Consider the following 72,089-nt stretch of genomic DNA (forward strand, 5'->3'; position numbering starts at 1 on the left):
ACTCACACTACACCCATGGCACCGCAACAACACCCCAGGTTCTCAGAGGAGGAGCTAAGGGTCATGGTGGAGGAAATCATCTGATTAGAGCCACAGCTATTCGGACTACAGGTGCAGCAGACATCCATCGCTAGGAAGATGGAGCTATGGCGGAGAATCGTGGACAGGGTCAATGCCGTGGGACAGCACCCCAGAACAAGGGATGACATCAGGAAGAGGTGGAACGACCTACGGGGGAAGGTGCGTTCCGTGGAAGCAAGACACCAAATAGCTGTACAGAGGACTGGCGGTGAACCCCCGCCTCCTCCCCCACAACTAACAACATGGGAGGAGCAAGTCTTGGCAATCATCCATCCTGAGGGCCTGGCAAGAGTAGGAGGAGGACTGGAATGTGGTAAGGCAACTCTTTATTACTTTCACCCTCCCTACCTGCATGCGATCACATACCCCCACCCTTACCCTCACTCCCATCGCTCCACCACCTCCCACACACCATCACAACCCACCTATCCCAATACCAAGCCCTGCATGCAACACCAATGCATGGTCACCACCCACAGACTAGGGATCAGGGAGGACTTGAAGGACATCAACAATGGTCACCATTGCAGGGGTGAAGAAGAAAGAAAAGGTGGTTGATGCTATAGAGTCCGCACATCTGTAGTTATGATGACAAGCTAGTTTGACCAAATTTATAGTGTTAAGGTGCTAGATCCGGTATGACACCCAACCACCCAGGTGTATACTGCACTGGTCATAACGTAGTTATGAACTGTGCTGGAAGAATTCATTATGCAAAATACCAGAGCACACCAGAAGGTAGTCCAAATAATAAATGGCAAAGTCCATAAAGAAATTCTTCTTCTTCTTCCAATGAATGATCTTTATTTCTGGAGAGTATAGAAATACACAAAACAGCCAAGATGTGTTTCGTCCAAAGGACTTTTTCAAGGTGAATTGTAATGCATATGGATGAGATCATATGTATGAATATAGGTTGAGATGTAAAATGTCCAGCGAAGAAAAAGTGTTTTTTTACGAATAAAAATAGAACAGCAGATCACTGTAAGGTGGTTTCACGAGAAGAGTCTCAGGGCATCAAAATAAGTCGAAATATGCTCGAAAGTGGAAGGCCATTGTAAGCCCAAGCAAGGAGCGTGGTAAGAAAACAGGTCGGTCTGGAAAATCTGAAATTAGTTCATGGCAGACATGGCCAACACCATGAGGGAGGCAGTGGCACACAGCCGGGTCCCTACCACTAGCCAAACCGGTGAACAGCCCTTAACCTCTGCTGCCACTAGTGGACAGGAGGCCCAGCCACAGGACCAACAGGCCACTTGCACCCCTCCCCCTGCAGAAGGAGAACCACCACGCAAATGTTCCTATTGACTATTGCCAAGACCCCGCCAGGAAATAAGACTCTCCTTATGTCCCACCCTGTCTCCCTGTCCACCTTAAACTGCCATTGCTCCCCCTCCTTTGCCCCCTTGGACAATGCCCCTGTGATCCACATAGACTGGACTCTATCCTGGACTTTCCTCCACCATTACCCCAGCCCACTGCACATACCCCTCTACTTCTTAGCAATTAAATTAATACCCTTTGACAAAATACAAGTATGGAGTATGTCAAATGATTTACGTATGCATTCATTTAACAAGGTTTAAACATTGCAATTGTACAGTAATGTATACATAGGAATTACCTGTAGTTAGCTACAGTCAACACACCAGGATAGTGGGGCACAAATATCTGCAAAGGGTACAGTGAGTGGCCAAAGGGTACAGTGACTGGCCATAGAAGTGGGAAAATCAGCCTGCCAGTGACAATGTCAAACACAAAACTGTCAATTAAATGTGAAGTTACACTGTCTTACCTGTGTGTCATTGGAAGTATTGATGTATGATTGCACATCTGTTGTCCTCATCCTCATCCTCATCCTCTGCCTCCTCCTCTTCACAGTCCACAGGGTCCACTGCTGCCACACGGCCATCTCCAGCCTCATCCTCCTGCAGAAAAGGCACCTGGCGATGCAAGGCACACTGCCATGGCGGCCCAACAGAGATCAATCCAGGCTATGGCCTCCTCTCTGATGGCAGCCATTGTCCCTGTTTCTAGCCTCCCCCTCCAACGTTCTCTACCCAATCCCATTCCCCTCAACCCCAATCTATCCCAAGCACAGAGGAAGACCAGAATGCACACAAGACAACACACAGGAGTGGTTCAGGCAAACACAAGCACCACACATCATCCCACAGGCACTCACACAAGTACCATCCAGAATCAGACATAGCAACATCCACTGCCTCCATTGTGCCCCCCTCCTCCTTCCCATCCACCTCCCTCCCAGCTGCGTCTCCACTCACACCTGCATGCACTACAGCCTCATCCACCACCACCATCACCAGCACGCCTATCACTACACACCCCTCACTGGCAGTCACCACCCCCACGAACACGTCCCCGTGTCCTCTCCCACTGTATCTGTGCCCCCTCCTCCCAAAGTACACAAACGCAATCACTCAGACACCCAAAAGCCATCCACCTCACAACAGCATGCAGCCCATGCACCTGGCCCAAACACAGCAGACAGACACCTCCTACAACCACTTCCTCTTCCTCCACTCCCAAACCTTCACCCTCTTCCCGCCCCAAAGTCCCTAAGAAGCTTTTCCTCTCCACCGTTGACCTCTTCCCTACCACTCCCCCCGTCCTTCACGTCAGGCCAGGGTGGTCAGAACCCAGGCGAACACCTCAGCCACCAAGTCCACGGCCACAATAGTGTCGACAGCTACTCCAGGTGGGAGAGGATACCGGGCACCAGGCAGCCACACTGAAAGGGTCCCTGCACCAGGTGCTGTAAAGAAGGCCAAGGAGGCACCACGAGCTGCCTCAAGGACAGGCAAGGAGGCATCTGCAGCTGCCTCAAGGAAGGGTAAGGAGGCACCCCCATCTGCTTCAAAGAAGGGCAAGGAGGCACCCCCGGCTGCTACGGGGAAGGGCAAGGAGCAATCCCCAGCTGCTGACAAGAAGGGCAAGGGGCGTGCACCTGCAGGCAGGAAGGACAGAAGGCCTGGTGCTGGGACTCATTCTGAGCCTCCACCACCAACCATGATGGTTCAGCTGTCCGAGGCTGCAAGGGAAGGGCTGGAGCCTCCCCCCACCACTGCCAGCACTGCCACCAGCACCGCCACCAGCACCGCTGCCAGCACCACCACCAGCAACAGCAGCCCCAGTGGGCAGCCGTCCGAGGCTACAGGGGATGGGCTGGAGCCTCCCCGGCCACTGCCAGCATCGCCACAGCACCACTGCCAGCAGCAGCTCCAGTGGGCAGCCGTCTGAGGCTGCAGGGGATGGGCTGGAGCCTCCACCCACCACTGCCAGCACCACCACCAGCACCACTGCCAGCAGAAGGAGCTCCAGTGATCAGCCGTCCGAGGCTGCAGGGGATGGGCTGGAGCCCCCCTCACCACAACCAGCTCAACCAGCAGCACCAACACTGCCACCACTGAGCAGCCGTCACCGCTGGCGGACAATGTGTAGTCCTGAGTCCATGGGCTGTTGTGCAGTCTGGCACCAGCAAATCCTGTGGGTGTGACACCCAGGTAAGAGACTGTGACCTTGCACTCCCCAAGATCTGCATCACTGGGCACAATGCCCCCTCCAGAACAGGTAGAAGAAGCCATCCACTCACCCCATCCTCCACAGGATGTAGCTCACTGGGCACTATGCCCCCTCCAGGACCAGTGGAAGTACTCACCCATTTGAGAGACTGTGGCCTTGCACTCCCAAGGACCAAGCAGCGGGCAAATCACCCACTTGAGAGAATGTGGCCTTCCACTACCCATAACCAAGCAGTAGGCAAACCACCCACCTGAGAGACTGTGGCTTTGCACTCCCCAGGACCCAAGCAGTGGGCAAACCACCCACTTGAGAGACTGTGGCTTTGCACTCCCCAGGACCAAGCAGTGGGCAAACCACCCACTTGAGAGTCTGTAGCCTTGCACTCTCAAGGACAAAGCAGTGGGCAAATCACCCACCTGAGAGACTGTGCCTTTGCACACCCCAGGACCAAGCAGTGGGCAAACCACACCACTTGAGAGACTGTGGCCTTGCACTCTCCAGGACAGCACACAGGGCATGTAGCCCTCTCCAGGACAAGTGGCGTTGTACCATCTTCCGGCTGAGGTGCCCCCCCTTCCCTGTCCCCCTGAGGTGCCTGTCTGTTTTTGACCTGATGCCCCTGCAGTGTTCTCTCTGCGTTGTTGCAGGAGTGAGCTGGGGCCTTGGCCAATGTGTTGTGGCCCTGTGGCCCAAGGACATTGAGGACTGGGCAGTGTCCCTACATTTGTAAACATGTATTCACGTTTGGAGTTTGATGCACTTATACATTGTATTTTTACGTATTACACTCACTTTCTTCAAATCATTTTGTCCTTGCATTAATCCTGAGGAGTACGGGGTGAATATGTAATGTTACTGCATCTGCTTGTGTGTATGGTGTTGGGGGTGGGGGTGTTGCGTGTTGTGTGTGTGTGTGTCACTCTCTTTTCCCTCCCCCTCTCCCCTGTGTGCTAGGCGGTAGTACTCACCGTGGTCGTCTTCGCCGGCGTTGATGTTCATAATGAAGTAGAAGGTAGACGAGCATGGGGAAGACATGCAGCTCGGGCTCCATGGCGTAGTGGCTGTTCCCTGAATCTCCACAGGTGAGTCCTTTGACTTCTGAGATCTGTTTCCACCAGGCTTTTGATGTCGTTGGTACCGCCCTGGAAAAGGTGGTGGATAGGCCGGTCATAATACAGTGGGCGGAACATTGTCTTCCGCCTGGCTGTTGGCGGTTACCGCCGTGGTGCTTGTTGATTCCGCCCTGGCAGTCAGGGTGTGTTAAAGTGGCTGTCTGTCTGAGCGGTTTCCGCCGTGGTCATAATTCTATTTTTGTTACTGCCAGCCTGTTGGCAGTATTACCTCTGCTTTATCCACGACCGCCAGGGTTGAAATGAGGGCCTATGTCAGATAGGCCTTTACAATAATCCAGTACCAAGTCATCTGTAATGTTCACATGCACATTTGCAGGTACAGCTGCCAATCTCATGACCCTACCCATGACAATTTAATGAGGCGACAAGCCAGTCTTTCTGTCAGGTGTACTTTGCATACACATGAAAATAAGATGCAATACGTCTGGCCATTTCAAGGTAGTGGATGCACACACGTTCATCAACCTAGACTCCAGAGTACTGTTGACTTGCTCCACCAATCGAGAAGCCTCAGATCTGTAACTGCAATGTAATCTTTGCTCAACTTGTAATGCCAATCATAATAATTTCAGGACCTCACTGTTGAAGTTTGTCCCTCTGTCTTACTCTAGAGAAGCACCGAAGCCAAATCTAGGAATCAGTTCCCTAAGTAACAGCTTTGCTTCTATGAGACTGTCATCTCTTCTTGTGGGGTAAGCTTTAACACAACGAGGGAAACTGCATACAATGACCAAGATATATCTCAGTCCATCAAATACATGTAGCTCTATAAAATCTAACTACATTCTGTAAAAGGGTCCTCCTGATCTGCCTATGTGACTCTGTGAGTACTGTTCATTTCCTTACATTCATCTGCTGGCATGTGAGACATCTCTGGCACACAGCTTTTGCAATCAAGCTGAATCTAGGATTAAACCCTGTCTGCCTAAAAGTTCTGAATATTGCATCTCAACCTACATGAGTCTGTTCATGGTAGTGTCTAGCCATGGGTGGTAACAAACTATTTGGCAGCACAGTTCCTCCATCACTTGAAACCCAAATACCGTCTTTGCCTCTCTTGACACATCCTGCTCTAACCCAGCTGCATTTCTTCCTCTGTCACTTCTTCCTGCAATCTCTTAACTTCTTCCCAAGTATCAACAGCAGTTAACAGGAAATTTTGACTTGTCTCATCATTTGTTTGATTGTTCCTCTCTCCATTAAAGAAAATGCAACGTAGAGCGCAATATCTTGCCACTTCATCTGCATGCAAATTTCCCAGCGCTACATAATCAGTAGAATTTCTGTATGCAACATATTTCACAATAGCAATTTTCGTAGGCAGATGTAATGCATAAAAAAAATGATGGACTTTGTCCCTATTTCTAATTTGTGGTCCAGAAAAGGTCATAAAGCCTCTTTGGGACCATAACTGTCCAAAGTCCTGTTTTGTTAAAAGACCGCTGAGGTTGTAATGACCACCTATCAGTGGAAATTGTCCCTTTCAGCTGTTCAGAAACACAGCATGCTCTAGTAAGAGCAACTAATGCAGCTACTTGGGCATAAAAGACTCCTTGAAGACAGATCACACCCAAGACTGTACAGCCTTCATAACCAGCTCTCAGTGTACAGTCTTTATCTCTTAAACAGGAGCAATCAACAAACATGACATAGGTGGTCATTAAAACCTCAGCGGTCTTTTAACAAGACTGCTGAGGGACCGCCGTGCGGGAGACCGCCAGTAGTGGCGGTTTGCCGCTCGGCGTATTATGACAGTTGGCTGCCCTCCGTCGTTTTTTCCGACGGTGAGCCGCCAACAGCCATACTTGCGGGCGGCGGGGAAGTGGAGGTTGCTCCACCTCCACCGCCATGCCAACAGAACACCGTCCAGCTAATCACGTCCTGTGATTCTGCGCGGCGGTGTTCTGTTGGCGGTGTTGTGTCGGCAGAGCTGCCCCCATGGCTCCCGTCCCCTCCCGGCGGATCGACGGAACAGGTAAGTCGATCGTCCGTTAGGGGAGGGGGTTGTTACATGTTGTGTGGGTGCATGGGGGTGTGCGTCTGTGTATGTAGGAGGGTGTGAGTGCGTGTCTGCTTGCGGGGGTGTTGCGTGTTTTGGGAATGAGTGCATGTATGTCTGTAGGTATGTCTGTGTGGATGTGTGCGTGAATGTGTGCATGTGGGTGTACGTGTCTGACTGCGTGTGTGGATGTTGGCATGTATGTCGGTGTGTGTGCGTGTATGTGTGCTGGTGGTGCCTGCGTGCATGTCGGGTGTGTATGTGTAAGGTAATGTCGGGGGTCGGGGTGGGGAGGGGGGCCCTGCCACCTTTGGGGGGTGGCAGGGGTGGTGGGGGGTGTAGGGGAGGGAGTCAGGGTGGGGGTGGAGGGTGGGGGAGACCCCTATCTGATAGTGCTTAGCGCCATGGATTTCATGGCGGTTCCTACCGCTGGAAATTCACGGCGGTAAGCCGGGTCACAATTCCGGCGGCGGTATTGTGACGGCTGCCGGGCTGGAGACCCAGGTCTCCAGCCCAGCGGTCGTCTCCGCCCTGGCGGGCGAAACAGGGAAGCGGCGGATGACCATTGCGGTAACCGCCATGGTCATAATTCTAAAAAAAAAAACGCCAGCCTGTTGGCGGTCTTACCGCCGCTTTAACACCGTCCGCCAGGGTTGTAATGACCCCCATAGTCTTTATCTGTTAGGGGAATGTCTTGAATACCAGGTCTTGGCTTGGTGCATAGTTCACTAACATCGGGACAGGCATGCTCACCCTCATCAATACAATCATTAACATTTTTAACAGGGGTAGGTAATAAGTTAGAAGGCTTCAATACAGTGCATCTCTTCAATGTAATCTTGGGAGCAGTGAGACTGACTTGCTCATTGTGAGTCAAATGCTCACAGTAAGATACTGTGTCTTGGTCCGGGTTAAAAATATCTCCACAAAAACATTCAGGGGGTAGCCTTTGCACTGCTCAATGCATGAAGCTCAGGACTGCAACTGCCTTTAAACAACCAGGCAGAGCTGAAGCCACAGGATCAAGAATTGCAGAAAAGTAAGCCACAGGCTTGTTTGCACCTCTGTGCAACTGAGAGCGCGCATCCTTCCCTCTCACAACAATACAAAGTGAAACATGTATTATAATCAGGCATTCCTAGAGCTGGGGCAAGGCAGAAATTTTCTCTCCACTCTTTGAAAGCAGGTTTGCAGTTGGCATCCAATGGTACCGGATCAGTCACATCTTTGTGTGTCAGCCTCTGTAAAGGCTTGGCGAAAAGGGGAAAGTCTGGAATCCACTGATGACAGTAGCCAACCATTCCCAGAAACATTCTGACTTCTTTCTGAGTGGTAGGGGAATTCATTTTCAAAATGGCCTACATTCTTTCATGCGACACCTTGCTTGGACCTTTCTCAACGAGGTGACCTAAATACAGAACTTCTCTCTTACAAAACTATAATTTTTGTGGGGGGAACTTTATGTCCATTTTCTCCTAATGATTCAAGAGAGCAATTGTATCTCTCCTACAGGCTACTTGCATGTTTGATGCGACAGGTAGGCCATCAATATACTGAATGAAGGGCATCTTAAGTGACTCCAGATTCTTTTTCAAGATCTGCTTAAAAATCGATGGACTCTCAGTATACCCTTATGGAACTCAGCACCATGCCGAAAAATGACTTCCAAACTGAAACCCGAAGATAAACTTCCTCTCCTCGTGCAATGGTATAGAGAAAAACACTTGCCATAGATCAATCACTGTGAACCATTCTGCTTCACATGGAACTTGAAATAAAATCACTGCTGGATTCAGTAGCACGGGACAACATGGGATGATAATTTCATTCACCTAAGGACCTGGACTATGCAGCATTTTACATTGGGCTTCTGCGGTCCCAAAATGGAAGAGTTACATGGACTTCCCATTATCTCCTTTAGAATTCCCTGTTCAATTAGACAGCTTATCAGGGGTGCAATTCCTGCAATTGTCTTGATGACCCTGTTATATGTGGGAGTTTTTGGATACACTGCATTTGGCTTCACTGTTATTTTTACAGGTTCAACTCCTTTAATTAGTCTTATCTCCTTTCCTGAAAAATCCCAAACTTGAGGTGACAGTGGTGGTCATTATAACCCTAGCGGACGGTGTTAAAGCTGCGGAGATACCGCAAACAGGGCGGCGGACAAAAAAAGGGAATTATGACCCTGGCGGTAACCGCCAACAAAGACAGCCACTTTAACACACCGCCCGCCACGGCGGTACAGACAAGCAGTGCGGCGGTCACCGCCAACAGACAGGCGGGAGACAATGTACCACCCACACTATTACAACCCGCCAATCCGCCACCTTTTCCGGGGCGGATTCACCGTGGATAAAAACACGGCGGAAACAGCTTTTGCTATGGGAAAACGCTCACCTCAACATACTCCACGAGGAAGGAGGACACCATGGAGGCCGAATTACAAATCCTACCTGCCCTTGTCTTTCTGCTCCTCTACGACCAACAGCTACGTAGGCGCCGAAGACACCGGTGAGTACTGCATCTACAACACGGGGAGGCAAAAGTTAGGGGGACACCCACCAAACACCCCCACCCTCGCATATTACAACATACACACCAATGCATTCACAAAAATCACAGTAACAACCCACAATCCCCCCGGAAGAATGAAAAGACAATGCGAAATTCGGTCAAACATTGTAATGTGCCAATATACATGTCATACAAAAATATACAGATATATATATCTCAAAATCACTCTTATTTACACATATAATCCGAGAAGTAGTGCAGATATGTACACAACAATGTCTGTGCACCAACAGTCCAAAAATGCATGGGCGAGGCCCACAAACTATACCTGACCAAAATCGGAGAGAACACTGCCGGGGCATCAGATAGAAACACTACAGGCACCTCATGGGGAAGGGAAGGGAGGGCACCTCAGCCAGATGAATGCGAAGCCAGATCCACGACGGGGCTCCATGCCCATTGATGTATCCTGGGGAGTGCAAAGCCACAGTCTCTCAAGTCTATACAGTGGGTGGGTTGCCCACAGTGCCATCCTGGGGAGTGCAAAGCCACAGTCTCTCAAGTCTCTACAGTGGGTGGGTTGCCCACTGTGCCATCCTGGGGAGTGCAAAGCCACAGTGTGTCAAGTCTCTACAGTGGGTGGTTTGCCCACTGTGCCATCCTGGGGAGTGCAAGGCCACAGTCTCTCAAGTCTATACAGTGGGTGGGTTGCCCACTGTGCCATCCTGGGGAGTGCAAAGCCACAGTCTCTCAAGTCTCTACAGTGGGTGGGTTGCCCACTGTGCCATCCTGGGGAGTGCAAGGCCACAGTCTCTCAAGTCTCTACAGTGGGTGGCTTGCCCACTGTGCCATCCTGGGGAGTGCAAAGCCTCAGTCTCTCTAGTAGATGAAGTTCTCTACTGGTACTGGGGGGGACTGGTGCCCAGACTGGATGAGTCTTCCCGTGAAAGTTCATGTCCGGTCACTGTCCCAGCTGCACATGGGAGAAGGATGCCTGATGTGGCGCCCTTTTCATTCCTACACGGTGCATGCCCTGTTCAGCAGTGCTTTGCCATGGCGGTCTTTGCCCTGTTCAGCGGTGCTTTGCCATGGCGGTCTTTGCCATGTTCAGCGGTGCTTTGCCATGGCGGTTCTGGACTGTTCAGCGGTGCTTTGCCATGGCGGTCTTTGCCCTGTTCAGTGGTGCTTTGCCATGGCGGTCTTTGCCCTTTTCAGCGGTGCTTTGCCATGGCGGTCTATGGACTGTTCAGCGGTGCTTTGCCATGGCGGTTCTGATACGGACATTGGTGTGTGGCATGACGATCTCTACACTGGGCATTGGTGTGTGGCATGACGTTCTCTCCAATGGGCATTGGTGGGTGGCATGACGTTCTCTACAATGAGCATTGGTGGGTGGCATGACATTCCATCATTGCCCAGCGGGGCTGTGGCATCCGGGCCCCTCCTGGGCTGTGACTCCGGCTGCGGTCTCTGGACCAGTGACGATACTTGGGCCCTCCTGGGCTGTGACTCCGGCAGTGGCGGTGGTCTCCTGACCAGTGACGATACTTGGGCCCTCCTGGGCTGTGACTCTGGCGGTGGTCTCTGGACCAGTGACGATACTTGGGCCCTCCTGGGCTGTGACTCCGGCGGTGGCGGTGGTCTCCTGACCAGTGACGATACTTGGGCCCTCCTGGGCTGTGACTCTGGCGGTGGTCTCTGGACCAGTGACGATACTTGGGCCCTCCTGGGCTGTGACTCTGGGGGTGGTCTCTGGACCAGTGACGATACTTGGGCCCTCCTGGGCTGTGACTCTGGCGGTGGTCTCTGGACCAGTGACGATACTTGGGCCCTCCTGGGCTGTGTCTCTGGTCTCTGGACCAGTGACGATACTTGGGCCCTCCTGGGCTGTGACTCTGGCGGTGGTCTCTGGACCAGTGACGATACTTGGGCCCTCCTGGGCTGTGACTCCGGCGGTGGCGGTGGTCTCTGGACCAGTGACGACGGTGCTGGCGGTTGTGTCTGGACCGCCGGAAATGATGGCGCACTTCTCCGCCGTGACACTCACAATAGGCTGGGCAGACTTCCTCTGGACCTTCCCCACCTTTTTTGGAGTTACAGCTGACTCCCCAATCGCCTTCGATCCCATGTCACTTGTTGTCCCACCAGGAGTCTTAACACGGTCCCGTCATCCACTCTCCAATTTCAGAGCCTTTACAGGGGGTGGGCTGCCAGTGCCTTGGCTCCGGGTCCTACTGCCTGCCCTGGTGGCTGGTGCACTCCACAAACCTTGAACAGGCACCACTGGTATTGGAGGCTTTTTGGCTGAGGCGCTACGACGGGACTGATGAATTGGAGGGGGGGTGGGGGCAAAAAGGTCAATTTGACATAGGGACAGTTTATGACTAACACTGGGATGGGTAGCTGGAGGGGGTCTGGGAGTGGAGGAAGAGGAGGTGGTTGTAGGAGGTGTCACTTTAGGTGTTTTGGGTGCAGGTGCAGGTACTGGAGGCTGTCGTGAGGTGGATGGATGTTGGGTGAGTGATTGCCGGCGTTTGTGTACTTTGGGAGGGGGCATCACAGACACACTGGGAGAGGACACAGAGGACGTGTAAATGGCAGTGGAGGTGGTGAGTGCAGGTGAGCGGCTTGTGGTGCTGGGTGTCCTGGTGCGAGTCCTAGTGCCTGTAGATGTGGTGCATGCAGGTGTGTGTGTAGACGAGACTGGGAGGTAGGAGGGAGAAGAGGAGGAGGGGGACACAGTGGAGACAGTGGATGTTGCTGTGTCTGTATGTGGGTGAGGCTTGCGTGAGTGCCTGTGGTGTGTGTGGTGCCTATGTTTGCTTGAGCTACTTGTGTGTGTTGACTTGTGTGCATGCTGGTCTGTTGGTGTGCTTGGAATGGGCTGGAGTACAGGAGATTGGGTCTGGGTGGAGGAATTTGGGGGGGGGAGGCTGGACACAGGGACAATGGCTGCCATCAGTGCTGAGGCCAGAGATTGCAGGGTTCGCTGAAGGACAGCCTGACCAGAATGAATGCCCTCCAGGAATGCATTACTGTGTTGCAACTCTCGTTCTACACCCTGGATGGCATTCACAATGGTAGACTGCCCAACAGTGAGTGACCTGAGGAGGTCAATGGCCTCCTCACTGAGGGCAGCAGGGGTGGCTGGGGCAGGGCCTGAGGTGCCTGGGGCGAAGGTGATGCCCACCCTCCTGGGTGAGCGGGCACGGGGCGAACGCTGAGGGGCTGCTGGGAGGGCGGTGCTGGTAGGGGAGGTGGCGGCTGTACCTGTAGAAGTGGGGCGCACAGATGGTGCTGCCACCACAGGGGAGCTCCCATCGGCGAATGAGTCCGTGTCGCTGGTTGGTGATCCGGTGGCCGACGTGAAGCTCCCCTCGCCCTCTGTCCCACTGGTGCATTCAGAGTCTGTGGTGTGGCCCTCCATGGCCATATGGGATGCAGCTCCCTCGTGCTCCGGTGCCACTGTACCTCCGCCTGATGATGTTGATGTACAAAAGGACAGGGAGAGCAGGAAAAGGGGGGGAGACAGAAGAAAGAGAGTTTTAGTGCATGGCATTCCGCTACCGTTGGCGGACAAGACAGACGCAGCAGCCCCCTGCATTACGCCCTGTTCCTGCCCTCTGCACATGCAATTTCTGGGATATGGCCTACATGGCAATGGTGGACATCTGCGCACATGGATGCCACAGGAGCAACTATACCTCAACTTGGCACTCTGGTGAGGTGGGGTAGAGTGCCACATGGCCTACATTACGGAGGGGCCTTGCCTACCGAATTCACCCTGGCCTACGGACACCCACAGCCCACCTCCCCACTCAGACCCCTCCACTGCACGCAAAGTCCGCAGAATGAGGTTGTTCTCACCCCCTTGTGTCTGCTGTGATGTCCTCAAGCACCTATCCAACTCCGGGTAGGCCACCGCCAGGATCCGGAACATTGGGGGGTCATGGTGCGACAGGCACCCCTCCCACGTTGGGAGGCCATCCCCAGCTGAGCCTCCGCCGTCTTCTTGCTGCAGCGGCAAATGTCCTCCCATCTCTTACGGCAGTGGGTGCCCCGTCTCTGGTGGGCCCCCAGGGTCCGGACCTCCTTGGCGATGGCACGCCAAATGTCCCTCTTCTGGTGGGCGCTGACCCACATGACATGCACAAGGGAAGAGGTACAGTCATTACCAACTGCACCGTCAATGTGAGTGGCCCCCTCCCTACTCTGGCCATGTGGCCCATTCATTCCCATGCATAACTGTTCTATGTACTCTGCCCCCTTCCCTCTTCCACCCAGCCCTCTCCACCCAGGCCTAGCCCATACAACGTGCTCCCTCTGTACTAACCTGTTGGTCTGGAGGACCATAGAGTAGCGTGTACTGGGGGAGGACCCCATCCACAAGTTTCTCCAACTCCTGTGCAGTGAAGGCAGGGGCCCTTTCCCCAGACGCAGCAGCCATCGTCGCTTCCAGACCGAGGTCACAGCAGCACTAGCAGTGTAGGTCCTCTCCTGTCGAAGGTCAGGTATCTAGTGAGTGAACAGATAGAAAATGGCGGTGACGTCCGCGGCGGTGACGTCCGCGGCGGTGCGCATCATCACTGCCAGCGCACCTGTTCATTGGCTCCTGGGACCCATAGGGTCCAATGTTAACCAATGCAGCTTTGCGCTGCGGTCTACGACCGCCTACCGCGACGGTGTGCAACGGCAGCGCAGTTACCCCACAATCCCATTGTCCCAGTTTAGAGGTCGGGCAGCCGCCATTTCAGGGGCCCACATGGCTTCATTTACTACTGCGTCACACATAGCTAGGCCTACACTCAACACACATACAGGAAGGGTTTTGTGTCTGGTGTAGTCTTGTGTGTAACAGTGGGTACATGCCTGGAGGATTAATGACTGGTTCTTCGCTGTTGTCCTTCGTAGGCACCGTCAGCTGGGACATATGAGAAGATGGCGGAATCCTCCGGTGTACCGACCGCTGGTGGACCTGTTGACAATGGAAGAAAGACGTCATCGTCACCTACAGGTTTGACCGTGCCACTATCCAGGAACTATGTACCCAGTTGGAGCCAGACCTGATGTCACCGATCCGCCATCCGACTGGAATCCCCCCTGACGTGCAGGTGCTGTCAGTGCTCCATTTCCTTGCAAGTGGGTCATTTCAGACAACAGTGGCCATGGCATCAGGGATGTCCCAGCCTATGTTTTCCAACGTCTTGTCCAGAATGTTGTCTGCCCTGCTGAAACACGTAAGGAGATACATCATATTCCCTCAGGTGGAGGATTTACCTACAGTGAAAGGTGACTTCTATGCCCTTGGACATATTCCCAACGTCATAGGTGCCATGGATGGGACCCAAGTAGCTCTGGTCCCCCCCGCAGGAGTGAACAGGTGTACAGGACCAGGAAGAGTTATCATTCTATGAATGTCCAGATGGTATGTTTGGCAGACCAGTACATCTCGCAGGTAAATGCTATGTTCCCTGGCTCAGTGCTTGACGCCTACATCCTGTGCAATAGCAGCACCCCTGATATGATGGGTCAACTCCAGAGGCACCGTGTATGGCTATTGGGGGACTCTGGTTGCCCTAACCTTTCCTGGCTATTGACCCCAGTGAGGAATCCCAGGACCAGGGCAGAGGAACGGTACAATGATGCCCATGGGCGGACTAGGAGGGTTATCGAACGCACCTTCGGCCTCCTTAAGGCCAGGTTCAGGTGCCTCCATATGACAGGTGGATCCCTATTCTACTCACCGAAGAAGGTGTGCAACATCATCGTCCCCTTCTCCATGCTCCATAATTTGGCATTGCGACGCCAGGTGCCTTTTCTGCAGGAGGATGATCCAGATGACGGTGTTGTAGCAGCTGTGGAGCCTGTGGAGCCTGTGGACAGTGATGAGGATGAAGCTGAGGAAGAAGAAAACGACAACAGGGATTCAGTCATACAGCAATATTTCCAGTGACACACAGGTGAGAACATTTTCTGGTTTAACATTACATTAACTTTCACACGTCTACCTCTATCCTGTACCTACATTTCACTCACTATTTGTTAATTGAGTTGTACCCTTCCATTTCAGTTTCACAAGTGTGGTAACCTACGTGTCAACTGCTTGCATCCTTCAAGGGCTTGTGATGTGTGACATAGGTATGTTAGCCTTACAACAGGTAACCCATTATGACACTGTGATTGATAATACAAAGTACCAAATCATAGACTGACTCCAGATTTTTTGGTGTTTCAAGGGTGTTTATTTAAGTGCTCAAAAAATGAAGGGGGGTTCTAAAATGGTGATGGGTGATGGTGGAGGAATGTCCATGGCAGAGTCCAGTCTATTAGTCTCACAGGTGCACTGCCCATCTTGGCATAGGAAGTGGAGCTGGGGCAGTTCGAATATGGACAGGGTAACAAAGTGGGACAGTGGGAGGACAATCAGGGTGGTCTTATTTCCTGGCGGGGGTCTTGCCATCTTGCTCTCTCCTGTTCCTGGATCTCAGGGACCGCTTGCGTGGTGGTTGTCCGTCTGCAGGGGGTGGGGTGCTGGTGTGGTGGTCCTGTGGCGGGGCATCCTGTCCACTAGCGCCGGCGGAGGTGGTGAGCAGTTCATCGTCCATGCTAGTGTCAGGGGCCCCTTGAAGTGCCACGGTGTCCCTCAAGGTCTTTTGAATGTCCGTCCGCACCCCTACGATGGTGCCCAGGGCAGAGCCGATGGTCCTGAGCTCCTCCCTGAACCCCAAATACTGCTCCTCCTGCAGGTACAGGGCCTCCTGCAACTTGTCCAGGACCGTCGCCATCGTCTCCTGGGAGTGGTGGTATGCTCCCATGATGGAGGAGAGGGCCTCGTGGAGAGTTGGTTCCCTTGGCCTGTCCTCCCTCTGTCGCACAGCAGCCCTCCCAGTGTTCCTGTGCCTCCGTCCCCTGGACCGTGTGCCCACTACCACTGCCCCCAGGTCCCTGTTGTTGTTGGGGTGGTGGGTTAGCCTGGGTGCCCTGTAGTGGTGGACACACCGCTGATTGACCTGTCCTGGGTAAGGAGGTTTGGGCCCGCTGGGTGGGTGCTGTGATGGTGTTACCAGAGGGTGGCAGCTTGGTGTTGGGCTGTAGCTGGGCAAGGGGAACCGACTGTCTGGAGGCCCACGATGGTCCGGGCTAGTCATCAAGATCCAGTGAGGCAGAGCTGCTGTCCTCACTGTGGGCCTCTTCTGGGGGTGGAGTGGTGTTGTCTGGACCCTCTGGTGTGGTGACGGTCCTTCGGGTTCCTGCAGGGGTATGAGAACATGATTATTGCATGTGTGTGTTTCATGGTGTACAATGGGTGGGTGTTTGTGTACCCCAGTGCAAGCATTCCTGTGTGGGGGCTTGTGTGATGATGGATGGGGGGGTGTTCTGGGTATGTGCAGTGAGCATGCTTTAGTGAGGGGTGCTCATGCTTAGTTGTGTCATGCAGGGCTTGGTGTTGGGATGGGTGGTTTGTGTTATGGGTACATTACTGAGGATTTGGGGTGATAGGGGAGGGTGTGAGGGTGGGGGTGTGTGATAGCATGCAGGTAGGGTGGGGGATGTGATAGTTAAGATTTGACTTACCAGTGTCCCATCCTCCACCGACTACTCCGAGGCCCTCAGGATGCAAGATGGTCAAGACTTGCTCCTCCCATGTTGTTAGTTGTGGGGGAGGAGGTGGGGGTCTGCCGCCAGTCCGCTGCACCGCGATGTTGTGCCTGGATACCGTGGAACGCACTTTCCCCCGTAGGTCGTTCCACCTCTTCCTGTTGTCCTCCCTATTTCTTGGGTGCTGTCCCACGGCGTTCACCCTGTCCACTATTCTGCACCATAACTCCATCTTCCTGGCTATTGATGTGTGCTGTACCTGTGAGCCAAATAGCTGTGGCTCTACCCGTACGATTTCCTCCACCATGACCCTGAGCTCCTCCTCGGAGAAGCGGGGGTGTCTTTGGCGTGACATGGGTGGTGTGTGTGAGGTGTGGGGTGGTGTATGTGGTGATGAGTGTGGTGAGTGTAGTGGTATGTGGTGTTTTGTGCGTGGATGTTGTGTGGGTGATGGTGTTGTGTGCCTCTGTGTGATGGGGTTGTCAATAGCTGTGCTCTCTCTCTTGCCTTCTCTCAGAATTTCTGGTTGTAGGGGTTTGTGGGTGATGTAGGTGTGTGTTTTATATTGTGTTGGGTGTGTGGGAGTGTTGTTTGTATGTGTATCAGGTGTGTGTATTTTGAATTGTCCAATGTGGCGGTGTTTTGGAGATGTGTGTGTATTTTGAGCGCGGCGGTGTGTACCGCCAATGGAATACAGCGGTTGAAAGACCGCCGCGTGGATTCGTGGGTCGTAATAGCATAGGTGTGTTTCTGTTGGCGTGGAGGTGGAGGATTTGTTTCCGCATGTTTATCGCTGACCTTTGGTGTGGCGGTGTTGTGTGGGTGTCTGAATTTCAGCGGATTACGTGATGTGTGTCATAATAGCTGTGGCGGTCTACCGCAGCGGCGGCGGTGTATTGGCGGTCTTCTGCACGGCGGTAAGCGCCTTATAACGCCAATGTTGTAATGACCCCCAGTGTCTTTTAAGTCTTCAGGCAAATCATGACATGTCAGCTTTGGGTACAATGTGACACTCAGGTACAGTTTTGCAATTTTAGATGGTACCTCCCCATCGTTTGTCTCTATTGCAATTCCTTGAGTTGTTCAGCTAACGGAACAGTTCAGCTTACACAACAGGTCATGTCCTGACAAGCTTACAGGACTTGGGTCACACACCACAAATTGGTACTTATCTTCAAAGGAACCTATTTTTACTGAGACAGATTCTGATACTAAGTTGAACAATTGTTTATTTGCGACTTCTACTACCTGAATTCTCCTTCCTGAAAGAGGCAAATTCGGTACTTCAGCTGTTCTGACAGTGGAGCCTGTAGCACCCGTTTCAACCAAAAATGACACATGGTGACCCATTACATCAGCATCTACATATAGATCAGGCTGATCTACCTCTAAGGAAGCACCTAGCATGCAATCTTTGTCATCTGAATAATCCAAATGAATGATTTCTGAAAAATCTTCTTCCTCACTCAAACTAATCAAGAAGTACTGTGTTGTCAACAAATTTGAATCTACATTTGCAACCTGATTTAAATTCTGCCAGAAAACAACCGTCTGCTGCTGAGCCATCAGAGCATGCGGTATCTGTATCTGCTGACCTTGGGGCACATTTATATTCTGCACTTGGGGTCTTTGAACTCTCTGAATTTGAACTTGATTATTACTTTTTGACGGCATCACATTTCCATTTTGAACCAGATTGGCATTTACATTAAGGGGAGACTCCCTCTTCCCAGATTGCTGCAAACGTAACACAAAGTAGTTCTTTTCAAAGACTGAACACCCACAACTCCACTCTGATCTGCCTGAAACACTTGTCCTCTATCTCTGGGCTGGAAAACTTTAGCTCCTTGCCTTTCCACTCCTTGTATACCACCAGTGTTTACCACCATCTGCGGACTCTGACTAGCCTTCTGTGCAGCTTTCAATTGCATACCCATAACCTTCTCTTTCAATTTCTTCTGCTTCAGTTCTAATCAAATGATGTTGATTCTTTTCACTTATCTCAGGTTGGAATCCATGCAAAAATCAGAACACAAAATGAGCCATATCTTTAGCTCCTATAGTTTCTGTACCACTGTAATGTTTGAAAGCCTGCAACACTCTCTTGTAATAAAAATGAATAGACTTCTTTATTTCCCAAGTCGTTCTGTCAACCTTTACCCAATCAATGTCCTTTGGAGTCACTTTGGGGGTAATTTTGACCCTGGCGGTACGAGACCGCCAGGGCTAAAATGACGAAACCACCGCCAACAGGCCGCCGGTATTCCGCCACATTTGCCCCAGCTGTGATAATCCACCTGGGCAGCGCTGCTATCAGCGCTGCCCAGGGGATTATGAGTCCCCTTTCCGCCAGCCTTTTCCTGGCGGTTTGAACCACCAGGAAAAGGCTGGCGGAAAGGGGAGTCACGGGGCCCCTGGCCCTGGGGGCCCCATGGAGCTTTTCACTGTCTGCATAGTAGACAGTGAAAAGCGAGACGGGTGCAACTGCACCCGTCGCACAGCCGCTACACCGCCGGGTCCATTTGGAGCCGGCTCCTGTGTTGTGGCCGAGATCCCCGCTGGGCCGGCTGGCGGAAACCAGGTTTCCACCCACCGGCCCAGCGGGGATCTCCAAATGGCCGCGGCGGGAGTGTGGCCGCATTGCCGGCCGTCCGGCTGTCCGATTTTGGCGGGCAATGACCCCCTTTGTCCTTCAAAAAAGCCAATTACCTCCTCAGAGAGCGTACCTGTTACTGGATCTCTTGGAGGTTTACTTTTTGGCCAATCTGCAACGACTTTGCACTCAGTCCACAAGTCACTTGTAACAGCAGTTTCAAACAGCATATTTAAATCTTCCCACAGACATTTGGAAAGTTTCACAAACCTTTCAGTCTGCTTATACCATTCCACTGGCTTCTCTCTCAATTTCGGGTAATCATTTCTGAATGACAATATATCAGTCCTACTCCAAGGTACATGAACATAACCTCCACCTGGTATCTCTCTCATGGGAAGCATTTTTAACATTAGCCTCAGTTTGATTTGCTCCTGCTGAAGGCACATCTGTGTTCACCTTTTTCTGAACTCTTTTCTTCGCCGATCTACCATCTACCTTCCCACTTATCTATTGCACCCTATTTATGGATGTACTTGAATAGTTCCTTAAGATGCAATTTCAGTGCAGGAAGTCTCAGGTCCAATATAGCTTCATTCCTAAACTCCAATATGTATCTTCTCTTTAAAGGCTTTGATTTCTCCTAATCCACATCAGATTTCTAAGCAACTTCAGCTAATCTTTCATAAGTCTGTCTTTCATGTTGAGTAATATCTTTGCATACAAACCGAAATTCAGCCTGTCTCTAAGTGTCTAATTGTGCACTGTCTAAAGTTCCCAGTATCATCTCATTCAATTCCAATTTCAGTGTGAACACATTCGGGGATCGATCTCTCTTTGGGGACTTTTCTGTTCTAGCATTGCAATTTGTCCCACCTGTTGTACCTTCAGGACTCAAATTATTTAGCCAGTCATTTATTTGCTGTGCAGTAAAACATCTCAAGTTCATGGGATTATTTTGCAAACGTTCTGCTCTTGAAAGGACCACATTCACTTGATTTAGGGTGTTCCCTATATATGCATTCTCTCAAGTGTTAAAAGGTATTCTTCCTAGCGGGGTACTGCAATTAACATTTTGCATCCAATCTGGGTACAAAATATGTTGAAGATCTCTGAGGAAACCTAGCATCTGGAGAAAATTTGCACAGGCTGAATTTGACTAGAATATTGCACACACTGATTTGGGTAAAAATGCTGTACTGGCTGATTCACATAGGGTGTCTGCACCAACTGGTTCATGTTAGAATTCAGTACAATCTGATTCACATTTGGACTTTGTACAGGCTGAATTGTGTCAAAGCTCTGAACGGGTTGATTTACACTAGGAGTTTGTATCACTGAGTTCACAGGTGTACCTGGCACTATCTGATTCGGGGTTTGTGCTACTGGAGCAGTAAGCACATTACGGGTTACCTCTCATGCAACTTCATTTGGTGTTCCTACTCCTACAGCATGATGTGGAGGCACATGATTTAACAAGATCCTACTTATAAACTCATCATCTGAATCACTCTTGTATGTCTCAGTCTTTTTCTTTAAAGTATCTGTTGTCTGTTCTGTTTTTTTCTGTCTTTCTCAAAGTCTTAGGTTTAGTGCTTTCTCCTTCTTCACTAGAAATAGCTGGATACAATCTAGTTCCCTCAATAATTTCTGCTTACCAAGCTTTCTGCTCCACATCCCATCTTGCCTTGGAAATTATCTTGAATTATTTCTACATTCTATTCTTGTACCTTGTTTTCAGTTTCTGTCATGATATGTGTTCCCAAATATTAAGGCCCTCATTATGTCCCTGGCAGACCACGTTATTTGGGAGAAAGGTACTGCCAACATGCTGGCAGTACCTTTCCCCAAAATATGACATTGGCGGTTTGGCACAAGCCAAACCGGCAATGTAACACTCCGTCCTCCAGGGCGATAACAGCCGCCGGGCTGGAGACTTCCCAGCCGTCACAGTCCCACCCTCAGGATTTTGACCCCGCCTACCGCCATGGTTTTCGTGGCAATCTTACCGCCATGAAAACCATGGGGGTAAGCACTATTAGTGCCAGGGAATACCTTCCCTGGCACTGATAGGGGTTCCCCCCACCCTACTCCCCATCCCCAGAGTCCTCCCTCACCCTCCCCCTCCCGACCCCCCAACATACACACACCTACACACACAGACATACACATGCATACACACATGCATACCCACATTCACCCATGCATGCATACATTCATACACACACACATCAACACACACTGACATTCATACCCACACACATCAACACACACTGACATACATCCTAGCACACACACATTCACACAACATAACATACACGCATACTCACATCCATTCATGCACACGCGCATTCCACACGCCTCACACCCGCATGCACGCACACAAAAACAGTCACCTCCACCCCCCCACACACACACATAACACCCCCCTCCCCTGTCGGAGCACCCAACTTACCTGCTTGCAGGGGGTCCTTCGGCAGGAGACGGGACGCAGCGCTGCTGCCAGCAGCAGCGTCCACCAGCGGAACACCGCCAGGCCGTATCATGTGTTATGATACGGTCAGTGGCGTTCTACTGGCGTGGCGCTGCTGCTGGCAGCAGTGTCACCTTTGTGCCATCCACCGCCATGACCGTAGACGGAATTCCCCCAGCCTTCTGGTGGAATTTTGGCTATGGTCATAATATGGCAGATGCTAGGTAGCCACGGCTATGGTCTTTTGGAGGCCGTCGCCGTAGTGGTAGGTGGCATTTACCACCTTGGTCATATTGAGGACCTAAGTGCTTCAAATTGTACAGGTCTCAGAGGCACTTACATCTCATACAGTACACGCCTCAGGTTCTCAAGATTTCTTATATTTAAAGTTCCACAGCAGGGAAATGCTAAGGCACCTTCTTTCTCTGTTATTTTGCACCATTGCTCAAGCCATAAGCATGCAGGAAGACCTTTTTCTGATGCTACATAATGACCTGGAGTACCTTCGGGTGGGGTCTCTATACCCTTGCTCACTGGAATAGCGACATATCCTCTCAATGCACATTTCAATGCTTTAAAAAACTTAATTTTCCATCAAATTCAACAGATCACAATAACTTTTCATTGAACCAGGGAATAATTTCAATCCCATAGTCCTCTCTTCAATGTTACCAACCAATAGCAAAAATGGCAATGTCCACCTATACCAGCGTTGCTTCACACCAACCAACTTATACCAGTACGCCACAAGATGACATCAAACTTACTCCTCACAGCAACTCACCGTTATTTACAATTTCGCACGCACTCACTCTTCCGTGCGACTTAGGAGTAAGTGCCACAACCATACATTGCAAAGGCTCCACAAAACATTTCACAACATCATTCTTTACCACAATCTTCAAGTCAAAGCAATGCAATCACAATCCCTAATAATACTCACACATCCACTTCTGCGAGGAAGATCACTGTAACTTCACCAATCTTCAAAATGGAACATTGAACAGAATTTGGGAAGGAAAAATTTTGAAAGGGCAGGTTGCATGACAATAATGCTACCTCCCTAACACTATGCCTAACTATGGCATCTCCACCTCATGGGAGAAACCATCAATCTGCTACCAGATCTGCTGTAGCAGGTTCTTCTTTGCAGGATTCATGCTAGAAGGTGGTCAATGAAACTTTTCACCCAACATGTAATGGTATGAAGACACCAGACATCAAAATTACAACAATCAATTAGGTTTACATTATTACACATTTACCCACATGAATGATACTCCAAGCTGATATAAAGTTCAGGGGTTTTTATTACAAGTTAATGCTCAGAGTAGCATAAATGATTCTCAAAACAAGACTATAAAGATAGAAAATCATAATAGGTTGCCTAACCCTCCGAAAGAAGTTCAGATAAACTAACATTAAAAACACTAAACTTTTAATGATAGAAACACATAAGAGCAATACAAAAATCTGAAAAGGATGAAACTTGCGCTGCCTAATTCTATTAGTCATTTAGCTTGTTCTAAACCTGCAATCTTTAGCAACCTATGCAAGAGGAAACCCTACGAATCAGCAAATCCATTTAGCATGTGCTAGGACAAACAAGCACAAAAATCACAAAAAGAATTGGGAAAAGGAATTCTGGGGAATCAAGAGACTAACTATGGTTGACAAAAAGTAGGTAGAAAGGGAAAGCATCAGTGTGTAGAAGCTCAGTCAAGAGTCTTCTCCTTTGGGTCAAGGGAAAAATCTTTCAAAGTCTCACCAAGGCACTTCTAAGGGCAAAGGGTAGAGAGGTCTATACCTCTCCGAGTCCAAGAGATTCAGTAAGTGGTGAGAAGTGGGGAAGATTTCTGCGGGGTCTGAAGTGGGGCTCTGCTCTGCTGCAAATCCATTTGGGGAACAGTATATTAAAACTCATAGGGCACACATTCATCACTCCATGACAGAAAAGTTGGAAATGCCCGATGGCAAACAGTCATACAATTCAGACTCCAACGTCAGTGAGCATTTTCAGGATCTTCATGTGCACAGCTTCTATCTTTACTCTTCAATGCAAATTTGAAACATATTTATTCCACAGCTCCTAAACATTCGGTGCTCAAAGTTTAGCTCATAAGCCTGCTACGCATAAAACAAAGAATATCTATTTCCAAGCTAGCTCTCTCATGAGAACGATATCTAAACGAAAGTTCAGGTTAGAAATAATGGCGAAACATTTTCCACAAAGCAGAGTCTGCAGGCCTCACTTACTCTAATGTGAATTAATTAAACAGCACAATAATTTATTAATTTAATATACATTTAGCATTTCTAAACCTTAAATTCATTATTAATTAACTATTAGACTTGCTCAGATTACAATAACTTCAAACCAAAATGACTATGTTAACCTTTTCCTGTAACTATAACATATTACTGCATTCTCTATATTTGCATGTTACTTTTTAAAAAACATTTTCTACATGAAAATCTTTATCGTTTTAATGCAAACTGTTAGTTAACATCTTGAACTCTAACATAAAGATAAATAAATTCTTCAAACATAAAATCAAAATGGTATACCACATGGGTTTCAACTGCTGACCTAGAGTGAATGCACATTAATATGGCTTTTCAGTGCTCCACTTTACAATTAAACTATTATTACTTTGGTTAACATAATGCATTGATTGTCAAGCATAGATTATCAATGTGACATGAGGGACAATGCAAAGATTTCTGTTATATCACTGCTAAAGAAGCTTTGCAAAATATTTGGTTTGAACGCAATGACATTTGTATTATCAAATGTATGGGCTTTATTTGCCCACTCCCAGGGGAAATCCATGAAACTACTATTGTACCCTCAGCAAACACAAGTGATGTCAAAGTCTTTATGACTTGTAGTAAAGTCTTCCCTGATTGGGGTTTTCAGGTACCAAGAATTTTCCTGAGCTTTACACACAGGTGCTCTGCTCGACCACTAGATCTTCTCTAGTCTCTGACTCTATGTACTAGCATTCTGTTCCAGTGGCATTAGGAAAGGACATGGGATGTAGCCTTAAGATAACTGGTAAGAAGGGGGCCTAAGTTCACCCAACTACACCCCTTCCAAGATCATCATTAGAAATGGATTGGAGCGTGCATGCAATGCACTGCATTGGCTCTGATATTAATCAATCTCATTTACCTGTGACAATTTCTAGTGCAAAAACTGTTATTTTTCACATATCTTTACAAAAAGGGTTGTGCCTTTCTTTATGTGCATGGAATGTAGGAAGTTGGAAAAGATTTTGACTTAACAAAAAAGCTCTTGCCTACAGTTTAAAATTCAGTAGTTCATGCCTTATTCACAAACTGCACTTTGTAGTAAATAAAGTAGTACTACAGAAGTGCTATTTTATTTACTACAAAATGCAATTCACAAATCTCCATCCGGGGACCTTGTTGTGGGTACACTAGCACATTCAAGAGCTTGATTACAGAAAGATGCTGTTGCTTGCAACATCCAGACCTATTTGGGTATATTCATTGCATTCATGAATATCAAGTTTGCAATATCCAATGCTTGTTAAATATCTCATTTATCATAACCAATGGCTGTTGATTATGCAAATTGTATTCCACCTGCTCCAACTGTAACTGCCAAAACATGTGCTTGTCACAATGTGATCTGTATTGAACATGTGCCACAATCAGGAGGATAATTGCTCATTTCCCTAATGAACAATCAACTGCCCAAAGGCACATGTGCACATTTTATTATTTAAGGATGCTTGTGAGTCTGAGGCCTTGCTTTGCCTCGTACTTATCACCCTGCTCACCTGTTTCCAGTCAAGTTGAGTTATTTGTCCTCTAGCCTACCTCCAGTTGAGTTCCCGTGCAAGTCAAGTTCCTTGTCCTCCAACCTGCCTCCAGTCAAGTTCCAATATTTCTCATCCCCCGGACAGCCTCCAGTCAAGTTCTGGCGATCCTCGCCCTCTGGTCATCTTCCTGCAGAGTCCCAGCTCTCCTCTTCCATATTCTGTCCATTATCCCGTATTTCCTGTAAGACAGAAAATAAGAAAGGTGAAAAAACCCAGTTTGGGTTGTTCTGAAATTTTAAGCAAGTAACTTCATTTCAAGGGAAAGAAAGATTAATCACTTAAATGAAACAAAGCAGAGCTCTGTCTTTTAAATCATTTATTACAATAAGAACTAGCGTGATTTATCATTTGGGTGGGAATCCAAGATACTGCTAAACAGACATTAAGAAAAGATGTATTTCCTGTAACAAGCCCTCCCCTGAGAATTAGGAGATCGGAAATAGAGCAAGTTTCTCAAAACTATTATTGACAAGAGATTACGCCTGAACACACTGAAGCCTTTTAGTCAAGTTGTTTGTTTTTGAGTTTGGACATTGCTTCAGAGACCCTGAAAGTATTGTAAAAAGAGGAAGAGACTTGTTCAGCCTTATAGAAACGTATGCACAATGTGTGAACAATAACTGACATTTGGCAATAGTTTATGTAAATTCAATGTATTAATGAAGTAATTCTTTTGCAGCCCAGAATCCAAAAAACTAAAAGCCCAGTAATTTGATAAATCAGAAGTCCTGATGCCCAACACAACGAGCAGTCCAGGGTTCAGCACTCCGATTCTGCAGTCCCATGAAGGAGAAGCTGGTATTTTCTCTTTTTCACTTCCCAAAACCCGCTTCCCCTTGAGGACTTGTGAGAAGGCAATGTACTCTTCATCACTGTCACGTTAGTCCTCACAGGGATTGGGACATTGAGTGGCTCACACAGAACGGACCTGCACCTCTTCTATTATTTTTGTATGGAGTTCTCAGCCACATTAGCCACACACATGTGTACTACTTTGAAGTGCTTGTGAGTAGTACCCGGAGAATCATACAAAAATGGGGTATAGTTACTTAAAAGTGGGTGGATTGTGTTAGGCATATCCTCATACAAAACAAACACTCACAACAGAGTAAGATGATTGCAGTACATAAAATACAGATCTAAAGTTACTACAGACTTAACATTGTCAAAACAGGCTTCAATGCTCTCCATCCCAGCCTTTGAGTAAGTCAAGCACCGTACACGCCTACAAAAAGTGAAGGAGTCATGCAGGGAATTAGAATACTACCCCACAGAAACTAATGGTAAATATAATTTTGAATTATTTTTTCATCAATTTAAAAAAGTAATTAAATTTTTTAAATATAAAAAACATTTACATTCAGTAAATACATAGCTTTAAAGCAGGTTTACGACAAAGTCAATAAAACGAAAAATGATAGTGAGGGTGAGTAATATTACGTGTAATTTCTTGTTAAAAATGAATATTTCTAAATTAAATGAATACGTGTAAATGATGTCATAATGTAATACAAATTTAATTTCTGAAGCTATTGTGTTGAAACCTGTTATCATATTACTAACAGGTTATTATTAATTATTAAATATTATTTTACATTACAATATGGGCCAGATGTAGCATCTAACCCTTTTGTGAATCGGTAATAGTGATTTTTAAGAAATCACTATTTTTGATTCACAAAATTGTATGTATCATATTTGCGATTCGGTAATAGCGATTTCTTAAAAATCGCAAATGCTATTACCAAATCGCAAATTGCGATACAGACCTGTAGACTCATATTTGTGATTTTTTTACATTTCCCAAATTGCGAATTCCTAACTGGAATTCGCAGTTTAGGAAATACAAAACCCCAGGGTGCTGGGGGCCTAAGGCCCCCTCTGCTGCACCCCAAAAAATATTTTAGGACATGTAAGACATAGAAGGCGCACACATGCCAAAGGGGCATGTGTGCATTACATGTCAATTTTAAAAATGCCTTTTTTAATGCATTTTTTAAATTTGCACATGGTTACCACCAAGTATTACTTGGTGGTAATTGCGATTCCTTAATGCCCAATTCGCATTAAGGAAAAGTTTCATACATGTGCTTAAGAAATCGCAAGTACGGATTCCTTATTTGCGATTTCTTATTTGGAGAATCGCAATCAGCGGAGATGTCCAAATGCAGCCGGCGGGTTTCCAGCCGCATGGGCGGCCGACTGGTGGTTCAGCCTTGGCGGTCGGCCTTGTCCGACCGCCAAGGTTTTCATGAGGGCCTAAGTGTTACTCATAACTTCATTCAAGTCGCTTCACCCCCTCCCTCGAGAGGGTGGAGACATGTAAGTGGACCTAGTTGTAATTCTCCACTCGTAATCTGTGAAGATCAAAAAGTGGAGAATTATATTAGGAGTAGATCAACATGTGAATAAATCTACATCTGTAAATTTACCTTTGTGAATTGTGCCCCAAATGTTTTAAAATAACATGGGGCCAGGTTTACAAGGCCCTATCCCCACCTTGCACCACATTAGCATCATTTTTCTTTTACACTAATGTGGCTCAACAAGGCAATTTCCAACGTGCCATATTTACAAAGTGGCACAATGTATGTATTCTGCCGCTTTGCTCCCCCTTGCGCCATATTATGCCTGCACCAGGAATAATGTATGCAAGGGGGCTGTTCTGGCATTAGGAGTCCCGCAAAAATGGTGCAGTGAAATCTACAAGATTTCCATGCGCCATTTTTGGCATCATTTTTAACGCCTGCTCATAGCAGGTTAAATGGACGCACCCATTTAACTCAATGGGCCTCCTTGCACTTTGCTGCACTAGCATCAACATTTTTGATGCTAGTGCAGCAAAGCGCCACAACAGCGTCAAAAATGCTGACGCTATTGTCCTAACGTGCTCCATGGTGTGCCATTTTATAAATATGACCCACCCATGGGGCCATATGTACGAACACTTTTTCCCATAGACACAGAATGGGGAAAAACCTTTGCTACATCTGGCCCATGGTGTCATTAGGTGCCAGTGGGGGCGCAAGAAAAGTGTCACATCAATGGCTTCAGGTGCTTGGAAGGTCTTAAATGCAAGGCCTCCTGAGGAATTAGGGCTTCAGAAGGACTAGCATTCCATGCTGAAAAAGAAAGGTTTTTAAAGGTGACAAATATACAACTATTAGTTCCTTTTTGCCCAGTAAGTATTTGTCAACTTAGAAATGTGTGTGACACATGTAATAGTGTCTTTTTCCTTAATGTTTATATGGAAACATTACCAACACAAAAACAACTACTAATCAGTCAACCACCTATTATTTTAGAGAATGGAACCACTCAATTTACTCTGTCTGACTGTTTCAATTTAAATCTCTGCAACAGTTGAGCCAAACATGATTGCCACTGAGCAATACTCAATTTGGAATATTACACAAAAATAATTTCAAATACAAAGGAAGGCTGTACTTGGTTGTAATGTAATCAATTTCTTTCATACACTTGGTTTATGGGTGCTAAATGGTAGTTTATCCTTTGAAAAACCAAGTATATATACTTGTGTCTCTACTTAAGGATTTGCAATATTAAATTAAACTTCTAAACCCCATTTACCAGAATTCTGGTTTTCAATTCGATCATAGTGAGGAAATTGATCACTTTCTCCAGCTGACTTTCTTGAAGGTATGCACTAGAATCCTCCCAACATTGTCAACTCCAAAAGCTCAGTTGTGAATCTTTGTAAAATTAAATGTATTAAAAGGAGTACTGTTGCAAGCAAAGGTTTAGTTTATTGGACTGGTGCTCCAATTTTACTGAACAAGTTAACTCTCTTTAACAAAACCAAAAAGTATTAATTTGTCAATAATTGTAGAGCATCTTTTGCAAATCTCATTGAAAAGACGTATCAATAACTTAGGTAAAAATTATTCGCTCCAAGGGATGGTTTAGTTATGGCCTAAAACCTCTAAAGCAATACACCAGAAGAGCCCAGCATAAATTAAAATCTATGGTTGTAACGTGTGATACAGACGTACAAACATTAAGATTAAAAAAAGCAATAACAAATAATATTTGGGCCAGTAAGCAAGTACAATTGGAATTGGATTGGGCAACTTTATTTGAAATTGTCAAATCCAAGGACAAGAAAATATTTTTTGATTATGTAAAGCAGCTAGGTGGAACCAAAAGCAAACTTGAAAGTACTAGTGTACTGCTGAATGCATGGACAGACGATATCACCTCCCTTTATTGTAAAGAAATCAAATCTTCACCTTTAATCCCAGAGGTTCGCTAACCATCTCTATATCTAACTTAATTAGGTACACTCTGTGAAAACTGGATAACAACTGAGTAAGTAAAAAAAGCAGTTAGCCTGAGAAAGCCAGATGGTGCTCTTGGTTCCAATGGTTTACCAACTAATATGTAGAAGTCTTTAGCAGTAATACTGGTCACAATGGTATGTCCAGTATTTAATGCCAGCTATTTTTCAGCTGCAATTCCAGAATCTTGCAATGGCTCTGTTCTATGTCCACTGAATAAAAAGCAACAAGCCATAAATCAGTAATTATCATTTGATTGTTCTGCCAGAAGTGGGTGTCAAATATTATGCCTCATTAATATACCTTAATTTCAAAGGGGCTTTAGAGCAGCCTCTGAGACTTTAGACAATGTTTAAAAAGGGTAAATAATTATAGTTTGAATCTGAATAATAAACAAATTAAGGTTATGTAAAGCTATACATACTTTGGTATTTAGTTACATGAGAAGGTTGACGATAGACTCCACTGAGATACGTTAAAATCAAAAAAGAATTCTGATGTGTGCCAAATATAAATCAGCAAAAAGTTCACATGTCCATTATAGTTGACCCCTTCTAAATATTATTAAGGCAAAGTTTATCTTTTCATCAGTATATGGCGCTGAGGCATATTGACCGACAGCCTTATTGCCATGCAAATTACGCTTTTTTTGTAGCCTTTTCATCCTCCCACTTTTGTCAAACACAGTCCAATTAAGGCTTGAATTTAGCTTGTTTGGTCAGATGAAAGCTTAATAAGCGAACCTTCTACACTGCTGGCATGCGTGTAGAGGTTGGAAGCTGATAATACAATTCTAGTTTAGCAAGAAGTTCAAAGAACAAACACAAATGGATGGGTAGCATCTTTAGGTAAAGAGGAAATATACTGTATGTGCCATTAAGATCCCATCCTCTCTCGCTTGATGCTATCCACGAAAATAAGATAAGAGCTGCAGGACGGGAGGCAAGCACTTCCAGTAAGCTTAGATGGTGGCTGATTATTGTTCGATCCCTTATTAAACACAGTGTAGAAATTGGTGAAACCATTGAAGCTATGGAGTTGGATTGTCTGTTTGTGACTGAGACAAAGGCCAGGGAAGATTCTGGTCCTGACTTTGTTGCAGCCACTCCTCCAGGTTTTGAGTCCGCTAGGGTGGATAGGTCTGGCCAGAAGGGAGGTGGTGTCGCAGTGATCCATAGAAGTAAATTTAACCACCCACTAGAAACACTTGACATAGGTTTAGAAGTATGCAAAAGAGCACTTTTCAAGCTTTGATATAGAGATACTACCTGGTTGGAGGGCTTTCTGATTTACCGTCCTCCAGGATTAAAAAAACTTTTTCTTTAGACTTGGCACCTAGCAGGTGAATTGCTGATTACCTCAAACAAATGCATAGGGCTAAGGGTCTTTAATTTTCTATTGGAGGACAAGTTGGACAACAACACTAATACCCTTCTTGATTTTCTGGCCAACTTTGGCTGGCGTTTAAGGGTCAGGTCTGTCACCCACATGGCTGGCCAGACCCTGGATGGGATCTTCTTCAGGTGTGGGGATTTCACCTTTACTGGAAGTCAAGTTTTTGCCTGGATAGATCATAGTCTATTATCCTTTGAGGCTGGGGGAGGGGGCAGAATGTAGCATAGACCTTTGACCTCTAAGAAGGTTAGAAATTGGGGTAACATTTGGGGACAAGCCTTCACTCGTGCTCTCAAAAGACAATGGATTCTGGAAGAAATGCAGCAAAGTTGGTTGGTTAAGAAATATGACTGATGGGTCAGGGCTGGGGTGGGAGATGTTGTCCCTAAGAGAGAGGATAGATCGGCTGGTAGTAGGAAAACTCAGCCCCATGGTATACCAAGGAGCTTCAGAAATTGTAGAAATGCCAGGAACACATATGGAAATTGGATCAAGATTTGACAGAGAGAGCTAAGCTTAGGGGACTTTTTCGCAATTATAAACAGGCCATCAGAGAAGCCAAAGCAGATTTCTTTTCTCAAAAGATTAGGGCAGCCGTTTAGAGTCACAAAATTACTTTTTAAAGTGGTACGCTCTCTGGCATCCCCCTCCATTTCTCAAGATTTAGAGAACTCACAAGTTTTCTGTGATAAGTTTGCAGCATTTTTTATTAACAAAATCTTGCAGATTCATTCTAGTTGTCCTAGCCATTCCTCAGATCTTGCGAACAATGTGTCTTAGGCATATGGAGGAGTGAATAGTGAGACGTGGAAAGGGAGGTTCTCCCCTCTCTCTGCTGATAGGATCAAGTCTCTTCTTGCGAGGATCACTTCAGGTTCTCCGGATGATCCCTGGTTTTACAGTTGGCCCTGGATCATATCTCCAAGGTAGCTGAAGCTACCTTTGGAGAGGAGTTGGAGTCAAGGGTATTTCCAGCCACCTGGAAAGAGGCAGTTGTTATACGGCTGAAAAAAAAAACCTGGTGGTGACCCTGGCGATTTGAAAAATGTACGCTTGATCCCTCACCTGCTAAGATTCTTGTAAAGCACCTTAATGTTGAACTTGCTAACTATCTTCCAGAGAATGGCTGTCTTATTCCTTCCCAACCTGGGTTCCAACAGTTCCACAGCACATAGTCCAGCCTAACTGCCACTTTTGCTTCCATACGCAGACAAGTGAACCAGGGATGAGTAGCCATTTTAGTACTTTTGGATGTATCTGTGGCATTTGACACCATCTCCCCTCAGTTGACGGGGCAACGATTACAACAGGCAGGTGTGAGAGAAGCTGCACTGGGTATATTGGAGTCTTTTTTGAGTGAGAGATCTATTATAGTTAGCGGTGAGGACTGTAGAGCTGCTCCTTTTCAACTTCCTTGTGGTGTTCCTCAAGGGTCGTAGCTTAGTCTGACCCTTTTTGAATTTATATGGCACTCCGGTTGAAATTGGTTCATTCATACAGTTTCCAGGTCTCTTCGTATGCAGATGATATGCAGCTTACTGTGCCCATCAGTAAGGACTGGGAAGAGGTCACTGAAAGGCTCCAATACTGTATGAGGGAAATTAATCGATGGATGAGCCAGAACTGGTTAAAAATAAATGGAGAAAAGACTGAGATTCTGTCATTTGGAATGGATAGGCCTATTTGGGGCAACTGTTGGTGGCCAGAATCTTGTGGGGCTTTACCCTCCCCCATACCAGCAACCAAAAATGTAGGCATCATGTACAATAGTTCCTAGCTTTCCAATCTACAGGTTAATCGAGCTATTAGTGCCTGTCTCTTGATGGTTAAAACTTTAAAGAAAGTTTTACAGTACCTTCCCAAAGAGCTCAGAATTTCAGTGGTCTTTGCTCTCATTATATTTAAACTGGACTCCTGCAATATATTACTTTTGAATATCAAGCAAGGTTTTTTGCATAAGCTTCAACTTATATATAATGCTGCAGCTCTTCTAGTATTAGGACTACCCAGGTCTTTTTCAGCTAGTGAGAGTCTTAGACAGCTTCACTGGCTCCAGATTAGGAAGCATATTACTCTGAAAGTTCTCTGTGTTACTCATGAGACCCTTCATGCCCAGGGATCTGGGTACCTCCAATCCACAATTAGGTGGTGCACTCCAAGCCGCCTCTTAAGATCAGCCGGCCTTTGGAAGGTCCTTGTCCCCCTCTGTAAGAAAGCTAGATGGGGAAACAGTGCTTTTTTTGGCTGCAGCGGCAAGGCTCTGGAATTCCCTTCCAGTACATATTAGGAGGCTGGAGGTCTATGCATCTTTTTGAAAGCATCAGAAAACCTGGTTACTCTCCCAGTAATTCATGTTCTTGCTGACTCGGTTCTGCTTAACTCGCTTTCAGCGATTTGATGCTTATGTCCGGAACGCACTTTACAAATGCAATTACAAATTAAAACGGGCATCAAACAAAACTGTATTTGTCATCTTTTGAGAACTACCTCATGCTTTCTAAAACCATGACGTCTGCATTTCTTGCATTGTATTCCTATTAATTTAAAAACAAACTGTAAGAAATTGGGTTACTGGCTGAGGGTGTGAAACCCTACTCAGCAGAAACCACAATCCTTGTCAGGGTGAAGTCACAAGAAAACCCCAAATTAACCCGTGCTCAACCCTCTGGTGGTTGGCACAGAGCGGTCAGACTTAGCTCAGAGGCAATGTATAAAACATTTATGCAGCACTTAAATAAAGTGAAAACACAAGAATAATCCCAAACCAATTTAGAAAAATACAGTAAATGTTATTAAATAAATCAACACCAAAATGACAAAAATCTAATTATTTAAACCAGAGATATGCAATTTAAAAGATTTAAGTGGAAATAGCGCCAAAAATCACCAAGCACCAATTGTGTGTATCTGGTCGCACCGGACTGGGGCAAAGCCACAAGATAATGCTGACTGCAATGGAGTGTGGGCCAGCTACAGGGACCCAGTTAGACCTGCTGAACAGCAGTACCTTAAAACCTGGTTGCGAGGAGGTACCAAGTCCCGATTTGAGAATGCGTTACGCAACAGAGGTGATGCAAGGTCTGGGCGAGGAGATGCATTGGCAGTGTGAGGTGAGGTGATTCCCTTGTGTGGAGATGCGTCATGCAGTAGTGGTTATAATGGGCTGCTTTGGGAAAGGCAATGTCCTTGCATGGAAATACATTGGATCTGATGGGCTGCGATGGGCGATTTGAAGTCCTTGTGCCGGGGAAGTCCGCACAGCACAGGCACTACATCGGTTCTGAGAGCGATGACTTGAGCAGTCCCAGACCTCAGAGGAGATACATTTGTTCTGCTAGATCCACAGATAGGTTGGCAGAACACCTTCACCCCTTAAGGTGTCAGGCATCCCCTTCCTCCCTGTCCTGGCCCTGGCTTGTCTGGTGGTCACAAAAGACTAGTGACAAACCCTTTGTGAAAGTGCTCAAGCAGGGCCTTTGTGATGTGCAAGTTTGGTAGATGACAGCTCCTCCCCCTTGTTAACTCAGAGTGACCCATCCTGCCAACAACTATCTTCCCTTTGTCTCACTGCTCGGGAGCAATACACAAAGACCTGCTGCCAGCTACACCCAGTCATGTGACCCAGAATCAGGCTGCATGTATCAACTGGTTAGGACAAGAAAATGCCAACTTTCTGAAAGTGGTATTTTCAGAATTGTGACTAATCTGACTTTACTTTACTATTAAAGAGGGCTTTTAAATACAATTCTTTAGACACAAAGCTCACCCTGTCTAACTGTTCTCAATTGGAAGTTACTACTTATTAAATGTAATAAGGGAACTCCAATGTTACCCTATGGGAGAGGCAGGCCTTGCAGTAGTAAAAATGAATTCAGTAATTTTTCACTACCTGGACATGTAAAACTAAAAAGTACATGTCCTACTTTTTAACTGGCCTGCATCCTGCTCTCTGGGCTGTTCAGTGACACAAGAAGAATGGGATCCAGTGGAACCAAGGTTTGTTTTTCATCAGTTTTAGAGATTCCAAAGTCTTAAATGGTTACATGATATGGCTGGATAATACCTGTTGCTATATTCGTTCACTCTGTTCCATTGTTCTGTGTTTTGCAGACAGTACACGGGCTCTATATTCCTCAATATCCTCCACCGTCTTTTTGCTAATTTCACATTTATCACCTTACTATGTGTCAAGTGAGTACCATGTGGTAAACATCACTGCTTGTCCGTTACCAAATAGAATTTTCGGAATTAAGGGATGGCTGTAGAAAGCATTTCTGTGGTTGCAAATGCTCAGAGTTCGAGCTTGCTTCTGCAAAAATTATTTTTGCAGTGTACCAAACCCATTTTAAGAGTCAATACATTTTTTACGACTCCTAAAATGGGTTTAGAAATGGATAAGTAATCTGTAAAAGATGATATCCATCCTGCATCTTTGTCTGGTGGTAATTTGTTCAGAAAAGTAGTGGAGCAAGGAATACACATGAAAGGGTCCTGAGGAAGTGAGCCAACGTCCCACATTCAAAGGTAAATATTACAACATTCTCATACACAACATAGGTTTAAACAATGAAATTCATCCCTCAGTATCACATGCTTAACTGGTATGTTATTCATCAAATCGATTTAATCTACTCTGGCTAAGTGAGACCCCTAACCTCAGTATTGCAAATGGGATCTCTAAATTGTGAAGCTCCTTTTTTCAGCAATATAGGATCCTTGATGTGCACAAATTCACCCTCACCGAACTTGGTTTTGGCACAATTTCTATTACCTCTTAAACTTGGGTCTCTCTCACACCTCACAACAGTTTGTTCATCACTTGCATTCTTAGCCTCTTGTGAAGACCTCTCCATATCACATCTCTGATCCAGTGCCTTAACTTTACAAAATGGACTCAACAATTATGTAATTCTTCTGCCTCTTATTGATTCAAATAGTACCTTACCCGTCACCGAGTAGTACTATACGCCCACAATTATTCTCAAACTGCAATCTCACAATCAACTTTGGATTTGATAGTGCTTTTAATGCATTCCACCAATACTCTATGAAACCTTTCCTCTTTACCGTTTGCCTGTGGATGATAAAAGGGCATCTGTGGATGTTTTATCCTTAGTCTATTCAGAAACTCAGTCATACTGGAAGAAATAAACTGAATACCATTTTCTGTTACCAGTACTTCTGGCACTGCTTCCCTATTGGACACTTCTTGAAAGAAATGAATTACAGATTTTGTGTTAGGTTCAAATAACCCATTTACCTCCACACACCTGAACTAATAATACACTAAAACAATTAAATATTTCATATTGTTTGGTAACACATGGAATGGACCTAAAAAATCCACAGCAGCCCTCTGCCAAACTTTTCTGGATGCACCACAGGGATGGGAGGGGGTGTGGCCACGATTAAGTGTTTATCACTGTAACAACATTGCACACCCTTTCATGAGTGCTTCCACTTCACAATCAAACCAAGCCATAAAAAAGCATGCCTTTTCATACGTTTAGTGGCTGTCACACCTAAATGACCAGAGTGGGCAGTTTCCAAAATTCCTTGTCTGAAGCAATCATGAGGAACCAACTTGTCTCCTCAACAAATTATTCTCTATAGATAATTAATCTGCCCCCTAGCAAAAAGGTTTTAACCAATTTTCAACTGACTTTTCTTTCGGCCAACCTGTGGTCACCAATTTCATGACTTGACTCAATATAAGGGCCCTCATTACAACCCTGCGGGTCGGTGCTAAAGTGGCGGTAATACTGCCAACAGGCTGGTGGTAATTACCACCAAATTATGACCATGGTGGTAAGAACTCAGATAGACAGCCACTTTACCACACCGACCGCCAGGGCAGAAACAACAGGCACCACGGAGGTAGTCGCCTACAGCCAGGCGGAAGTCAATGTTCCGCACACCATATTAAGACCCAGGAAACCGTCACCTTTTCTGGGGCAGTACCAACGACATCAAAAGCCTGGCGGAAACAGACCTTAGAAGGGAAAGGACTCACCTTTGGAGACACAAGGAACAACCATGCCGCCATGGAGCCTGAGCGCGAATATTTCCGATGATCTTCTACGTCCTGCTCCACCATGAACACCAATGATGGTGAAGACAACCACAGTAAGTACAGCCACCTAGAACACAGGGGAGGGGTGAGGAAAAAGAGAGTGACACATACGCAACACCCACACACACCCACCCCCAACACCATACACACAATCAGATGCAGTAGTAAAACATATTTACCCCATACCCCTGAGGAATAATGCATGGACAACAGGAATGTGATAAAGTGAGTGTAATAAGATCAACACAGTAGAAAAATGAAAATGCAATGCAACTGATATATTCATATGTACAGCTCAAGGGGTACTGCCCAGTCCTTATTGTGTGTGGGCCACAGGCCGAAGTCCAAGGCCCCACTTGTCACCTGCGACAACACAGAGAGAACACTGCAGGGGCATCATTTAGAAAAAAGGCAGGCACCTCAGGGGGACAGGGAATGGGGGGCACCTCAGCGGACAGATGGAACAAGACCACTGGCTCTGGTTGGGGCATTGTGCCCTGTGCTCTTCATCCTGGGGAGGCTGGGGTTGGTGGACGTGTTACCCACTGGTTCTGGAGGGGGCAACGTGCCCTGTGCTCTTCATCCTGGGGAGTGCAAGGTCACAGTCTCTCAGTTGGGTGTCATACCCACTGGATTTGCAGGGGGCTGGCTGCACAGCAGCCCATGGACGCAGGACTACATACCATCCGCCGGCAGTGACGGCTGCTTAGTGGTGGTAGTGGTGATGCTGCAACCGCTGGTGGTGGGATTTCCAGCCCATCCCCTGCAGCCTCGGGCGGCTGCCCACTGGTGGTGGTGGTTCTGCTGGTCGTGGTGGGTGGAAGCGCCAGCCCATCCCCTGCAGCCTCGGACGGCTGCACATCCATGGTTGGTGGTGGGGCTCTGTCTGAGTCCCTGCACCAGGCCCCTTGTCCTTCCTGCCTGCTGGTGCTGGCTCCTTGCCCTTCCGGCCCGCAGCTGTGGCTGGCTCCTTGCCCTTCCTGGCAGCACCTGGAGCTGGCTCCTTGGTCATCCGGCCCGCAGCTGGGGCAGGCACAATTTCCTTGAGGCTGCCTGGTGCAGGCTCCTTCAACCTCTGAACATGTGCCCTGGATCCTTTCCCACCACAAGTGGGTGTGGAGACTACTGGGCGCTTGGACTGGGTGGCTGAGGTGCCTGCCTGGGATTTTGCCACCCTGGCCAGACGTGAAGAATGGGGGGAGGGGTAGGGAAGAGGTCAATGGTGGAGTGAAAAAACTTCTTAGGGACATTGGGGTGGGGAGGGAGAAGGTATGGGAGTGGAGGAAGAGGGAGTGGTTGTAGGAGGCGTCTGTCTACTGTGTTTGGGTGCAGGTGCATGGGATGGATGATGTTGTGATGTGGAAGGCTGTTGGGTGTCTGAGTGCTTGTTTTTGTGTACCTTGGGGGGAGCAGACACAGTATGAGAGGGCACAGGGAAAGTGTGCATGGCTGTTGTGGAGGTGTCTGTAAGTGAGGTGTGTGTTCTGCTATGTGTGGTGGTGATGCTAGTGGTGGATGAGGATTTAGTGCATGCAGATGTGAGTGTAGATGCAACTAGGAGGGAGGTGGTGGAGGAGAGGGAGGGGGACACAGTGGTATCTGTGGATGTTGGTATGTTTACATCTGGATGGTGTTTGTTTGAGTGCCTGTGGGATGATGTATGGTGCTTGTGTTTGCCTGTGCCACTTTTGTGTGTTGTCTTGTGTGCATGCTCGTCTGCCTGTGTGCTTGGGATAGGTTGGGGTTGAGGGGAATGGGATTGGGATTGGGAAGAGGAAGTTGGATGGGGAGAGTGGAAACACGGACAATGGCTGCCATTAGAGAGGAGGCCAGAGCCTGGATTGATCTAAGTTGGGCCGCCAAGCCAGTGTGAATGTCCTCCAGGAATGCATCAGTCTGTTGCATCTGGGCTACCAGCCCCTGGATGGCATTCACAATGGTTGACTGCACTACAGAGATGGATCGCAGGAGGTCAATAGCCTCCTCACTCAGGGCAGCAGGGCTCACTGGGGAAGGGCCTGAGGTGCCTGGGGCAAAGGAGATGCCCACCCTCCTGGGTGAGCGGACACAGGCAACTTGATGAGGGGCTGCTGGGAGGGTAGTGCTGGTACAGGAGGTGGTGGCTGTACCTGTAGCTGGGGTGGGCAGAGAGGTGTCTGCCACCACCAGGGAGCTTCCATCAGAGGAGGTATCTGTGTCTGAAAAATCCCCACCTTGGCGCTCCCCTCGCCATCCATCCCACTGGTGCCCTCACCATCAGTGGACTCTGCCTCCTGAGTCCTGTGGGATGCAGCTCCCTCCGGCGCCGGTGCCTCTGCTCCTCCACCAGATGATGCTAATGCACATAAGGACAGGGTGACAAAACAAAAAGGGGGGGGAAGAGACAAAGGATACACTGGGTCAATGGCTGCACCAACACCACCGTTGGCGTACACACCACACTCACACACAGGAAACAGCCCTAAGCACTATGCATTGCACTACCAGTTATAATGCTAGCCACCAAGGCATAGGGAGGGGCACACACCGCCAAATGCAGCACACCGGAGACCCACCCAGCCCTGACCAGTTGTGGATGCCTACGAGCTAGGTAGCAAGATTATCCCTTCAGAACCCTGGCCAACATGGGACCTACTCTGCAATGTAAGGCCTGGCCTAGGGGCACCCACTGACACATATCCCCCACCTGGATACCACCCTCCCATGCGTAAGTTGTAATGACGGGCACTGTACTCAACCCCTTGTGGCTGCTGTGATGCCCTCAGGCGCCCATCCAGCTCCGGATAGGCCACCGCCAGTATGCAGGTCATCAGGGGGGTCAGAGTTCGATGGGCACCCCTTCCTCGTTAGGAGGCCATCCCCAGCTGGGCCTCTGCCGTCTTCCGTGACCAGCGTCTCAGGTCCTTCCACCATTTCCGACAGTGGGTGCTCCGCCTGCCGTAGACCCCCAGGGTCCACACTTCCTTGGTGATGGCACGCCATATACCCTTCTTTTGATGGGCGCTGACCTGCAGAGGAAATACACACAGGAAAATAGTATCAGTCAGACCATCCTGCCTGTTCCACTTATGGCCCCCCAATACCCTTTCACATCACCATTTACACACACATGGCCCAGCACACAACCAATACGCTGCCCAGGGGACATCCACCCACCCCCCCACATGGGGCCTTCACACACACCACTCCATGTATTAATGCCACATGAATCGTGCCCACATTGTACTCACCTGTTGGTCTGGAAGCCCATACAGCAGTCCGTACTGGGGTAGGGCCCCATCCACCAGTCACTCCAACTCCGCTGAGGTGAAGGCAGGGGCCCTTTCCTTAGTCACACGGGCCATGGTAGGTTCCAGGCACAGGTCACAGCAGGACATGCAGGGTAGGTCCTCTCCTGTTGAAGGTCAGGTAGCAAGTGAGTGATCCGATAGAAAATGGCAGTCACGTCCACAGCACTGCATACGTCACTGCCGGCGCACATCACCATTTGCCACTGTATCCCATAGGGCCCAATGTTAACCAATGAGGAGTTGCACGGCAGTTCCCGACTGCCTCCCGCAATGGCGCACAACGTCAGCGGAATTACCTCACTTCCACCTGTCCCTCCACACAGGACAGGCGGATGCCATTTCAGGGTGTGGGGGCGGGCCCTGGATAATAACTGCGTCACAGTAAAAAATTGGGCATACAGGACAATCCCACTTAAACAATACAAATTAACATCTTGAATTGTACTGTTGTGGCTCCATTGTTCAGTTTGTGACTGGCTCCCCACTCTTTTGTCACTTAGACTGCAGCCACTGCGGATGAATAGGAGATGGAGACATACCCCGTGTTCAAACCCCTGGTGGACTTGGCAACAATGGAGGACAGGCACATTATCCTCACTTATAGACTTGACAGGGCCACAATCACAGAGCTGTGTCACCCAACTGGAGCCTGACCTGATATCTGCTATCCGTCACCCCACTGGGACCCCCCCCCTCTTGTGCAAGTCCTATCTGTGATCCATTTCTTGGCAACTGGTTCTTTCCAAGTGAGAGTGGGCTTGACAGCAGGAATGTCACAGCCAATGTTCTCAATAATGCTGACCAGAGTGTTGTCTGCCCTGATAAAACATATGTGCAGCTACATTGTTTTCCCCCATGTGGAGGATTTGGCTACAGTGAAGGCTGACTTCTATGCAATGGGACATATCCCCAACATAATTGGGGCAATTGATGGGACTAATATTGCATTTGTACCCCCGGTCAAAATAAACAGGTGTTCAGAAATCACAAAAGTTTCCACTCCATGAATGTCCAGACGGTGTGCTTGGCGGACTAGTACATCTCCCATGTCAATGCTAAGTATCTTGGGTTGGTGCATGATACCTTTATCCTGAGGAATAGCAGGATCCCAAATGTGATGGCCCAACTACAGAGGCTCAGGGTGTGGCTAAGAGGTGAGCCCTGGTTCCCACCCAGTATGTGTTGGTGTATGGGTATGGTGTAGGACACATGGGATAGTGTGTGGCTAAATGTTGTCCCCCAATACTTGCAGGTGACTCTGGTTTCCGATCCTATTATGGCTACTGACCCCTGTGAGGAATGCCAGGACAAGGGCAGAAGAACGTTACAATGAGGCACATGGGCAAACAAGAAGGATAATCGAATGGACCTTTGGCCTCCTAAAGGCAAGGTTCAGGTGCCTCCAACTAACAGGTGGATCCCTGTGCTACTCACCCAAGAAGGTCTGCCAGATTATTGTGGCATGCTGCATGTTGCACAACCTTGCCTTGAGATGTCATGTGCCTTTTCTGCAGTAGGAGGACGCTGGAGATGGCCGTGTGGCAGCAGTAGACCCTGTGGACAGTGAGGATGAGGAGGCAGATGATGAGGATGAGGACAACAGAACAACAGTGATACAACAATACTTCCAATGACACACAGGTAAGACAGTGTTACTTCACATTTTATTGTCATTATTTTGATTATCTTTGGCACTAGCATGCTGTTATTTCCCACTTCTATACCCACTCACTGTACCCTTTGGCAATTCATTTTGCAGATGTTGGTGCCCCGCTATCACTCCTGGTGTGATCACTGCAGGAAACTACAGGTCTTTCCTTTGTGAATATTCCTGTACAGTTGAATTGCAATGTTTGAACCTGGTTACACAACTGCACACTAAAAATATGTAACATGCTCCATACTTGTTTTTTTTTCCAAGGGTGTTTATTGAACTGCTAATAAGAAGAGGGGCAAGTGCATTGGGATGGGGTGATGATGGAGGAAAGTCCAGGGTATTGTTCCAGTCTATTTGTAGCACAGGTGCATTGTCCAAGGGGACATAGGAAGGGAAGCAATGGCAGTTCACGGTGGACAGGGTGACAGGGTGGGACACAAGGGTGACAATCAGGAGAGTCTCATTTCCTGGCTGGGGCCTTGGCAATAGTCTCTGGCTTCTGCCTGGATCACAGGGATTGTTTGTGGGGTGGTTCTCCTTCTGCAGGGGGAGGGGTGCTGGTGGCCTGTGAGTCCTGTGGAGGGGCCTCCTGTCCTCTAGCGGCAGCGGAGGTGGTATGCAGTTCAGATGTCTGGCTAGTGACAGGGGCCCGCTGTTGTGAGACTGCCTCCCTTATTATGTTGGCCATGTCTGCCAGCACCCCTGCTATGGAGACCAGGGTGGTGTTGATGGCCAACAAGTCCTCCCTGATCCCCTGGTACTGTCCCTGTTGCAGCCGCCTGTTCTCCTGCACGTTGTCCAGGATCTGGCCAAGCGTATCCTGGGTATGTTGGTAGGCTCCCAGGATCTCTGCAAATGCCTCCTGAAGAGTTGGTTCCTTGGGCCTGTCCTCCCCCTGGCGCACACCACTCCTCCCAGTTTCCCTGTTGTCCTGTGCCTCTGTCCCCTGAACTGTGTGCCCACTGCCACTGACCCCAGGTCCCTGATGATTGTCTTGGGTATGAGGTGTGCCCCGGGGTCCCCTGTAGTGGTGGACACACTGCTGATTGACGTGTCCTGGGGACAGAGGTATGGGTACGCTGGGTGGGTGCTGTGGTGGTTTTTCCTGATGGGGGAGGCTCTGTGGTGGTGTGGGACTGTGCCTGGGTAACCGACTGTCCAGAGGTCCCTGATGGGCCAGGTTGGTCATCCAGATCCAGGCGACCAGAGTTGCTGTCATCACTGAGGGCTTCTTTAGTTGGGGGACTGGATTGTTCTGGTACCTCTTCTCCCGTGACATTGGCTGGGATACCTATGGGCATGCAAATGCTGTGTTATTGTTTCTGTGTGTGACATATTGTGAACGGTGAGTTGCCCTATTTGTTTGTATTTGCCCTGGCAGCTTTAACTTGTGTAGCTTGGTATGTGGTGGACTAGCTGAATTCTCTCTAGTGTGCATGCTTTGGTGACAAGTGCCCATGCAGGGCTGTGAGTGATGTCCATGCATTGGTGGTGCATGCAGAGCTTGGCATTGGGATGGGTGAGATGTGATGGTGGGGTGTGTGGGAAGTAGTGGAGTGATGGGAGTGAGGGTGAGGGTATGTGATGGCATGCAGGTGGGGGGGTGATAGTAGTAAGGAGTTGACTTACCAGAGTCCAGTCCTCCTCCTACTCTGGCCAGGCCCTCAGTATACATGATTGCCAAGACTTGCTTCTCCCATGCTGTTAGTTGTGGGGGAGGAAGTGGAGGTCCACCGCCCGTCCTCTGTACAGCGAGTTGGTGTACTGCTGCAATGGAACACACCTTCCTCCGTAGGTCGTTCCACCTCTTGCTGATGTTGTCCCTTGTTCTGGGGTGCTGTCCCATGGCATTGACCCTGTCCATGATCCTCCTCCATAGCTCCATCTTCCTAGCAATGGATATCTGCTGCACCTGTGCTCTAAATAGCTGTGTGTGTGTTGAGCGCAGCGGTATGTACCGGCAATGGTTTACTGCCACTTAATGTCCGCCGTGGTGATTCGTGGGTCATAATGTGATGGACGTAGTTCTGTTGGTGTAACAGTGTGGATTTTGATACCACCAGTTTATCACTGACCTTTGGTTTGGCGGATTTGTGTCTGTGGCTGAATAGTGACGGATTGGTGTGTCATAATATGGTAAACGGATATCCGCTGCGGCGGCGGTATGTTGGCGGCAGTCAGCATGGTGGTAAGTGGGATTTACCGCCAATGTCATAATGAGGGCAAATGTCTCCCTTCAGAGCCGTACCTAGAACAGAGCCGATAGTGGATGATGCCCACTTCAAAGCCATTAATGCACTTGAAACAAAACTGGAGTGGCAGAACAAGGAGGAAGTCAAGACGATACATCAGCAATGACAGCAGTTAAATGATATGCGCAATAAATATCAACAAAAAGTGGAAGAAGTTCTTCAGGTCCATGCCTTGATTCCAGAAATCAATGACATCACATAGAGAATGAGCAAAAGGAGTTCACTAGTGCAGGCACTTTGGGAATGGTGTGGAGACAGTGGCCAACCTAATCCGGAGACATGAAGAAACAGAACATGAGATTAAGGTCATCCAGTTGACTCTGTAGTCAGAAGCCAACTGTCTGTCCAGCAGGAATCCAGTAATGAACAACAAGCTGGGTACAAAGCAAAGAGAGATGATGCACAGTTGGCAAAAGCTCCATCAGGAAGTCAAGCAAAGGAAAAAGAAATTAGCAGTTTCATACCAGCTGCAGAAATGTAACACTAATGTGAGGGAGCTACTGGATTGGGTGCAAAGTGGCCAGAGCATGATGGAGAGGGGGGTCTTCCCAAGAGCCTGGATGAAGCAGAGACAATGGTCAAAGAGCACAAAGAGAGAAGTACATTCTTTGGCTACATGGAGCAAAATAAGAGTTGGCTCAGCAGCAAGGAAGCCTTTCTTTCCAATGAGGACCTGAGGGACTCTCTGGACAGTGTGGAGAGCCTCTAGGTTAAGCATGAGCAATTCAGGAAAGCACTACAGAGTTGGTGCTTGCTACTGCGTTTTGCAGTATCTCAAACCCATTTCAAGAGTCAATACCTTTTTTCTGACTCCTAAAATGGGTTTAGAAATGGATAAGGAATCGTTGTGTGAAAGGAAGGTTTTGTAAGCGTCCTTTCAAATAGCCATTCCCTTCCACATGTAACAATGGTATATGACCAAAATATTGGTTGTATACCATTAAAAAGTTACCAACCCCCAAGATGAGGTGGTAACCCATTTTCAAAAGAGAAGGAGTCCCAAGGGGAATATTAAAAAAGGTTGTTTGGAAGGAGGCAGTGGTCCAGGAGACCCCTATCCACTCTCAAACATATTTTTTTTAAAGTTTAAAACTTTTCTTTTCAAACGCAGACACTTTCCTTTAAGGAAACAGGCACATTTAAAAAAATCATTATTTAAAAAGTGATTGCAGATATGGAGGTCTGCAGACCCCAGGAGATCACTATCTCTCTGATGCCCACCAACCATGATAAGTCACAATTTGTGACCTACTCATGAATATTGATGAGGTAGGTGGATTGGGACCCAATACAATTCAGAATTCTGTGAACTGATCTATAAGTACATAGGTCAGTTTGCACATTTCCCACTGATCATAAAAATACTGATTGCAATTTACAAGCAGAAGGAGAAGGAAAGAGAAAAGCAGAAATAAAGAAAAAGTATGAAAAAATTAGAATGAGAGAAGGACAGAGAAACAAGGATACAGAAGGAAGGAGAAAGAGAAAGTCTGAAGGAAATGGGAAGAGAATAAATGAAAGAAGGAAGAAAGAAAGGAGAAAAAGAAAGAGAAAGGATAGAGAAATAGATAAAAAGAAGGAAATGGAAAGAAAAAAGAATGGACGAAGGAAATGGAAAGAGAGGAAATCAAACACTAGAAGGAATGATGGAATGAAGGAAAGGAAAAGAGAAGAGAAAGAGAAGAAAGATGGAAAAGAAAAGAAAAGAAACAAATAAGGAACGAAAGAAGCAAAGAAAGAAGAAACTCATAAGTACAACTCTATGATAGCAAGGAGTATGCCTTCAAAAGGCTAACCCGGAAAGTAGGATATACTACTTTTTGTGCCCTATGGGAGAAACTAGTGGAGCCCTTAATTATAAGTAATCAAAATCCACTGGATTTGAGTATTATTTATGACTTCCTCAGAAGGCATATTCCCAAAAAGAAAGCCTGTACATGAAAACAGACACAGCCTTGAAGGTCAACATCATTGGGAGGAAACCTTGCCCCATGCAAGCAAATTAGCTATTGATGTAGCAACATTTCAAAGACTTGGGTTTCTTGGGGCCACTAGATGAAATATAAACTGGAAAGCGAGGATATAAATGAGTAAGACTGGAAAGTGCATACACACAAAGACAGTAGTTTACTAATGTAATTATCAAACTGGAGTCTATTATAGTCCAGGATGCCCTGGACAGAAACGTGGCCACATGAGAAGCATCAATATAATGTAATATTAGGGTATACTTGTTCTGGCACTACCGCCATAACAGAATAAAAGCAATGGTATTACAGAGGATAAAAGTGCATGAAGAGGCATTTAGGCCTCTCCAGAAATAATTATTGGGTCTGTGAGATGCATTGGAGATTAAAACAAAATCAGTTGTCAGCATAAGAGGCATGGCTTCATGGGGGTGTTTGGGGTGTGATATCCCAAAATAAATGCAGTCTTGGCTTGGTAGTTGGGTGTGAGGAGTTCTGAATCGAGTCTGCTATCTCTGTGTCATTGTTTCCCTGTCATGAGCCAAGAATGAAAGACAAAACTGTGACCTTTGATGTAAATGAGAGAGAGAGAGAGAGAGACAGGGATAATCATCTGGTAGCTGAATTTCTAAATGTGAGATCATATAAGCTGGAGTTATCACAAGCTTCCCTGCTGGTTCAAAGTATGTTATCCTATGCTAATATTTTATTTCACAGAGCTTCCTTTTTCTTTATTATCACAAAGGAGCCCTCCTTTAAATACTAAAGTTCATAATGTGCATAATAAGCAACTCTTATTTTTATTTATTTATTAGACTATAATGCTGCCCAATCTATAATAAGAATCTAGGCCATGTTTAGGGTTTATATGACTACTAACTTTCCTCTTAGTTCACTAATGGCATTGTCCTTGGGGAGAGAACCATGACTGTTTCTAAAAAGTATCAACCTTAATGAATGTCTGTCTATTCAGTGATATAATCTGATATACTTAGGTATAATATTTCTGCAAGTTAAAGAAATCTTATTTTTTAACTGTGAAGAGAATGTATCATATTTTTACACTGTGGGTCTAATTTAGATTTTGGCAGATGGGTTACTCTGTTACAATGGTGACGGATATCCCGTCTGGCGAAATATAAATCTTATACGATTTAATGAGATTTATATTTCTGTGAATGGGATATCCATCACTGTTGTGATGGAGTAACCCATCTGCTAAAATCTAAACCAGGCCCTTTGTTTGTTGCACGATATACATGTCAAACGTTTTTTATGGCATTGCTTATACATGGACTGTTAGAACCTAGCCAAACCTGTGGTTCGGCTCTGGCTCCATCTGTTAATTTGCTCCTACTCCTTCCTCTATTTGTGACTCAGGCTTAATACTTGGGGCCATCAGTCACTTGATAAAACGATTTGTGAAAGGCAAGGACTGGAAGCATGAAGCCGTGCCAACATGCACCTATCTGACAACTCTACTGTCAAGGATTCTTGTAACAGAGACTAAGAAGAGGGCATGCAGTGAATATACGTTTAAAATAAGTGATCCCACAATTTTGGAGCGTGACACCCCTCAAATGCATTCTTGGTTTGGTAGTTGAGTCTGGGGGCCCTGAGTTGGGTTTGCTATATCTTTGTTGGTTTTTTTCCTCATTCTTCAAATAGAGGTTTTGCTTTGTATGTTTTTTGGATCGGATCTTAAATAATTACTTGTTTGCTAAAAAAGTAGTAAATCTGCACCCATGGAAGTGTTCCTTGAATGGGTGCAAATTTGCTACTTTTTGGAATTCACAAACATTGGCATTGGTAAGCTTGGACAACTGTGCTAGTCTCAAGTTTTCAGGCATACACCTAGCAATCAAACACCCAAAAAGTGATGGGATTAATGCTTGCAAATAGTTTAACCAGTGGTAATTGGTTCCGACCCACTGTTTACGCTCATTTTGCCACACTGGACAGAGGCCCAACTAATGTAAATCAGTAATGATCCTATTCTTCATGTAAACTGAACATCCCAAACCTTTGTCATCGAAACCCTCCACCTTGTACCCAGTACTATTTCAGCTAGGAAATTTGAGAGTCATACCCCCACAAAACTCAGGGACTAAGCTACGCCCTTGTGGAGTATGGGTTGATTGATTCATAGGAAAACATACAGGTGTTAACTGTGCTGTTGAGATGCTTTTAATCAACCTGAATGGAAAATGTTGGTGACAAACACGCAGAAAGAATCAACATAATGGACAAGTAGTAATATAGACCAAATGGGAGATGTAATATTATATCTCTTTAATCAATTACAGGGGCTGTTTATGCAAAGTGATAGGCCTTTGACTTCACGAAATTCAGCCTTTCTGCAAAGAAGCTACCACGGAAAAGGATCATCTGATGAACTCCATTCATACATGGAAAAAGTTAATACGCACATGAAATAGAAAAATCAATTACTGCAGGCAAATGATATGGCAGCAGATCCATTTTTTAAATGTATAACTTCTTATCATACCAATTCAATTACTTTATTCAACAGCCTCAGTTATTTTACTATTTATATGCATTCTCATTTTACAGAAACACATGCAAACACATGCATAGTTAAAAAAACATAATTAACTACACTCCAAAATAAATTGATATCAGTAATTCAATTATGACCTCTGCTCTGGGATTCACAAAATGTGCCAACATAGTAGGATTGCAATTTCTGGTATTTTGCAGCACAACATTTGTTTTTTTAAGTGTGATGTAACTTTCAAGCTACGACAAAACAATGGTAATTTGACTACAATGAGGGTATTGCACAGACAGTTAGTTTATATAATTTAAATCCTCGGGTAAATCGCAGTCACACTTAAAACTCGGAGTAGGCAATAAATTCCTCTGTGTCCGCTGAATTTGCGGAATTTTGACCACTGCATGTTATGCATGTAATGCAGAGTTCTGGCCAAATTTTGCCAGACGCCACGTGGAGGAGTTTTCTTTCGTATGCAGCTTGCCAACGCTAGGAGGGCACCTGAGGAGATTTTCCCAAAACGGGCAGTCATGACGATTCGTGATGAGAAAGCTTCAGCTTGAGTTCAAAATCTACTCGAGCAGCAACAAAACCAACTAAAAAAGCAGCGCCCCGTGGTGCACAAGGCAGCGTCATTTGCGCTGATTTTTCAGCTTAGAATGAGCATTCTGCTCTAACAATTAGCATGAGCTGCATCACGTGGTGATTGCCGCCTGTTCACGGAACTTCGCGTAAGCTTGCATAGTTTTCCTGTAATTCCACGGAATTCCACAGAGTGAAACTCCTCAGGTTCAACGCACCCTTACCCAACTTATTTTTATTCCTCAATCTATTGAACTAAGACTGTGGATTGCGTTTACATTAAAACCCAACTTAAAACTTCACTGGGTACATTTTATTCTTGGGACCTTGTGCCATAGTAAATATTGAAGACTGTTGTTAGAAATGGGTTTTTTGGTTGCAAGTCAGGTTACCCTCTGTCCAAGCAAGAACCCTCACTCTAGTCAGGGTAAGTCACACACAATCCAAAATTAGCCTGTGCCACCCTCTGGTAGCTTGGCACGAGCAGTCAGGCTTAACTTAGAAGGCAATGTGTAAAGTATTTGTGCAATAAATCATGCAATACCACCATATAGCACCACAAAAATACACCACACAGTGTTTAGAAAAATATATAATATTTATCAGGATACTTGTAGGTCAAAACGAATAAAGTTGCAATGTGAATTTGTGAAGATGTCACTGAAAAGTGATATAAAGTGTCTTAAGTCTTTAAAAAGTAAACAAAGTCTCTTTCAAGCACAAAGTACCTGGTTTGGAGTGGAAAATCTCCGCAAAGGGCCGCAGAAGAAGAGATACGTGGAAAAATAGTGTGTGCGTCGATTTCTCCCCAGCACACACGGACTTGCGTCGTTATTTTTCACGCGGGGAAGTCGTGCGTAATTTTCCGGCTTGCGGACACTCTCTTTCTATGGGTCGCAGGGATCACCAAATGTCCCGGGTCTGTGCGTGGATTCTCCTGCTTGTTTTCCAGCTGCGCGCTGTTCTGCGGGGCTGTACGTCGAAGTTTCGCTCTCACGGCAGGCGTCACGTCGATTTCTCCTCTGGAGGTCGGGCGGCGTTGTCCTTGCGAGGCCGTGCGTCGAAGTTCCGGTCGTCCCGAAGGCGTCGCGTCGATCAGCGTCGTGTGCAGCGTTTTTCTCGCCACAGCACAAGCTATGCGGCGAAAATTTCGGCGAACGAAGAGTCCAAGTGAAAAAGAGAAGTCTTTTTGGTCCTGAGACTTCAGGGAACAGGAGGCAAGCTCTATCCAAGCCCTTGGAGAGCACTTTCACAGCCAGTCAAGAGTTCAGCAAGGAAGCAGGCCAACACTAAGGCAGCAGTCCTTTGTAGAAAGCAGAGAGGTGAGTCCTTTGAGCAGCCAGGCAGTTCTTCTTGGCAGGATGTAGTTTCTGGTTCAGGTTTCTTCTCCAGCAAGTGTCTGATGAGGTAGGGCAGAGGCCCTGTTTTATACCCAAATGTGCCTTTAAAGTGGGGGAGACTTCAAATAGTGGCTAAGAAGTGCACCAGGTCCCCTTTCAGTTCAATCCTGTCTGCCAGGGTCCCAGTAGGGGGGGTGGCAGACCTTTGTGTGAGAGCAGCCTCCCAGCCCAGGAAGACCTATTCAAAATGCAGATGTATGCAAGTGAGGCTGAGTACCCTTTGGTTCGGGTGTGTCTGAGTGAATGCACAAGGAGCTGTCAACCAAGCCCAGCCAGACGTGGATTGTAAGGCACAGAATGATGTAAGTGCAAAGAAATGCTCACTTTCTAAAAGTGGCATTTCTAGAATAGTAATATTAAATCCGACTTCACCAGTCAGCAGGATTTTGTATTACCATTCTGGCCATACTAAATATGACCTTCCTGTTCCTTTCAGTTCAGCAGCTGCCACTTCAACACTGTATGAGGGCAGCCCCAATGTTAGCCTATTAAGGGAGCAGGCCTCACAGTAGTGTAAAAACAAATTTAGGAGTTTTACACTACGAGGACATATAACTACACAGGTACATGTCCTGCCTTTTGCCCACACAGCACCCTGCTCTAGGGGTTACCTAGGGCACATATTAGGGGTGGCTTATATGTAGAAAAAGGGGAGTTCTAGGCTTGGCAAGTACTTTTAAATGCCAAGTCGAAGTGGCAGTGACACTGCACACACAGGCCTTGCAATGGCAAGCCTGAGACAAGGTTAAGGGGGCTACTTAAGTGGGTGGCACAACCAGTGCTGCAGGCCCACTAGTAGCATTTAATCTACAGGCCCTAGGCACATATAGTGCACATTACTAGGGACTTATAAGTAAATTAAATAGTCCAATTAGGTATGATCCAAAGTTACCATGTTTAAAAAGGGAGAGAGCATATGCACTTTAGCATTGGTTAGCAGTAGTAAAGTGCGCAGAGTCTAAAAGCCAGCAAAAAGAGGGTCCAAAAAGTGGAGGGAGCAGGCAAAAAGTTAGAGGTGACCACCCTAAGGCATGTCTGGTCTAACAACTGTCAAATAAACTAATTTGCAGGTCATCAATAAGACAAAGGAGGTGTACGCCTAAATAAGACTTTCAACTATCAGTCAGTAACATGACACGTTAACAGCTTGCAGTGTTCAAGTTTGATTTTTATGTGTGTGCTCAGTATTAGTTGCATACCTCTTCAAATGAAGGCAACAAAACGAAAGAGCGATTGTACTGAGCCCTTTTCAGTTAGCTAACAGAGAATTACATTTCTGCCTTTCAGAGCATGGGCAAAGTGGAGGATTGTGATTGGAGGGTATCAGCTCTCAGAACTCTCTAATGATGTGCAGATACGAACTATCAAGTCCTACAAGCAGCATGAGCAATATAACCCACGTGTGGAGGCCAACGACCTAGCCGTCATTGAACTGAGCGAGCCAGTGGTGTACAATGACTTTACACAGCCAGCCTGCCTTCCCAGTGCCACCATGGACACCAGCAAATTTCACCCCTGTTATATCAGCGGCTGGGGAGTCACGACAGAAGGCGGTAAAGAAACATTTTCTTCTTTTTCCCCTTTGAAGTACATAAGATATGTGAAATTGCATAGCCATGAACCTGGTGAGAGCATTATTTGAAAGTGAAGTTTTTACTCACTGCCAAGGTGTGATAACATACCTAGATGCAGTTAATAACAGCGATATCCACATTCCCAAATGGAGAAGGCCTGAGTGACAGTTGCTGTGTATGCTAGATGTTTAGCACAAGCACTGGTTTTGTCTGCACACAAAGTTTTTGTAGATTTATATTTTTCAGAGGATATAATGCAATTAGGATATTATCATTCTTTAGCTAACTATGGAAACTATTTTTTTTTATCTTAAGGCATGTTCTACATAAAGCACAAGGTAGTCAAATGATACAAACCATGAGACAGTTACATGGCAGATTCTTGGTTATGGGCCCTCAGTGGGGTAGGAGTAAGACCCGGGGGCTATTTTACCTAAAAAATCATTATTATAGAAGGTATAGGCGAGATAAAAGAACAGTGAAAACATGGCTGTACAATCGAAAAATGGAAAAATTCTGTTGTGTATGGTTTTCTTTGCCTTGAAATAAAAGTCCTGAATGTGGATGAATATTTACAGTTTGTCGCAAGAAACAGGGGCGTAACACAAAACCCTGCGGCAAACGAGGGCCCAAACCCTCCAGGAGCTCCCCAGTCCTTCAAGAGGGGCCCCATTCAGCCTAAGGCCAATGAAGGAAACTCAGGCGTCTCTCGTCACATTCTGCAGGGGGTGGGCTCATCGTTTTGCATTATGCCACTAGCCAAGATGGTCAGTGAATGTTATTGAAAGTTAAACTCTAACATTGCTATTCCTGACATAATGTACCATCTGTTTAAAAGAGTTGGGGATTAAGACAAGAGATGTTTATTGAATATGTGGGGAAGGGTAAGACCATTAAAAGTAGATATTGGTGATGCTTGAGATTAGTGGAAACAACAGCAAACGCAAAAAAAATAATTCCACATAGAATAACAATAAAGGTTATAACCAATAGATACATTTTAAGCATGTTAACGTCAGACAAATAATCGAAAGTTTGTCACTATTGAATGCTCCTTGTATTTGAAACAGTCAAATAAAGGTTGGATTTTAAAGGACCCTTCATTATAGTTCTTCTTTGATTTCTATGACAGAGAAACAAATGAAGGACTGCAAGAAAGTCTGTCTTGCCATCCACCTGCTGGGAAACAAAAAAAGAGGACGCATTAAAAGAAAGGAAGCTTGTAATAGGGACACTCTTTATTTAGTTCGAAAGGGAAAAAGTCTGGTTTTTGTACATGGCTCAACAGAAGCTTGAATGCTTTTAACAAGACTGCCAGACACAACTAAAGAGAAGCACTCATAACAACCATAATGTGTCATGGAGGGACTTGCATAGTATTCAAAAGACTTCATTCAAATAGAATGTGAAAGGATGGAAAGAGTTTGCATGTGTAAATACACCTCAAATGCAAGTTTTTATTATATCAAATGCGTCTACCCACACCACTACCTACACCAAAGTTTGTCTCATTGTTAATCGCCATTTTGAAAGAAACCAAAGAATTCATAGCTTTTAAATGTAAATGGCGCTTCGTCTATAAGGGTATATTTCCCCTCTATTGATAGAACAAAGTACAACTTGTTACCTAAGACAACCAGAGTACCAAAACACGCAGATTTACATTCCGTTACTGACACTGGAAAAAAAATCCGACATCTTGCACCTAAAAGGTTAATGAGAGACAAATGTATTTGTCACTTGGGAAGATGCTCATTGACAATGTCCCAGTGGACTTTTAATAAATAACAATATGCAATTTAAGGTTGTCATGAATGCAACTATCCAGAGCAATAATTATTAAGCATATAGTTGATGGTAATACACAACATGTATGTATGTACGCATGTCTGTGGCAGTTGTACAGCGAGACCCCAACCTAAAAAAGAGTGGAGAGCTGTTCAGAGTCAAATGCAGGCATACAGGCAAAGAATGGCAGGGGTGGTAACTGGTTATTGTATTGTTACCCTGTTGTTATGCAGTGTTCTCTAAAGAGGGATGTCTTCAACTCTCTTAAACTCAAGCAGTTTTACATGTGTAATATGCAAGAGTAAAATAAAGCGGTCGGTTATTCACTATGAAGTGAAGTTAAAACCAAAACCTCAAATTCGCTAGTTTTCAAGAGCAGAATAACTACCAGCCTCCCAAGTCCCTAACGCTCTCAATCCTGTTTGTACTGCAGAAGTTACTGGTATAGGATAGGGTTAAAAAGAGGAAACAGGGTTGGTGTAGGCACAGAAACCAATGTTAATCCAGTAGTTTGGATAAGTAAGTCATGAGCAAACCACTTCGTGTAAAGTGTGGAATTTCTTAAAACCACAATCAATAATTAACAGTATTTAAGGTAATCCAAAGGGAGATACATTTACCACCATTTGTTCTGACGGTAACTTGGACCACGTGGAAACTGGAGACTGGCTCCCACTGATAAGGCAGTCAGAATAACTGCAGAGATTTAGGCAGTAGTTAGACAAGAACCTAAAAACAAAAAAACATAAACACGAAGGAAGGGACTGCGCAAACCGGTTGGCAGCACAGGAACCCACCAACTACTGACATTGCTAGGTGTACACTTGACCACAGTGCTGTCTTATATACAGTTAGAATCCCTTTATAACCCGGAATTGGAGCTGTTGGAGCCTAAGATCAAGGACCACTTTAAACAGGAAGATGAGGGCCCACGTTGAGGTTAGCCTTGGCTCTGCTCAGATTTCGATTGTGTGGGCATCATTTAAAGTCACTCTCCAGGGATTTATACATTCAGAATAGAGATGACACAGAAACGTATCGAACTCAGACGTTATACACTGTGCAGTAATATGAATAAGGCATAGGCAGATTAGCTGTTCACTAAAGAGCACAATCAAAACCGAGGTACGATCAGCTAAATGCCGAACTCGAGGGAACACTAACACAGGAAGAGGTAGAATAGAGCCCAAACGTGCAGGCAAAAAAAGGTTCCAGGACAAGTGACAAACAAGCATTGTCTAACTGAAGCATTTGAAGAAGCCAACATTAAGGAGACCCAAAAGGCAATAACATTCTGAATGCAGAGACAAGTGACGAACCTAGTGAATTGGGAGTTTTTGTGAGATTTTTTTACTATAATTTGGATTGTGCTCTCAGTTCACCAGGTTGATCGCCAGTGTGTATGAAGACACCTTTGCAACCTTTCAATTAAGTGGAGTTATGTCAGTACAGATAAAAGGTGCCAGGCCGTGGTGCCCATTTTCTCCATTCCTGTTTGCTCTATTTGCACAGTAGTTGACAGTTATTGTTAGACAGGGGGAGGTACCTTAGAACTATAGACCTCCCTGGAACCAACTAAAATGTGTCTCAATGCAGACAATGTGGTACTACACTTGGCTCCGAAAAAGGCTAATCTAGAGAGCAGTTCGTGCTATATAGAAATGTGTAACTGTTTCCAGGTATTCGATTAATTGCAACAAAACTAAAGTGCTTTTGGTTAAAGTAAATAATGGATTTACCTGCACACTTTTAGGTGTTAACACTTTGCAACTAGTTAACTGCTTGGGAATAATATTGCACACAAGCATAGGCATCTATACAAATTAATTTTCAATTGCCTATTAGTTAGAGGGTGGTCACAGTTAGAATTCTGGAAAAACTCATTAACAAATGTTGGTAGGATTAATTTGATAAAATATCAGTACTATCATGCTCACTCTTCCTTTTCCAAAAAAACTTGTTTTGATGATAAGGAAATTCTTTACAGTTTTGAACAGTCTAGCTACCAAGTTTATTCGGCGTGGTAAAATCTTCCAGATTAGTCACCAGAAGTTTTACATTTGTTGGGAGGCAGAGGGGAAGTCTCTCCTAGACGTTGAAGGATACCATCATACTGCTGCAGTGATATATTGACAACGACTTTTAAACCCCAGTCTTGCCACAGACATTTAAGAGAGCTTAGTTGGAGCAAATAACAGAGAGCAAAAACGAATTTGAGTATTTACAACTTTACAGTTTCTGGAGTGATACTGTAAAGGGTACCGAAGACAGACAAGACTTATTTAGAGCACGAAAAATTATTTTGTATCAAGATCATATGAAATCTTAATGATTTTAAATTCTCTTTAGTATTATGTGCAGTACTAGAATTTGCAGCAAATCAGTACCTATTTATGCGTAAGACACAGATTGGAGGTATTTATTTTTTTAGCTTTTACCAATTATACACCTTCGGAATGACCTAAAATGACTTTTCTCAAATCTAGCGATAAACTCTCAAATTGTAGAGCATAGAAAGAGGCCTGGGAACAGATGTCTTATAACAGACCTCGATGGAGCTTTTCTGGTCACTAGTATCTTTAGATATTGTCAGCTTGTGAAAGTAAAAATGGATTTAGAAAGAAAGGCAATAAGTATTTAAACTTTTGCAGCTTTCGTGAAGGAAAGTTTCATTTTTATTAAGGACTCTGAGGCGAGGAGTAGCTCTCAATTTTCTTTATTTTAGCTCAGCATCTCTTACTGAAAAAAATATGAACCATAACAACAAAAGTCTATTTTTCCCATAAGTCCAAGTAAAACATTCTACATTCCACATTCCACCAACCACGATGATCTGTCCACATAACATGCTCAAGGCACATCAGTTTCTCCATCTTCGAGCGATGAATGCCACAACCAAATCCTAATCAACTAGTACCTCATTTTTGTTCATCCAATAAAAAGCAGAAAAACACATTATTCGATACATTTACCATATCAAAACCTCATGAAATTCAGAACTATAACATTCAAGAGAAATAAAGCAAGTGAGAAGTCATAGGCAGTATCAACAACATGTGTAATAGCGATGTAAAGCTGTACAACATATCGTAACTATTAACCATGAATATATACATTCACAAAACCAAAATACTTATCCCATTCGAAAGAATGCCTCTGTTAATGTGATCTTTAGACGGGCTAGCCCTCCCTTCCAAGTCCTTAAAGAACTGGAACTTTCCTTCACAATAGCTAGGAAATTTAAAATTCTATGACACAACCGGAGGCTCAGATTATGCTTGTACAAAGCATACTGACTACCAATGATGCCGCCCCAAACACTGGTTTAAAGTATAATCTTTTGAATCCGAGTCTGAGGACCAATCAGTCACCCTGAGGATGTCTTCCAAGCGACCTTCAATTGCAAATACTTTAGAAGCCATGGCCCCTTGACTGTATGAGCCCCAAAGACAGAGGTACCAATTCTGGCCTCTGACATAACTCATCTGTTGGAAAATGGGTTATTGGTAGGGCAGGTAGGTACCTACACCTAGCAACAAGCCACTAACCTCCACATAGGTACAGTTAGGTCTCAGTAAATTAATCCCAGCTCAACCCTTGGTAGCTTGGCAACGAGCGTCAAGGCTTAACTTAGGAGACAAAGTGTAAAGCATTCAAATATCACAAAACAGTAATTAAATAAAACACAGGAAACAGTTTAAAAATCCAAAACCAATTTATAGAAATAGTTTATATTTTTATCTTTAAAATTACACAAAAACGATTAAAATCGGTTCAGGGGAACCGGAGATATGAATTTTTAAAGAATTATTACTTTTCTAGCGCTTAGAAACAAAAAGCGCCAATCGGGTCATCTGGTTGCACCTCGACCGGGGCAAAGTCAAACTTTCAGGCCGACCGCGATGGAGCCCTGCTCGGCTACAGGTCGCGGGAGGCCTCGGTTAAAAAGTTACCTTCTGACTTAGAGTTTATTTTGAAGATTTTTCTTCAGCGGGACGAACCTGCCAGTCGAATCCGACCTCCTGGAGCCCTTGTCCGGATACGCGATGTGGGTTTCCTCGGTGGAGACTTTTACCTTCGGACTTAGTCGTTTTTTCGAGATGAAAATCCTTCGACCGGGGTAAACCTGGATCTTGATCCGACGTCCATGGAGCCCTTCTCAGATACGATGGCTGGGAGGTCCCGGTCAACTTTTTACGTTCGGACTTAGTCTCTTTTTTGGATGTTTTTCTTTACCGGGACGAACCACGAAGTCAGGCCGGGTCGCGGTTGAGGCAAGCCGGCTAGAATTTCCGCGGCGGGTCGGTTCCTCTCTGGAGCTTTTTTCCAAAAATTCTCAAATCTTTTCCAAACTTCTGGGGCTTCACCTAGATGTTCTTTTAAGGTTCTTTTGGGGTCCACAGCTCACCCCAAGGGTCCAGAAGTTCTGTGATGGTCCTTGGGGGGTGTGGACTTCAACTCCCAGAATGCACCTGGCGCAAACTCCTTGTTGGCCACTGGACAGTGGTCAGCTGGTCGCTTTCTTCAAGAGTTGGTGCAGGGGACTCTGGTTTAGCAATTTTTCACCTGTAGCAAACAGGGAGTCCCTCCTTGAACCAGTTGAAGCCAGGCAAAGTCCTTCTTGTGGTGAAGCCCAAGTGTGCAGCTGGTGCAGTCCTTCTGAGTGCAGGTTCCAGGTGCAGGCCAGGGGTCCAGCAGGGCAGTCCTTCTTCTCCTTAAGTTCTTTTCTTGTTGAATTCTGGAGGGGATCTCAGGTGTGGGTGCAGGTCTGCCAGTTTTATCCTTGCTCCTGGGTGAAAAGCAGGGGGGCCCTGGTTCTCCAATCAGGGACAGGGTCGTCCCCCTGTGATGACCACTTCCTGGGAAGTGTGGCAAAAATCCATCCCAGAAGGCAACAGTCTCTAAAAATCCAACATGGATGAATCTGATTTTTGGAGGTTACATCTGGCTGAGCCCACCCACTGGTGTGGCTAAAAATCATAAACACACCCCTCTCCTGCCCTCTCCTAATCTAATCAAGGGGGCACCTAGCTGTCTGGGGTTGCAGGATGTGGGGGTGTTGCTGGGTGCTGCAAATGTCCTTCTCTGCCTTTGAAGACCAGTTTGGCAGCCCTCCCCCTTCCTGCCTCACCATCTGCTGAGGGGAGATTCTCTCCCCCAAGCACATTCCTTTGTGTGAAGTCTGGCCACTTCACACCTCATCAAGGCAGCCTGGCAGAAGCTGCTGCAGGCTGGCCAATCAGAGCACAGCAGCAAAAACAATGCAGAGCTGAAATTGGCAACTTTTTAGGTAAAGTCTAAACTTTTTACCTGGACAAGTTATATTAAATCCAACAACTGGAAGTTGTGGGATTTATTACAACAATCAATTTGATACCAAATTCTTGGTATGTAACATTTAAGGAGACTTTAAAATTTAAAATAAAGTCTGCCCATTCTAGCCTATGAAGCCATTTACTTCAATGAGGGAAAAACGAATTTGGCTGTTTTTACCTCACCAGGGCTTATAAATCTATTTTTATAAAGTCCCTGCTTATAGTTACATGGCACCCAGCCCTAGGGGCACATAGGGCACACCTTAGGGGTGACTTATATGTAAAAATAAGGTAGTTTAAGACTTTGGAAGTACCTTTAATTCCAAAGTCGAATTTGCATATAACTTTAATTTAAAAGCAGCCAGCAAGGCAGGCTTGCTTTTAAAATGACACTGGGCACCTCAGCAATGCACCTAGGTGTGCACCACCTATGCTGTGGTCCCTAAACCTACATGCCCTACCATATACTAGGGACTTATAGGTAGGTTAACTTAGCCAATTATAATTAGCCTAATTTGCATATCCATTTTACACAGAGCACAGGCCCTGGGACTGGTTAGCAGTACCCAGGGCACCTTTAAAGTCAGGAAAACACCAGCAAAAAGTGGAAAATGGGGGCAAAAAGTTATGGGGCCTCTGCAATCAGCCCTGTTTTCTCACATCATCACACTCACCTTGCAATCGTGGGAGAAGACACCACTTTGAACGGTTTCTTCAGGGAAATGAGCATCTGACCTGTGCCCGCAGGTCTGAACTCTTCAGTCATTGTTTTGTATGCTCTAACACATCTCACCACACATAGCTCTTGAAGATCCGGAAAAGCTGGATAATGTCAAACACTGGTCTTGGTGGCTCAAGACACCATGAACGTTACTCCTTCAGGGTAGAAAATTCTGGCGAAAATATCCAATGCTCTCTCATCAGACATTTGTTTACAGGAAATTAGGCACAAAAGCATTGCCAGTTTACCTGTTAATTCCTTCTGAGACAAGTAACTATTGTTGTGGCTTGATTCCAACTTGCGAAGCACTACACTGACATCCCACAGATGCAAGTACTTACACTGTGGGGGCCTAGACAGTAGGTCTTCCCACAGGAGATGACAAACCGGAATCCCAGTGAGATCATGGCCAGCTGAAATTGGTGACCTGATGGTGTTGATAGTGCGGTAAACCAGCATTTTAGCTGACAGTTCTGAAAGAAAATTCAAAATATGAACTACATCTGCTCCCACAGGATCCAGAATCCATCTCAGACATCAACTGGACCATCTTCTCCAAGCACAGCCATACTGTTTCTTGGTCGATTCTGCCCATGCCTCATGAACGATTTTCAAAGCTTGTTCTGATAAGCCTGGAATGCCCTAATGTCTCCTGTAATCTGCCACGCCATCAGTCGGAGTGAGCCGGACATCAACAGTGGATGGAAGAGGCCGTAGACATCCGTAAGAATGTTCTGTGTCAGGGGAAGAAGGATTGGAGAATCCATAGAAAGTTATAGAAGAACTGGAAACCAGATTTGCAATCTTCAAACAGGTGTCACCAGGATCAACAAGGTAATCTGCAGAAGAACTTGTGCTGTCAACCTGTCTATCATCAAGAAGGGGGGAGGGAACATACCCATGAACCTGGGTCCAGTCCTGCATGAAGGTGTCTGTGACCAGAGCCATTGGGTCTGGCCTCCAGCTAAAGATCAGAGATAGTGGGGGATCGAGGTGGGAAGCAAAAAGGTCCACTTGGCAAGGGCCCCATCTATACATGAGCCTGGGAAAGATTTTCACCTGTATTGAAGTATCTGAATTTCCAATCCACTATCCGGATGAACTTGTCCAGGAAGTACTCTGCTGTGACAGAGATCTTGCGGTCGATGCATTAGTGCCAGAAGCCCTTGGTGAGTTCTGCCAGAGATTTTGATCTTGTTCACCCTGGATGTTGATGTTCCATTACTACAGAGATATTATCCATCTCTAGCAGGAGCAAGAGATCACCACAAAGGATCCAGCAAGTAATTCTAAGCGGCTGACATGTAGTCTGATTTCCTGCACCAATCAAGGGCCATTGGTGGTTACCTCACCGCAGTGCATCTCCCAGCCTGACAAACTTGTGTCTGACTCAAGAGCTATGTCTGATGCAGAATCGAAGATGGCTCTGCCGTTTCAAGCCAGAATATAGTCCATCCACCATTGAAGCTCTGGCCTGGCTTCATCTGACAACTGGATCTTCAACATGTTCGAGAGGCTTTGATGAGATGCTTTCAGACACTGAAGGGCGTGGTAATGCAAAGAGCCTGGAAAAATCCCCTTAATCAAGGATGGTAGTAGCCCCACAATTCTGGCCAGACATTATTTGAGTGAAATTATTTTCTTCATCAACCCCCATTGCAGTTCCTTTTGGATTACAGAAATCTTCCTGTGAAGAAGGTTGAACGTCTGCTGAACCTTGTCGATGAGGAACCCCAGAAAGCAGATTGACTTTGATTGAGTATAGTGACACTTCTGCTCATTGATAATGAAATTAAGGTATGAAAGGAGAGAACGGACCATCTATAGATGCTCCATGATGCTACATGATGCGACTTGGGTCCTGGGGTAGCAAGAAGAACATCATCCAGAGGTAGCAGCAGAATTTTATCAAGGTAAACCAACAAATAAACTCCCCTGGAGTGCAGCCATTCCACAACCGGTTTCAGCACCTTGGTGAAGCACCAACGGGAGGAAGATAGGCTGTAAGGAAGGGCCTTCCTTGCAGCTCATGTGGGCTGCACTTGGCTGGCCCACATGAGCTGTAGGAACATGCAATGAGGTGGAAAGATAGGGATCGTGAAGAAGGCATCTTTGAAAGTCTTGTAGAAGTTAGAGGCCTTCCATCTTGAAATGGTGGTAAACAACGCAGCTGTTGAACTCTCGTAGATTGATCATGGGATGCATGCCCTTGTTCTTCATCTTGACTAACAGAAAGTGCTGAGAAGTCCATGACAGAGGGAACAAAAGCTCCTTTTTGTTAGAGACAGTCAACCTCCTGAGTAATCAGAAGGTTGTCCTCCTCCCAAAAAAACCAAAGGTCTTGGTCTGTGTGTCTGAATCGGGGTGGCTTAAAAATCTATGTGGAAACCTGAAATCATTTGTAATACCCAAGCATTTTGCACAATTTACCTCCATTTGGCTGAAAAGAGCCCCACCACCCTCCTACCTTTGGAAGGGATGAAGAGATACTCCTTACCTGATGTTCCACTTGAGCATTGGCTGTGCTGAGGAAAGATCCTTTTCCCACATGTCCTCAGCCACCATCTCTCATCAGGAAGAAGCCTCTGCAGCATTGTAGGTCATGTAACTGATGCTGGAACTTTTGGGAGGCTGGGAAAAAAAGGGCAGCTGAAGAGCACCCCCTGCCTCTGTAGGCCCAATCAATATACGCTTGCAGACTACTGAGCCTTATCCAACAAAGGTGGCAACAAATTTATTCAACTGTTTCACAAACGGATCTCTGATGAGACCAATATCTGCCACTGCACCTGACTCAGTGATAGCCAGTACCCTCAAATTGAGGTCTAGCTTGATGAGCAGGGAATGTCATCTTTCTGTGGAAAGGGTGGAATTGGCGTTGCCCAAGAAACCTAGGGCAAGATGTATGAAGGAGTTTTGCCAGTTGTAAATGACACATCTGTCCATTTGCATCCAGTAAAAGTCTTCTGGCCATGTACCATCCCTATTTTGCAAGTCTGTAACTTGTTACGACTCACAAAATAGGGATTGCGAGTCACTAACAGGAAGGGGCTTGCCAAGGCTATCCCTTCCTAATAGCGAACAGGAGGGCCATGAAAGAATGTTTTGCGACCAGAAATGCAGGCGCAAAACATTCTCAGTCATCACGTAACCCATTTGCAAAGGGGAAGGGGTCCTCAAAGGATCCTTTCCCCTTTGCGAATGGGAGTGCAAACATTTTTAAAGAGCAGGTAGTAGTCCCACTGACCACTGCCTATTCATCCAAAATGAGAGAGAACTTTTCAGTTTTCTTTTTGTAATGCATCCTGTTTTCCTCAAAGGAAAACGGGCTACATCACAAAAAAAAGACTGCTTTATTTAAAAGAAAACCCAAACATGGTGGTCTGCTGCCCCCAGTAGGCCACAGTGCCTGTGATTATTCATATTCACAAATGGGTCGCAAATTGCAACCTTCCTCATGAATATTAATGAGGAAGGTCTCTCGCAACCCATTTGGGAATTGCAAACAGTGTCAAACACACTGTACAACAACCCAGTCTGCGATTTCCTAGTAGCGAAGCTTTACGATTCGATATTAGGAAATCACAAACCACTTTTTACATACATCTGGCCCATAGGTCCCTTTGTACCCAGCCGACTAGGATTTCAGAGGAAATAAGATTGCCATTATATTTAGCCTCCTCAGCCATATCCAAGATCTTGGTTAGAGGACTGAACACATCCAGCAACTTGTCGGGGAAATTTTGCCAGGAACGGTCTATCCCCTTTTTAGGGACTCTGATCAATTTTGCAATGAACATGAGCATTTTCTTATTGATTTCAAGCGTCAGAGCAACCTTGCCATCGAATCCAGGGAGGCAGCCCCTCAACTATCTGTCCCTCAGTTTCCGTATGCGACTGGCCACATACCAGGCTACTCTGTCTCCCGGAACCCAGTCCCTGACCTTGGGTGATAAATATCCTCTGGGTCGTGCATGCACTGATCTGTGATAACGAAGTCCTGTTAGAACAAACTAAGGCAAATATCAGTAAGCAACCTTAAATCCCTAATAAATACAATCAATAACAACACACAGTAATACAATCAATAAACCTTACAATAGTGTGCACAAGGAAAAGCACTTATCTGGCTGGTTAGCAGGAAGGAAGAGAAGTGCTGTTCCTTAAGCACGGTGTTTTATGTTGGCAGATTGTCGTGACCGGTGGATTGAAATTGTTCTACTTGGACTCATGCAAAATGTGGTCCTTTGTTGTTATGGTTAATTTTGTTTTCAGTAAGGGCTGCTGAGCTAATATTAAAAAAGATTGAGAGCATAGTCTGAGCCTCCGGTCCCGGCATTGAATCCAAGATTTATAGATGCATCTACAACTTATAGCAACATTAGTAGTCACAAAATTAATTGTCCAACATTGGAAGGATATAACTCCACAAATTAATCGGAAATGTCAAGATAAGAAGCATATTGCAATTCATATTCAGAAATTGGTTCACATGCACCATGAAAAGGAACAAATGACTGAACTTTGGGGTTGATGGGATAGATTTTTTCATTATGGATTATGATTTGTTTGGCAAACTGGAAAGGAACGCCTAGTAGAATGTTACAGTAAGGATTTTGATATAGTTTATTAGAACATACTACTTAGATAATGTAGGTACTTTTGTTAAGATATGTAGTAATTTTACTGGCTCCGGAGAATATCGAATATTGATTGTGAACCTTTGAAGTTAAATAAATATAGAGGTTTTAACTATGAGCAGCACATATTATATAGTTTTAAAAAGTTATGTCATAGAAGCACTACAGATGAGAAGTCGTTAATTTCCGTACATATAAGAGTATTTAAAAGCTGTATTATGAAGTTATGGAAAAGTCATTATAAAATTACAATTATTATTATTATTGAAACTTTGGTATTCTGAACCAAATGACTCAGTATAAAAAAAGAAGGTGCATGCTCAGATCTCTGGTAACATCAATTTATTAGCCATACTGCTCTGGGCAACCACAATTTTCCCAGTGTCTCTGGACCTGGAATTTTCAGGTCCTCTAAATCTGGACTCTATAATTATGGGATCGGAGACACTGGACCTGAAGCCAGCTACAGAGTTGTTGGGGCTGCAGGCAGATGATGTGCCCGGCTCCACCCACCTGCATCCTTCAGCATGGGGAGAGCAGAAGCTCCTCCAACTGAAGGAAAAATAATCCTTCCCTCATAAAGCCTCTTATCCCCTGCATACCCTCGTAGGTGACAAAAGAAAAAGCCCACATAACATTTACCACGTGCTCCAAGCAGGTAGTAAATGTTTCCAGGTCTGGGCCTGGTATTTCCCACGGAGAGAGAAAAGAATATGGAATTCAACCTTGTATAATGGGTAAGCATGTTATTCCCCATTCTGTACAAAATAACTGGTAATCCCTGTTATCTCAAAGGGCACTACCACACACTAGCGTTAATTCTAACAACAGTATCTCCTGTGAAGAAAACAGGGAACTTGTAATGAGGCCCCTAGAATAGGATGACCAGAATTTTAAAGTAAAAAACTGGGACATTTCACAAAAATAGAAGAAGAACTACAGTTACTTCAACTGGCGCACAGAATGACAGCGCTCGTCAGCTTAGAACTACAGAAGAGGCACTAAGAATATAAACAAAATGCAATGTTTAAAGCCAGTATCATGCCAGTTAATTACATTGCTTTCTTATAACAGCTGCTAAATATCCCTGCTTTGGAAAACATAAAACGCACCTCCCATGGCTTTTAGTTGATCCTCTTTTAAAACCAGGGTATGAGCTATATTTCCCGAAAACTGCCAGGACAGCTGTTGGAAAACCAGGACTGTCCCCACAAATCTGGGATGCCTGGTCACCAAATATAAGAAGCAACTTTAGAGGCCCACCAAGATAACATGAAGAATTCAACCAGAACAGAATGATGGCAGATATGGATGTAATAACAATTATATTCAGACTTTAACTCTGGCCCTCATCACAAGTTGCCCGAGCACTGTCACCAGGGGGTAAACTGCTTTGAGCAACTATCAGTTGCCCAATGTTTCTGAACCAGAAACCCAGACCGCAAACAATAGACAGGGGTTTCCCAAGAGCAGATGACCCTTTGATATCTACTGCACTACAAAGGTAATGAGGTGGACATCACGGGCCAAGCACAGTATTCAAGTGGTTCAGAGACCACGTGTACTGTAAGTGCTTGCCAACAAATATAAACAAACATTTCTAGTGGCACAAAAAGTAAGCATTGGGAAAGGAAACGTGGGTCAGGGTAAAGTGGAGGTAGGTGGTGGGGAACATTATGAGCAACAAATAGGAGAGGTAGAAGGGAGACAGCAGAAGTAGATAAATAGGTCTAACTTTATAAAGTAGTCCTTTATGGACTTAAATGTAGGTAATGCACTTAGAGGCTGAGAATAAAACTCAACAGCCAACAACATCATAAATATATGTAAATATACAAGAGATACTGTAAGAAGTCATGGGACAATTGTTACCATCGGATATGGTTACCCTAGTCCTTAGGAGCTAATAGGGTCACTCTGTGTGGTTTACACACTGTGTTAGGAAAATGGGCATAGCTAGTTTTTTCATGGTGAGTTATAAGTGCTTAATGACTCTATCATGTTCCTGGAACTGTGGGGTATATGATCCTGCAGGGCACATAAGCTTTATATAACACTGGATGTGGGACTACTATTGTGTTGAAAGGATAATGAATTCATCTGCTACATACTTTACTAGTTTCTGTTTGCACATACACACAGATTGATGGGTGTTAAATGGCTGTATTCCTGGCACTATATTTTCATGGTTCCTGTAAAGAAATGGCAAATATTTATTTTGCACATGACGGGGTTTGAGCATTAAAGTTCTGCTAACTACATTTGTCCCTATGTTCCAATGTTTTCTGTTAGGAAAATGGGAATACCTATTTTTTACATAGGGAATATGGCTGTAAAATGGTTGTTACATATCCCAGGGGCAGTGTTTTACTCTAGGAAAACTGGTTATAACAATTTTCTACATGGGGCTGATGGGTTTTAGATGGCTGTTTCATATACTCGGTGCTGTATGTTTATGATTTCTGTAAGGAAACAATAATCAACTACTTTACACCTGGGGAATATGGGTTTTAAAGGATTGTTAAATACATTGAGTATTATATTCTAATGCTTCTTGTTGGGAAAACTAGAATTGGTAATTTTTACATGGGTGATTATGGGTAGTACATAATTGTTAGATACCCAGGCATGGTGTTTTAGTTACTCTTTGAGCAATATTTGGCACAGCAAAGGGGATTGCAGACTTTACATGACTGTTGAATGCATTTTGTGGCTAATGTTTCTTTAACCTGACACTGTATTTTCATGATTCCTGAAAGCAAATAGTAATTAGCTATTTTACACATGGGGGATCATCACCTTGAAAGGTCTGCTAAATATATTTGTCACTATGTCCCAATATTTCCTGCTGGGAAAATGGAACTAGCCAATGTGTACATTAGGAATAATAGTTGGTAAGTGGCTATTTGATAGCCTGAGCAGGTGTTTTATTTATTTTGCTTGGGATAATTGGCACATCAATTTTTGATTTAAGGGATGATGTGTTGTAAAATGACTGTTTCGTGTACCTTGTACTGTACTTTCATGATTCTTGTAAGGACATTATATTATGTATTTCCTGTTTAAGGCACTGAGGGTGTTAGAAAGATTTTTGTATACCACTTCAACTGTAGTCTAATGGCTCGTTTTAGCAAGATGGGAATAGCTAACTTTTACACGGGGAATTATCAGTGGTAAATGGCTGTTACATATTCTGATCACAGCGTTTTACTTATTCCTCTTTGGATAACAGGCCATTGTGATTTTCTACACGGAGGTTGTTCATAGGTGTTAAACTGATATTACATTTATTTTGTGCTGTATTAGCATTGCTCCTGTAAGGAAATTATAACTTGTTGTTTTATACAAGTGAGGTTACTGGCTTTAAAAGGCTCTTGAATACTTTTGCAACTATGTTCTAATGTTTCCTGTTGGTAAAAAGGGAATAGTTTATTTTCATATTGGGGATTATGGATTATAAATGGCAGTTACATTTCCCGGTTCTATTGCTATTTTTTTTCTTGTTTGGCATAGTAGGTATACCAATTTTCTACATTGTGTATGATGGGTGTTAAACAACTGTTGCTTTAATCTGGCACTGTATTTTTATGGTTCTTAAAAGTAAACAGTAAGTAGCTATTTTACAAATGGAGTATTATAGTCTTGAAATGTCTGTTAAATATATATTTGCCATTATCTTCCATTTCCCTTTGTGAAAAAGGAAATAGCTATTTTTGACATGGTTGATTATGTGTGGTAAATTACTTTTACTTATTCGTCTTTGGACAGTAGTGAATAGTGATTTTCTACACGGATGATGATGAGCAGTAAAAGGATTCTGCATATATCTAACACTGTATTTTCAGGATTCCTTTAATGAAACAATAATCTATTTTACACACGAAGGCTTATGCGCTTTAAAGGGATGATAAATACAATGGCTACTATGTTCAAATGTTTCTATGTTAAATTTTGGGAGAATTGCAATGAATAATTTTTTACAGGCATTATGTGGGTAAATGGGTGTTAGAAATCTTGAGCCTCCTGTTTTTTATTACTCCTTGGATAAAAGGCACAACGATTTTCTACATGGGGAATGATGGGTGTTGAATTGCTGATGCGTATACTGGGCACTGTATTTTCCATATTCCTGTAAGAAAACAGAAAGTAACTATTTTTACTAATGGGATTATGAGCTTTAAAGTAATTTTAATGCATTTCTAGCTGTTTTTTAATGCTTGGGGGATTATGGGTAGTAAAGTTTTTTACTTTTTCCTCTTGGCAAAGTATGCATAGCAATTTTCTACATGGGCGACAATTGGTGTTAAATGACTAGTGCATGCACCTGGCACTGAATTTCATGATTTCTATCAGAAAATGAAATGATAATAGATAATTACTGTTTAAGACAGTTATGTGTGTGACAGGACTGTGAAATACCATTTCCGCTGTTTTATAATTTTTACATGGTGCACTATGGCTGGCAAATAGCTTCTATATATCCCATGTGGTGCTTTACCTATTCATGTTGAATGATGAGCAAAGTGTTTTTCAACATAGGGGACAATGGGTGTTAATCAGTTGAACATATATGTGAAATTGTACAGAAACATTCATTAGTTATTCCTCACATAGGGGGCTATGGGCTTTAAAGGACTGTTAAACACATTTGCCACTATGTTCTAATGTTTCCTGTTGGGAAAATGGGAATACCTAATGTTTAGAAAGGGGATACAGCTGTCAAATGCATGATATGTATCAGGGGAATGGTGTTTTATTTATTCTTCTTGAGATAATGGGCAAAGTGATTTCCTACATTGGGGATGATGGGTGTTAAATGCACACTGGACATATTTGGTACAATACTTTACTCGTTTTTGTTAGGGAAATATTTTCTGTTTGGAAAGTTTTGTGTTTTCATTGGACACTGAATATATATATACAGTACTTTATTCTACTAATTTCAGTTAGAAAAAGTGACATATAAAATATAAAAGAGGCTTATTGTGTGTTCATTTCTACAGTACTTCATGACCCTGACAGGGTAATACAATGCTGCAATTTGCATGACGTTCATGGATATACCTTTGTTAATTGTTTACAAGATGTGGGTTGTATGTTGGCCTAAATGGGAAAGGATACGAACATCATCTCCAATATGTTGCGACTCTAATATTATGGTAACACCGAGATGGGTATATGAGTATAAGCATATACAGAAGCCAAAGCTCTATGTTGAGTGTTTCATTTTTTACATTTTAACAATAATATTGATGTTTAAAATGTTGCATATTGTTATTTTGTGAAATATTTATTTTAGTCATACAAATGTAGTTAATGATTTTACAGTATTATATTTTTGCATAAATGTTTTTTGGGGTATAGGATTTATTTGTAAATTTGGATCACAGTGTATTTAAAACATATGTTATTTAATGATAATTGTTTTTTTTACATGTCATTGTATTATTTGTTAATTATATATGTGCTTTATTATTTTTAATGAGCATTTAAAAAAAAAAAAAATCTGTTTGGGGTGTTAGTGGGAATTGGGTGAGTGATGTTGTACATTAGATATATTTTTTTAATTGATTGAATTATTATCTGATTTATGTCATTAACTTTGATAAATTATTGATTTTTGTGGTATTTTCTTAGTATTGTGTGGGTTTTAGTTACATAGGGCCAGATGTAGCAAAGGTTTTTACCCATTCTGTGTCTATGGGAAAAAGTGTTCGTACATCTGGCCCATAGTACTTTATAGGAAAAGTATGTTAACTCACGTTAAATGTTCATGTTTTTACAAATTGATAAATATATCTGTTGGGTTTAAATTTGGATTGCTTTCAAGTACTAATGCAAAACTTTTGCAAAAGTACAAGTAATTATGCAAAATGCAAAACTATCATATCATGCTCTTTTAGTGAATTCCTGCCTTAATTTGTGGTGCAAGGATGGATTTAAACTAAGCAGAGTGAACAACAGCTACTCACATTCTGTTATTTTGGTGCCTTTATCATAACTTTTTACTGTAAATGGCACACTTTACAGTACATTTTTACCACGAATGCCGCATAATTATGCAAAGAGGCATGATGGCATAATTATGGAAATTTCACATATTAAGCAGAATGCAAAATTGCCAAAAATTATGTGAATCATGCCAGAGTAATTTAAATTTTGCCCAGGCCTACTTTTAAAAAATATACTCTTTATTGAAATTTGTGAGGACAGTCATCATAGATGCCCAAGCCTACTTATCCCCAAAATCAAAATATATGTGTGCAAATGTAGAATTGTAATTAATAAATTATATTCTAGAATTTTTATTTTCATTTTCTTTTGATGTTATTTTTTATGCTTCATGAATTTAATAAAGTATGCGGAAAATAGCAGAAATTCCTAAATAAATTATTATTGAAATTGAGTACAGGGCCTGCATGGTTGTTGAGAATGTGATGGGAGATAGGTTTATGCTTTAACTTTTTCCTTATGTTTTTTCAATTTAATTTATTTCTTGTACTTGTATATTATTGCACATATAATAACCATTTTTTGTAAAGATAAGTAGCTGTAGTTGTTTTACATTTATGTTTTCTAAAATGTAAAATAATCATTTTTATTTGAAAGTTGATTTTGGAAAATTACAGCCATACCTAAAATTTGTATTTGTGTTCAGCAAGTAGTGTATTTTTTAATGATTACTCTATAATTAAATTTAATTAGTAATATTTTGATAAGTATTTAACACATGTAGGACCTTTAGTTTTGAAATAGATATTTTCTAATTCTATTATTTAGCTCAATATACTATATTTTTGTAGTTGATATATTCATATTAGTTATTAAGGATT

The sequence above is a fragment of the Pleurodeles waltl genome, chromosome 4_1, assembly GCF_031143425.1.
Source record: "Pleurodeles waltl isolate 20211129_DDA chromosome 4_1, aPleWal1.hap1.20221129, whole genome shotgun sequence".
Classification (NCBI taxonomy): Eukaryota; Metazoa; Chordata; class Amphibia; order Caudata; family Salamandridae; genus Pleurodeles; species Pleurodeles waltl.